The 72,089-nt window shown below is 39.6% G+C and overlaps 1 protein-coding gene across 1 annotated transcript; it reads left to right on the top strand.

The window, feature by feature from the left end:
• Positions 1-22,626: 22,626 nt before the first annotated feature.
• GALNT5 (polypeptide N-acetylgalactosaminyltransferase 5) lies at positions 22,627-63,974 on the top strand. The gene is made up of 10 exons (XM_047082835.1): positions 22,627-24,077; positions 37,418-37,584; positions 39,096-39,215; positions 47,443-47,578; positions 48,164-48,283; positions 50,711-50,828; positions 51,828-52,151; positions 57,286-57,366; positions 60,461-60,622; positions 63,834-63,974. The coding sequence occupies exons 1-10, from the start codon at positions 22,627-22,629 to the stop codon at positions 63,972-63,974; spliced, it is 2,820 nt and encodes a 939-aa protein (XP_046938791.1).
• Positions 63,975-72,089: the final 8,115 nt, after the last annotated feature.

Here is a 72,089-nt window from a genome sequence, read left to right as displayed (position 1 = left end):
TCCAAATACATAAGGATTTTGTAGTTATCTTCCTGACTGATTTCTATCTAGCCCAACTGCATTGTAGTTCAATAACGTACTCTGTTTTCATTCCTTTGAAATATTTGAGGGTTGATTTGCAGTCTAATATAATGTGCCTCTTGAAATATCATATTGTTGAAACGTTTGTCATCTGAAAATATTTTTAATGAAAACATTAATCCCTTTACATTAAACACAGCTACTGATACTCATGGTTTAAATATATTATTTTGCCTTTTTGTTTTCTATTTTTTTACCTGTTCTTTCTTTTTTCTTTCACACTTTATCTTCATTTCTCACACTTTACCTTCATTTAGATTGATTTTAAATTCTTCCACTTTCCCCCCTATATTAGTTTGCAAGTTTTACTTATTTCTACCATTCTTTGTGCACTTAGCCTAGAAATTACAGTGTGCATTCTTAACATATCAAAGTCTAACATGGTACTTTTACCACTTTCTGAACAATATAAGCACCTTGGATTATTTTAAGTCACTACCCCCATATTATATGCCATTGTTTTATATTTTAATTCTCTGTGTATTTTAAATTTTATATCATTATTATTACTATTGGGTTATACAGTCAGTTCCACTTAGATTTATATATATTTTATAATTTTGTTATTCTCATTACTCCTTGTTCTTTTCTGAATCTCCAAGAATTTCTCTGAATTCTATGTAGAATTATTTTTTTTTCCCTTTCCTCTGAAAAATATCGCTTAGTATGTCCTTTAGTATGTGAGTCTGCTGGTCATAAATCTCTTGGGTTGTTTCTTTGGTTTTTTTCCTAAAGATTTTTATCAGCTATGGATAAATCATCTGTCAGCAATTATTTTGCTAATAATAATTTAAAGAAATTATTGTATTGGTTTTGGTTTCTTTTTTTTTTTCTTGGTTTTGGTTGTATTTATCTGTTTTGGTTTGTTTACTTTTTGAGAAATCACTTATCAGCTAATTGTTACTCCTTTGAAGGTAACCAGTGTCTTTTCTTTAGTGACATTTAAGTTTTTCTTCTCAGCTTTAGCTTTCTGATTTTTAACCATGATTTTCTTAGGTTTCCTGTTCATCATAGCTTGGGGTTTTTAGTATCTTAAATATTTGGCTTAATGTCTTTTAGCAGTTTTGGATAATTATCATCAATTATCTCTGCAATTATTGCTTCTGCCTCATACTTTCTTCTTTCCTATTAGACTTTGGTTAAACATATGTTAACTCTTCTCACTGTATCCCCCCCGTCTCTTACCCTCTCTTCTATATATTCCATTCTTTCCTCTCTCTGAGCATCACTATCTAAAGTGGCGCTCAGCCTCTAATCTTCTCTGTGTCCTCCCTCTGCAATTACCTAATCCCCCCCCCCCCCCGCCCCGGGGAAAATCATCCCTAAACCCTGTCTCTCTGCCCTCCCCACCTCCAGCCCCACTTTTATTTGTCTCTCATACTGTCCATATTTCTCTCTATTTTGTTAAAGTTCTAAAGAGTTCAAGTGAATGTTTAATTTTTATATTTTGTTTAAATTTTCTAGTTTTTCTCAGCAGGAGGATAGGTCTCATATACCTCATCCACCGACACCTCTGCCTAAATATATATGTATATATTTTAAAAAACTGATGCACTTACATTCCCATTGGCTGAATCATCCTCAAAATTTGAGAAGACATCCATATTATGGAACTAGAAAGGTATCTAAACAGTATTTTGGGGGGTTGATACCCTTGGTTTCTTGGGTTATATCTGATACCTACAATGTGAAGAAGCAGAGACAAAGATATCCATATTTCCATAACACTGAAATAAGTGAAATTTGTCTTTAGTGAGTGTCTTTTTGGATTCTCTTTCCCAAGGCCCGTAACTTTTCTCAGTGATGTCAGAATAGGGTGGAAAGTATGTCTTGGGGCCTCAAATCAATCATCTTTCTCTGTGCATATAAGGATGTTAATGGTTTAGAATACGAAATGTGGAAAAAGCTTTAGAGTTCAAAAGTACTCGGAGCACAGTTAACAGAGCTTGAAGATATTACAGACTTGTGGGATAATATTTTGACACATTTTTTTAAATTGTCCCTCAAATTAAAACACACAAGTAACCCCCTAAGTCCATCCCTGAGCAGAAGGGTTGTCCATCAGCCGCAGGAGCAGGTTTGTGACAATGCTAATCAGGAAATTACAGCAGCCCTCACTTACTGAACACTTACTATAGAAGTAGGAATGTGCTGTATTCTCTACCTACATTATCTTACTTTTTCTTCACTAACACCCAATGACAACTTGCCCAAAGCTATTCAATTGCAAAGTGTCACAGCCAGGATTCAAACCAAAACCACATCATCTCACCTCAGGGTTCATGCTCTACGAATGGGAATGGGACGTAAAGAGTGAAAATGACTATTTCTCCAACATAAATTTTTTTTCTAGAACTTTGACTCTTCATTAGTATTCTTTATTTTTGTTTATAATTTAACTCATAAATTCAGTAGGCTCAATATTTGTTTAATTGGGTCTTGGTTAAGCAAATAATAACTAGGCCACTACATTCCATGGGCTAATGACTGGCTAATCTTTGGGCAATAAATGATAAGAATGATGTATTGGAAATCAGGATTTATAATGCTAAGGCAGAACTCTTGGGAAAAGAGTACAGATAAGTCTGTGGAGAATTCACAATCAAAGACAATAAAAAAACCCTTGGTCAAAGAGTAAGCAGGAAAGTAAAGTCAAATATTCACAGTCCACGTCTCCTTTCTCAGTGGTTCCACTGACCCATTGGTGCCCCATTTCCTTGGTATTTATTTAGGTATTTTTTGATGTCTGCATCCCCCCATTATTAGGGAACTTCTGGGTAGCTAGAATAAAAATGTATCCCACATTCCTTCTTCACACCACACCAGGCACATGGATACAGTGAATAAATGAGGAAAGAAAATAAGGAAGGTTCTCCAGATACTTGAGGATCATGAAATGGTTCCTATAATAAAATTCTTCTCCTCTTGAGTGGGAGGGGGACTAGAGGTTTAAAGCTGGGTTCAATACAGTACCTGGTGGAATACCCTGACATTAAATAAGGTAGCTATTTCTATATTAAAATTAAATAAGAAGCTGTCTTTAATAAGAAAGGAAAGAATACAATGCACATTTCTGCCAATTATAAAGTTCTCTAAATTAAATTTCCAGTAGCAATTTGTTACTCTACCACTGTATTTTCATTTAAAAAATTATTGTGTTCGAAAAGATGGAGGAAGTTTCTGGAGAAAATGAAGTCTATTATTTGACACAGCTCAGATGGATAGCTGATCATCCACCAAAGTATAGATAACCTTCTATACTTTTTAAAACTTATTTTTATTTTTTAGAGACAGGGGAGAAGAGGGGCAGAGGGAGAGAGAGAGAGAGAGAGAGAGAGAATCTTAAGCAGTCTCCATGTTCAGCACAAAGTCTGACTCAGGGCTCCATTCCTCTGGGATGGACCCTGGGATCATGACCTGAGCCAAAATCAAGAGTTGGATGCTCAACTGATTGAGCCACCCAGGTGCCCCAACCCTCTATACTTTTCAACTTTGTGCTCTTGACCTGAACTCTGAAAAATATTTCTATTAGCCTGGCCAAACATTCCCACTGCAAGTATTATAGACAGAGTTTCTCCACAAATACAACACATATTCCTGTCTATTTGAACAGCACTTCCTCCCTTGAGAAAACAGTCATCTTTGTATGGATAAATTGATTAGTTAAGCCCATACTGGTCCAATTTTAAAATAGCATGAAGAGCTATGTTTCAACACTCAAAGATGAGGAGTTTCTTACTTAAGTAATGAGATACTCTTCAAAGTAGTGACAATAGCAGAACAAGATAAATATTCTGTGTGAAGTAGAAAGCTACTTCAGCTAATGATTAAAAGGAAATAAAAATGAGGACCCAATATTATATAAGGTAAAGGAAACAACAAAAAGGGAAACCAAGTGTCTGGATTTGAGGGGTTTATGATCTTTGGTGGTTATGCTGATAAATTATCCATATAAATGTCTATATATAAACTCTGTGACTGCAAGGTAGGCCACTGTGTTCAAAATATTTAAAAGGTATTGTGGGTAATTTTTAATCTACATGTAAAATTTACATTTGAATTTAATTTCAATTTAATTTAATTTAATCTACATGTGAATTTCCATTCACGTGGAAGCATGTAATAAGGACAAAATTATCAGAGAACAAATAATCATGGCACTTTCCACCCACTCCATCGGACCCCCTAGGACTCAGTGCTGAGACTAGTCGTAAGTCAAGAACAAGAAGATCCCATTTTATTTTAATTAATATGGGCAATGTTATTGTAGTTTGTCAGATAGAACACTGTGCTGAATCAGGTGTATGAAAAGATAGTGAAAAGCACAAGTTAAGGAAGAATGGACTAACAGTCAAGCCGAAAGCAGATAAATATTGTGTAATTACAGACCACGCAAAGCTACAGTATCGCACAACTCCAAGGGCACGACTTTCGAAGAACAAAGTGGTGGTGCTTGCCAGAATCATGCAATGGCATTTCCTCTAAGAACTTGCCTGGTGAGGATATATGATATGATCAAGGCTGTAAGTGTTGCATCTGATAGGAGAAAGGATTTGATTAGTGAAAAAGTCAAGAGTTTAATAATTATACGTTCTGTTCAAGACAGACCGGAATATTGTCAGACTGCAATAGCGATTGCTGGTTTGTCCAGTGCAATTGTGGGTCTTGTAATTCTTTTAAGTAGACCACTAAAATTTGTAGCAAACTCTGAAATCGAAAAGAATGAGAACCACTGAATTTAGCAAGGAAATTCCTCAGTGCAGCAAAATCAGTGACCTCTTTGGGTTGAGTGACTTAAGGAAAAGCCAAAGACCCCTCTTCTCAGAATGTCCCCCAGGTCAGTCTACTATGATGCCAGTCCACTCATGGAGGCCTATTTTCAGTTTCAACATTAAAGGATTTGGGGGTAGTACAGGTATTTCTTTCTCTCCATTCTTTATTTATCTCAGTGGTCTTTTTTCAAAAAGAAAGAAAGAAAGAAAGAAAGAAAGAAAGAAAGAAAGAAAGAAAGAAGTTTGAGAATGACTTACATTTACACAAGAACCTGCACATAGATGTTTACAGCAGCTTTATTCATAATTGCCCAAACTTGGAAACAGCCAAGATGTCGTTCAGTAGGCGAGTAGATAATAAACTGTGACAGATCCAGACAGTGGAATATTATTCAGCACTAAAAACATGAGCTATCAAACCATAAGGCGACATGAAAGAGGTTTAACTGGCATTACTAAGTGAAAGAAGCCAATCTGAAAGGGCTACATGCTCTGTTATCCAAACCATTTGACATTCTGGAAAAGGCAAAACTGTGGAGACCGTAAAAAGATCAGTGATTGCCGGGAGGTAGATAGGAGGAAGGATGAATAGGTAGAGCACAGACGACTTTTAGGACAGTGAAAATATGGTACTGTGATACCGTAAGTCTATATTCTATAACGATGGATACATGTCATTATCCATCTGTCCAAATCCTCAGAATAAATAACCCCAAGAATGAACTGTAATGTGAACTATGGACTTGGAGTGATGACAATGTGTCGATGTAGGTTCATTATATACACATTTCAGGCACATAGGGTAGTATTTACATGCCTTGTCCCTAAGGTCTGTGGCCAATGTGGTCTGGGAACTGTGGGCTTCTGCTTTCTTACGATATAGCGAGTTCTTGGGTTTAGTTTCCAACATTTTGTTGTTGTTATTACTGCTGCAAGCACTACTCTATAGTGTCATAACTGAAAAAAAAATTACAATATTTAACAAAACCATTTATCAAACAAATGTACATGCAGAGAATCATGGCAACTGCCATTAATTGCCACCTTAGCATTTGATAAGCATCTACCACGTGCATCTACCAAAACCAGACACAGAGCTAGGTGTTTTGCAGTTCTCACAAATATGCATCAAAATATGCATCAAATATGCATCAAAATCCACAGCTTGTACCTGAGGACACCGGGGTACCTAAGCCCCAACACACACAAAAAGAAAAAAACAGCACAGCTAAGATATAACTTTGAGACTCAGTGACCTCAAACTCTGTCAGCTCTTCACTATACCCGGCTGTCTCCCTAAGAGAATTTTGTACATGTGGTTCTCTACTCAATGTTTTGGTTTTTTACAAAAAATAAATTATGGGTAAATACTCATTTGTCAATGCAACTAGACTTTAATGCACAAAAACACCAACAAACAGAACAGTAAAGGCAAAAGAAAACAATGCAAATTATAGCCAGCTCATAGCCATGTACACTAATGAACCCAGAGCACTTTAGACAGACCAGCTGTACCCTGAGCTGGCCAACCATACATCTATGAAGACCGGTGTTGTGTGCTTTCCTTCCTAGGCCAGGCTTCCTCACTGGCAGACAAACAGAAATCAGTAAATAAAAATTCCTTATAGAGTCAAATTCTGGTGACACCCCCAAGGGAGTTACCAGTGAAGGTATACATGACAGAAAAGAAATAAGTTAAATAAAGTATTGGTTTTCTAAACCCTCAACTATTCATTATTATTATTTTACAATCTGAATCTTAGTCCTGGTAGTATGTTTGAGCATTTAGTAGACTTTTTTAAGTAAACTCTATGCCAAATCAACATGGCATGTTGGACTCACGACCCCAAGATCAACAGTTGCATGCTCTATGGACTGAGCCAGCCAGGTGCCCCAATAGACTTTATTTTTTAGAGCAGTTTTATTTTCCAGCAAAATTGAGCAGAAAGTACATAGAGTTCCCATACTCTTCCTGTCCGCCAACATTCATAGCCACCCCCACTATCAAGATCATGGACCAGAGTGGTACATAGAGTACTCATATTTTAATAAGTTATACAGTATTTCCATCCTTTCCATAGAATTTGTTGAGTGCTGGTTCATCATGTTCCAACTCCCTGAAAACCAGTTAAGGCTTACAGAAATTCTCATATAATCAACATGTAAGATGAATCCAAATAGCTCATCTCCAGCCATTTCAGAAATATCAGAATTGTAGCTGACAGTTGCTCAATGTTTCATTTGTCTGTGCTTTTCTAGCCCTTGAGTTCTAAGAAGTCATTTAATTCTCCTAAAAAATAGTGAAAAGTGGGTGAGTATACATATTTTAATCAACTATAAATGTCTCCATTCTCTCCATGGAATTTGTGGCATCCACATATGCAAGCTACATGTGCCAGAGGTAGATCAGCTAATGCATCCAGGAAAGGCAGGAAATCAATCTAGACTTATAGAAAAATACAATAGTCATATGTTGGGGGAATAATACGGTTCATACCACATATTGTCATGTGTACTTGTGTTTCCCTCCAAATGGCCACATAAAATGGAAAGAGAAATTATTTAAATAAATAGGACAAAATCCATTGGAGATATTGTTCATCGTACTAAAATGTACATTATTATGAAGAATCTTGACTCTGCATAAAATAGATTAAAAATGAAAAGTAAACAAGCTAATGCCAGGGATTGTATTTTCCTAAAAGGAATTTCTATGTCAGTACAATATTTGAACAGATTTTCTTAATGAACTGTGTCTTCCAGAGCTGGCTTATGACAGAATTATCATTAAAGTCCATGAGTATGACCTTGGGATATGGCAAATCTTGAAATACCTTCCGAGTCATTCTTTAGAAAGAAAATAATCTGCAACGCCTGGCGGTTAAGTATCCAGCTCTTGATTTGGGCTTAGTCATGATTTCAAGATTCGTGAGTTTGAGCCCTGAGTCAGGCTCCATGCTAAGTGTGGAGCCTGCTTGGGATTCTCTGTCTCTCCCTCTCTCTCTGCCCTTCCCCGACTCATGCTATCTCTCAAATAAATAAATAAATTTAAAAACAAAAAAAAAAAGAATCTTCATTATCGGGGTATGGTTAAAAATGGTCTGTGGTATGAATTGTAACCTAAGCATAAGGAATTAAAGAAAAATCTTTTTCAAAATTCTGTAGTCCCTACATGTTGTTTTTGTATCCACTTATTGAGCAAATGTATAGTGACAAAACTCTTAGGACTTTTAGTGCATTCACATTTTATTAATTACAGCCGCGTGTGTGTGTGTGTGTGTGTGTGTGTGTGCGCGCGCGTGCTAGGGAAATGGTTAGGGATGTTTTGCATATGTGAGAGAAGAAAAAGAAAGACTCATTCTATCTTGCCAATGCTCACTGCACAGAAGTGTCCGTGGTGGTATCATAGCCGCTTCACAACTTGAAGTGGTCCGTGAGGCACACCTCTGCAAATACTGGTCCATCCTACTGCCCTAAAAACTGGTTAAATCATGTAAAAACTCACATAAACTCAATTTTACAATGAATCCAAGTAGCCTATTCCTGGCCATTTCAGAACCATGAAACTCAGAGCTGACACTTGTTGTGTGTGTTTTCTTTGTCTGTGCTCCTTTGATCTCTTGGCTTGTTAGTTCATTTCTCCTTCGCAACAGCCTCATGAGGTGGATGCTCTTATCACTCTCCATGTTACAGATGAGAAAAACAAAAGCCCAGGAAAGTTAAAGTACTTGGCCAGCATCACAAAGGAAAAAAAGTCAGAACCGAGATTCAAACCCAAGTTGTCTATCACCAAAGCCTTCGTTTACAGGATGAATGGGGTTCTAGTTTCATTTGTGGAGGCATAATACTTGATTAGATGAGACTGTCCCACACATTTTAGGACATTAAACATTCCTTCCCTTCTCCCATTAAATGCAACTCATAGCCCTCATACGTTATGACGGTTAAAAGTGGTTCCCAATTCCCAGTTTTTCCAAACATGCACTTGGGAGAGGAATTGTCTAGGTTAAAAACACTACAAGCCTTATTTTCCAAGCAATAGCACAGCTCTCTGAGCATTTACACATGCACACACACACACACACACACCACGTATACATATACATATTCACGTACTCATACACAGCCAGAATTTGAAGGGGAAATAAAAGTCAATTGAGTCAAACATTTTTCTTCCTCATTTTACTTTCTAAACAAACATTGCCTTTACTCCATCCGCCATGTCTAGATGGCACAGGCAGGACGAAGGAGAGGAAAGGTAAAAAAAATTTTTTAAAGAACAGAAAATATAAAAAGTAAAGGTGAAGAAAAGAAGTGGGAAGAACAGAAATCAAATAGAAGACAAAAAAATGTTATCTCTACGACCTATTGAGATAGGAACTAACTGCTCACAAGTCACTGAACAAGATAAAAGCAGTCACAAAGCCAAATCCATCAGCTGATGTGACTTGTCTCAAAATATGTTTATATATTTTCGAGAACCATTGAATTTCAGAATGGTGGATTTCAGACCCAGCAAATGACTGCGGTCCAAACGCCCACCAAATGGAAGAAGGCCCCTGACAACTTTTGCGACAGATGGCCATGCAGCCTCTGCCGCATGTCATTTCCAAGAGCAAGGCAGATCATTATCTACTTTTAGAAGGAATCCGTGTCTCTTTTGTGTGGTACTAATTGTTAGAAAGTCTTTCTCACTTAGAATAGAAAACGGCTACGCTTCAGCCCCATTTCGACTCTCTGCAACCATATGGAATAAGTTGCATCCTTCTTCCACATGCTACTGCTCCAAAATTTTGAAGCAGTTGTTATGTTACCCCGAGTCTTCTTTTACCCAAAATCAACATATGCAAAACATACGACATGTCCTCCAAAACCAGGATACCTGGTAGTAGGGGCGTGTCTTCAAAAGGCCTGTTTCATTTCTTTCTCAATAGTACTCTTTCTCTTCCAGAGCTCCAAATCAGCACATCTGGTGTGTGTTTGTTTGGGTGTGCTTTGTGCTCTCCATACATGCATATGCATGTAACGACGGATATGTGCCCACAAACATAAACGGCACATGGAGTTTGTGTGTTTGCATGTAAATATATAGACATAGATGTGTGCACACGTGTCAAATCTACATGTTGCTCATCTTTCCTTCCCTCTCAAATGTTCCTTCTTTGCGTGGGTCCAGTTCAGCCCCAATATGTGTGTGTGGGGGAGTTCCCCTAATTCCAGAGTGATTTGATCCCTCTAGAAATATCAGGGGCAGGGGGGCTTTAGAGCTGTCTTCCCCTCTCTCAAGTCAACTGTGAATGGATGTGTGCATGCTTCTGTCTCCAGTGTTTCCAGCCTTGAGTAATTAGTTAATCCTCAGCTTCCAAAGGGAAAGAAAACACTTAGACACTCCACGTCAGAAGAGCAGAGTAACTCTGAAGCTATGTGATAATGTAAACAAAATTCAGATTCTGTGATAAAATACAAGCCTGACATTAATCTAAATCTATTCTTCTTTTCTACTCTGAGCTTCATTTCCAGTTAGGTATTGCTTCCACCGTACCTCAGTTCGTATATCACTTGTCCATTTCTTAGGTTGTTTTCAGATTTTAAAAATCTACTTTGATATTGCGGGAAATGTCCAAAGGGCCCTGAATTCAAATCTCTTTTATTTCTCACACTGTTTTTGAGTTTCACAGTTCAGTACTTTAACAAGCCTCAAATGAGAGGGTTGTTTCAAGGTTATGATAACGTAATTGGATCCAAAGTCATTGTCATCATTTCAGCCCACAGACAGTTATTTTGATCTTTCTCCTGGGGGCAGGAGTTGAGTTGGTGGGGGCGGGGGGGACAGCAACTTGCTCTATTTGAAAGGCTTTAATTTCATCCCACTTCTTCATAGCACATGAAAAGTGCCCTCAAATGCCCTCCATAGCTCTTGCTATCTGCCCCTCCCGTGACACTTCTTTTTCTACTCCTCTTTGTTAAAATGGAGGTCATAAAGAGAACAGAAAGGTACTAGGGTAAGAAGGATGAGAAGAGAAGTGTCAGGACATGTTCTGAAAGTATTATTTGTATAGGCTCCTGGAGAACCCAGAGGTGGCCCAAACTGGGCATGTGGAGCTCCCTGGGGGTCAGGACAGAGGACTGGGCACCAAGCATTCTTTTCACTTCACCTGGCAATTTTGCTCTGGCCAAACCCTAAAGAGACCTGGCCACGTCTTTGTTCTTTTAACCCAAACTCTGCATATAAGTCACTGAAACTTTTAAGGGAGTGATGTCAGAGAGCAGCTGAAGATTAATCCAGTTTCTCCCAAAAGAGACAGAGGCAGAATTTTTTCTATCATTGGTAATAGATTTTCAAAGGTAAAGCCCCTACACACCTGTGGTCATTAAGTACGCCTCCTTCCACCAAAAAAAGCAAACAGCAACAACAGCAAAAAACCCTAGTACCTACCTTCTACTCTAACCTGTGTGAGTTCTATGAATGCTTCAAGATCCAACCATTCCACTTCCTCCAAGAGGTAAGAAGTGTTTCCTGACATCCTGCTTCCCACCAAGGTGGTCAGAAATCACACTCCATATCTGTTTCCCCCTCACCCTCTGTCACTCGGCCTCATGAATGTTATGCGACTCTCCAGATCCCCACTCTGTTCTGTTGTCACTCAGTGTGTTTTCCCCTGGATTAGAGACATCGGTTTAAATGTCATTGGCTCCCAACTTGTCATGTCTGCCCTGTACTTATTTAAAACAATCTGAAGGCTTCATGCACAAATTCTCTCAACTTCCCTTGCTTCCTATCCACTCATCCTTATCTGCCCTGGAACAGGTACAATTTCAAAATGAGACTTGCCCCTAGTCCTTTGTAATGAATTAAAGAATCCACCTGGGTTTGTAAGCCTATTATCCGTCTCCTCTGGGACTTCACTTTTATCTGATAAGACCTTATCTACTCTCCATCTTTAATCTTACCATCTTCCTGCCTTAGTCTGGAAAACACCCAGCTCTTCTCTAACCTCCAATAAAAGACAGTCTCATCAAGTTACTGACTTATCCCTATTGTTCCCTTATTTGTAAGAAAATTTTAAATAAAAGCATTTATTAAAAGATCTTATTTATAAGAAAAAGCATTCGCTTACTTATAAGATTTATTTACAAGAAATTTTACCATAAATTATGCTTATGAGAGGCATTACAACGTAGTGCATACATTTTTCTCAATGAAGAGATGTTGCCTTTAAGGGGGCAATAATTGGACCTTGGGGCAAAAAATTCTAAAGTATTGCAATTGTTTCTGGCCCTCCAAAGCTCAACTCTACTCAACAAAATAGTAATTCTGAGTAATTAATTTATCTCTCTTTAGGGAGTTTTAATTTAATTTTTTCTCCCAAGGAGTGGGGTCCAATAATGAAAAGGAGGTTGAGAAATACTGGTGTGGATCCCGACTACCTGAGTTCACATCCTGGACCCACCAATACTCAACTGGTTGTGTGAGCTTTGGCAGGTTACTTAACCTCACTATGCCTCAGTTTTCTTATCTGTAAAATAGGGATATTAGCACACACAGTTGATTTTTTTCCCTTTTTTTATTTTTTAAATTTTACTTACATCCAAGTTGGTTAGTATATAGTGTAATGCTGGGTTCAGGAGTAGAATTTAGTCATTCATCATTTACGTATAACACTCAGTGCTCATCCCAACAAATGCCCTCCTTAATGCCCGTCACTCATTTAGTCCTTCCCCCCACTGACCTCTCCTCGAGCAACCCGTAGTCTGTTCTTTGTACTTAAGAGTCTCTTATGGTTTGCCTCCCTCTCTGTTTTTATCTTATTTTTCCTTCCCTTCCCTTATGTTCATCTGTTTTGCCTCTTAAATTCCACCTATACCGTTGATTTTTTAAAAAGACTACCTGAGGTAATGTACGTAATGCCAGGAATGCAAGCCCGCTCTTTTAGCCGATTCAATCATGTATACAATAAATTAGCTATGATATCTGGCCCCTGCCTACCTCCCCAAATTCATCTCCTTCCACTCCAGGTCTCACCCCTTCTTTTCCAGCTACATGTGCATTTCCACCAATCCCCCGCACTCCAGGCTTGGGCCCAATTTCTGGTCTTGGCTCCTTCTGTTTTCTCCACCTGGAATCGCTTCCCCTGGATGTTCTCATGGGTCACTCCCTCACTTGGTTCAGGTTTATGCTTAGATACTATCTCTTTAAAGAGGCATTCCTGATTTATATTCTTATTCATCCCTTTCTCTTCCCTTTTCTCTTTCTAGCATGCATCAGTACCTGACATTGTATTTTTCCTCAGGTTATTTAGTTGTGTACCCCCCACTAGAGTGGAACTATAGAAGCATGGACCCTTCTCTGGTTTAGTCATTCTTGTAGTCTCAGTGCCCAGAACGTTGTGAAAAGGTTGCATATTGCATGATTCCATTTACATGAAATATCCAGAATAGGGAAATCCATAGGCACAGAAAGCAGATCAGACTGCCAGGGACTGGGGGAGGGGAAGTGTGGGGAGTGAAGGCTTAATGAGTCGGGGTGTCCTTTTGAGGTAATGAACATTGTTTGTTGCCTGTACAACATTGTGAATGTATTGGATGGCACTGAATTATTCACTTTAAAATAATTTTATGTTATATGAATTTCACCTCAGTAAAAACAGATTCACTTGAAAATGACCAAAGACCTCTTAACTGGCAAATCTAAAGGATTATTTTTAGACTACATTTGGCTTAATTTCTTAGAAGCCTCTGACCCTGTTGACTGTCTTCTGTTCCCTCCTCCCTGGGATTTCTTGACTACTTTTTTCCAGACTTCCTGTTCTCTATTCTTTCTCATTCTCTTTTTTACTATACACTTCTTCTACCTTCCTTGTATGATTTTCCCAGCTATTTCAGATCTTGTTCTCTCTGCCATGTTAGAGTAATCTTATAGTAATCTTATGCATACAATACTAAATATATGCTTATGACTCTACAAAGGCCTTGAGCCTTGGCTTCTTTACAAAAATCCAAACCATTTTTTTTTTTTTTTACAAAGCATCTCTAATCAAATATCCATTGGCATATGAAACTCAGCATGACCAATCAAAATTATCATCATCCTCCACAGACTTCTTTCTCCTCTACACTCCTCATTCTTAGCAATTAGCCTCATTAGGGAATTTGTTTTAAATTACTAGTAAGTTCCGGGATTCATTGCAGACTCACTCAATCAGAAACTTTGGCTTTAAGGCCACTAGAGCCCTGGGTGATTCTGGTTCAGGCTAAAGTTTGGAAACCACTGGATAAAAATATAATAGCTACCCAGTCACCCAAGTAAAAATCTTGAGTTTCTTCTATACTCCCTGGGGTTATTCCATATTTCTTGTCTCACTCAAATTATAATTATAATTGATTACTAAACCCTCCTAACCATTGAGTTCTGTTCTCCCACCTCTTGCAATCCCACCCACTTTCACCCTCTTTCTATACTTCTAAAGCCCTCACCATCACTCTTGGAAAGGGGCCCTGGCACAATTTCCATCTTCGGTCTGGGTCCAGAATCCCTCCCTATCCATAAGGTGAATTCATACACAATCATCACCAGCAGAAGCCTTCTCAGCCACCCCCCAATAAATCAGTGGCTTGTTTCACTTTCTTTAGTTTTAATATTAATATATTTGCTGCCTCTATTGAACCATGGAGCCTCAAAGTATGGTTCTTGGTTCACCTGTATCAGAATCATCCAATAATCTAATTAAAAATCTAGATTCCTAGATTCTGACCTCAAAATCTCTGAGGGTAAAACATGGCAATCTATAATTTAACAATCCCTCCCCATGAGCTTTTTGATATACAATAAAATTGGGAACAACTACACTAAACTATGAGCGTGAGGTTTTTTTTGTTTTCCCAAAGCCTAGTACATGATTGGTACTCAATAAATATTTGGTAACAATAATGTGATACACACACGCGCACACACACACACACACACACACACTTATATAATCAGCATATATATTTTGCATTTTCAATTCAAGTATAATTAACATATAATGTTATATTGGTTTCATGTGTACAATGTAGAATATAATCATTAACAATTCTATACATTTCTCAGTACTCATAAAGATAAGTGTGCTCTTAATCCCTTTATCTTTCACCCATCCCCCACCCTCTCTGTTTTGGCAACCATCAGTTTGTTCTCTGTTTTTAAAAGTCTTTTTTGTTTCTCTTTTTTTTTTCCTTTGTTCATTTTGTTTCTTGAATTCCACATATGAAGGAAATGATATAGTATTTGTCTTCCTCTGACAGACCTATTTCATTTAGCATTATACTTCCTAGGTCCATCAATGTTTTGCAAATGGCAAGATTTCATTTTTTTATGGATGAGTAATAGTCGTGTGTGTGTGTGTGTGTGTATCACATTATTGTTACCCATTCATCTACCAATGGACAGTTGGGCTGCTTCTATATTTCGGCTATTATAAATAATGCTGCTATAAACATAGGAGTGCATATATTGTAGAATTATTGGATCATAAGGTAATTCCATTGTTGATTTTTTGAGGGATTCACATACTGTTTTCCACAGTGGATGCAACAGTTTGAATGCTCACCAATAGTCCACAAAGGTTCTTTTTTCTTTATATCCTAGCCAACACCTATTATTTCTTGCGTGTTTTTATTTTAGCCATTCTCACAGGTATAAAGTGATGTCTCATTGTGGTTTTAATTTGCATTTCCCTGTTGATTAGTGATGTTGAGCATTTTTTTCATGTCTGTTAGCCATCTGTCTTCTTTAGAAAAATGTCTATTCAAGTCCTTTGCCCATTTTTTAACTTATTTGATTTCTTTTTGGTGTTAATCTCCATATATATTTCAAACCCAACATGCTTAAGTCTAAACTTCTCTTTTCTCTCAAACTATCCTTGTTCTCCCTGCCTAACCTGTCTGAGTTAGTGAAGCCCTTGTAAGAGTCACCCTGTAGTATTTTCTTTTTTTATCCCCAAATTCATAATTAACAATACCAACGGCTCTATTAGCTTCATATTTGAGTTACAAGTCTTGGGCTCATTGACGACTTGACTTTTAGGGCATTTTCATTTTCTTTTTTCTGATTATTAGTGCAATTTTTTATCCACAGGAGATACTCCATTAATGTCTTCCATTTAAATTTATTAAATTTTTCCTAATCAAAATAAAATAATCCAGAATTAAAATTGGCCACGGGCCTATAATAGAAACACAAATGTTGACTTGGTTCTACTCTTCAATGATCAGTGAAAACTGAGGTCCAAGCACGGTATAATCTCTTTTGAGGAAGGTCTTGCTTTCTTTAAACACAGGCTTAACTGGTTGTGATTCACCACCATTAACATAGGAAACGCTTTTCTTTTTTTTTTTATTATTATTTTTTTACATTTATTTATTTTTGAGAAACAGAGTAAGACAAAGCGTGAGCGGGGGAGGGGCAGAGAGAAAAGGAGACACAGAATCCGAAGCAGGCTCCAGGCTCTGAGCAAGCGGTCAGCACAGAGCCTGCTGTGAGGCTCGAACCCATCAACTGTGAGATCATGACCTGAGCCAAAGTCGGACGCTCAACCGATTGTGCCACCCAGGCGCCCCAGACCCTTTTCAAGAACAAATGTCTAATGGAATATTACAACAGCTCTCCTTCTCTGGGCCTTAGACACTGAGGCCATTTCTTAACCAGCTTTCAAACATTCTAAAGAAGGAGACATATACCAATGCTTAAATGGCTACCAGAATTTATAGTCAATTGTCTTCTTTGGAGGAACTGGTCCAAATGGAATGAGATTCTGATTTGTATTTTCAGTCTACCCATGGATTTTGCAATAACTCCAGCCTTAAATTATAATTCAATCTTCTCTCTTTTTTGTGTGTGGATTTTGTTCACAGGATGGTGATATCCTGTTAAACACAATTTCTCTTTATCTCCAAAAAAAAAAAAAAAGAATTTTGAAGGAAAAAACATAACCATATTAAAACAAGAAAGCAAAATGATATGTGACATATACTTGGCATTCTTACTTGAATTTCCCAAATGAATAATAATTTCATCCCATATTGTCTTTAAGTAGAATCCATAAATTTATATCTAACTTCAAATTCAGTGATGCATCCATAGATTATCATTATTCTCTGTAAAATATATGTCTAAACATATTTTTTAAAGCCGTTGTAATTAGAGGTAAACAGTTGAGTAAAAATCATAAAAGAAAGTAGATGTTAAGTAATTGGAATTTACTTATATAGTCAAGAGCTATTCAAATACCCTGAGAAAGTAATTTCACTGCGAAGCCAGAGAACTAGAACTCGTGCTTCTCAGATTCTATATTTCCACTGGAGAAGTTTAAGGACAGAAATAAAAACATGTTTATTAATCTCTACCGATTAACAATGAAGATGATTCAAAGATATTTGCCATGGAAGTAGAATAAAGGTTCAGGTCCCACACTATACACAGCGCTGTCCTGCTGAACAGTCCATGAACTCGTCTGGGAGAACCTAGTGGCAGGAACTCAGTAAATTTTCAAATTTGGTTGCTGTTAATATAATTATTTTGACAGCAACCAAGTAAAGGACAACCCTCTTCCTATCGATATACCCATTTCACAGAAGAAAAAAATTATTATTTTTTTTTACTACACAGGCAGAGTCAGAATGAAAATTAGAACAGTGCCTCCAAAAGCCTCCCAAGGACTACTTGATAACTCAAGGTTTATAGACCGATATCCACTCCAACAAAGTGTGTGCAGATTCTTGAGAAATTTGATCAGTTAAAGCTACCATTTGGGATGACAGCTAGAACTATCTTACATAGCCAACCCACCCATATATCTTTTCTGCTGGTAATATGGACATTAATACAGCTAAAACAAGAAACAAAAACAAACAAACAAAAAAACACCACCTTTTACCTATTTGAAAGGTCATCTGTTGGATAGTGTGTGTATTCACTTCTATTAAGTGTAGAATTTCTTAATTTTTTTTATTTTCTATTTCTTTGTCTTTACACTTTTGTCATTCATATGAACATCACGTGTCCACACAAGAGAGGAAAAAGAGGAGAGATGTATAGCTGTCGGGGGTCACAGAAATTATTGCTAGGTTCCTGAAGATCCATAGTGTTGGGTTTGTAATGTAGTTTAAAACCAACTTCTGTCATCCTAACAGATTCTTATAGACTCACTGGTGGGGGGGGGGGGGAGGATGGGGAAGAGGCTGAAAGAGGCCTGTAGAGGAGCTTTTTCATGTGTGACGTACCCATAATCATGTCTATTAATAATCAAGTCAGTACTTTAGACCAAGTCTATCAATCCACTCCTTCTATTACAGGGGACTAGGTCAATGCTTCCTTCCTTTCTTATGTACTCTTCACATCTTATTCTGCATTTTATATCAGCTGGAACTCAAGACTAAGGCAGAGTTAATACAGAACTTTACCTTAAGTAGATAAGCCAACACTCTCCTTTAATTTTCTTAACAATTTTCTCTCCTGTTGCAAGTGCTTTATGTTTTGATTTGTATGGACAAACCAGAGACAGAGAGACAGAGGGAGAAAGAAATCATTGTTCTTTGATCAAATGAATATCGAAGACTCGGGATATTTTTCGAGCAGTGTTTTACAACTGTCAAGATGAAGTAAGGATGTAATAAGTGTTGACTTTTCTAACATGAGTTTGATTAATTCCAGATGCCGTTTGAGGTGGAGATGTTGTTGGACAAGACTTACATCTTGGATAGTAAAATATTTCAAAGAATCCTATTTTCATATTTAAAGCAATATTGTAACATAAACCACATATCCACGATATGAGAAATAACTTCTCACTTTATTTTGGAACTTGGATCCCAATTAGTTGCACTACGTTTTATGTTGAAGGTATTCTATTTCAGTGGAGTTTTAAAGCCATTAGGGGCAGAAACAATGTTACCAACTTCAAAGTTTTGGGTCTGTAGTGAGTTCTCGGTGACCAATGGTTCACTGAACCCAAAATAAAGGAAATAAGAATAGCAAGGAAAAATAAAATACTCAACTATACTTCTTGTCCTATTGCCAAAATCATGTTAGTCATCAGGCTTCTTATCTGATTTTCAAGGAGAGGGCACGTTCCGTCTCCCACAAGCACCCCCCACTGCTATCACACAAAAGATAAGCAACCAGATTAGAGACAGTGACTGTCATTCAATAGAAAAAGAATTTTAACTTGTTTTCTCTAATCTTTACATTCACCTGCAAGGCAAAACTTGTTTTCTTCTTCTTCTTTTTTTTTAATGGAAGAGTAAACACACAAAATTAATTTACAAGATTATACAGGGAGAGAAGCAGTGCTCTGTGGCATTTAGCCACGTGGACTGTCGTGCCACACAGTCATTTATTAGAGATCCCAATCCTCCTTTTCCACTTCAAGTTCTTTGACCTCTCTAAGCTGTGTTTCTGTGATAAAAAAAAAAAAAAAGTGATAGTTCTTTCTTTATTAATGTTTTTTTTTTAATTTTTTTTTCAATGTTTATTTATTTTTGGGACAGAGAGAGACAGAGCACGAATGGGGGAGGGGCAGAGAGAGGGAGACACAGAATCGGAAACAGGCTCCAGGCTCCGAGCCATCAGCCCAGAGCCCGACGCGGGGCTCGAACTCACGGACCGCGAGATCGTGACCTGGCTGAAGTCGGATGCTTAACCAACTACGCCACCCAGGCGCCCCTCTTTATTAATGTTTTTAATGTTTATTTATTTTTGAAAGAGGAGAGACAGAGTGCAGTCAGGGGAGGAGCAGAGAGAGGGAGGCACAGAAACCAAAGCAGGCTCCAAGCTCTGAGCTATCAGCACAGAGCCCAATGCAAAGCTCGGACTCACAAACCATGAGATCATGACCTGAGCCTAAGCCGGATGCTTACCCAACTGAGCTACCCAGGCGCCCCAACAAAGTGATAGTTCTAACTGTGTCTTCCCTACTGGGTTGTTTGGAAATTAAGTGAGATGCTCAATGGAAAGAGACTAGTAAAGTGTTTGGAACATATTGGGTACACACGCATGCACTCATGCACGCTCAAGCCAAAGCCTATGTTTCCAATCATGCTTGTTCTCAGAAATTTATTTCCCATCAGGTATTATACGTCTCTTCACTTCTGTGATTCTGTTAATTTTTTTAACGTTTTTTAATTATTATTTATTTTTGAGACAAAGAGAGACAAAGCATGAACGGGGGAGGGTCAGAGAGAGGGAGACACAGAATCCGAAACAGGCTCCAGGCTCTGAGCTGTCAGCACGGAGCCCGACGTGGGGCTCGAACCCACAGACCGCGAGATCATGACCTGAGCCGAAGTCGGCCGCTCAACCGACTGAGCCACCCAGGCGCCCCTGTGATTCTGTTAATTTATCTGCCTTTCACCATCCAACTAATATTTCTTTTCTCAGACCACATTATGAGCAGAGATAACTATATTGTCATTCATCTCTCAACGTTAAGGAAAATTTCTTCAAAAATTATCATGCAGCCCCAAACTAAGCAAGGTCCCCATAGAATCCAGTAGATTATTCTCTCATATTATTTATTATGTACTATAGATGTGCCTACCTGTCCATGTCCACCAATAGAGTGTGAGATCCCAGACAAGCACTATGCCCTTTACTTAATATCCCTCAACACCCAACACAGGCCCTGAGTCATAAAACATAATAAATATTAGAAAGGTGGATGAATCACAGCAGGGAGGAAATGGCTGAGGTACCAAGGCTGTCATCCATGTGGACATCCCAAATCTGAGTGAGCAGCTGCTGAATAAAAAGGAGAATTGGGGATTCAAGAAACATGTTACTATAGCTGCACTTATCTAGTTCTCTGCCTTGGGGCAAGGTGCTAATTTAAAGACCAAATGCTACAGCAATGCGTAAGTATGGAGAATTCAGAATTTGTCCTTCTTGGAGTGCCTGGATGACTCAGTGGGTTAAGTGTCCAACTCGATTTCAGATCAGGTCATGATTTCACAGTTCATGAGATTGAGCCCTGTGTCAGGCTCTGTGTTGACAGCACAGAGTCTGCTTGGGATTCTCTCTCCCTCTCTTTCTGCCCCTCCCTCCCAGTCTCTCTCCCTCCCTCTCTCTCTCTCTGTCTCAATAGTTAAATTTTTAAAACCTTAAAAAATAATAATTTGTCCTTCTTCCCTTTCCAAGTCTCTGGGAGCCTAAATTTATCTCAAAGCAAAGACTCTATACCCCTCCTGACACTAGAGTAGTAAGTGGTAACACCAGCCACCGATCACTCAAAACTCGTGGGAGAACAGTGCTCCTGGGAAGTGTCTCTCAAACTTTATGGACAATATTTATAGCAGGTGATGTTAAAATGCAGTTTTACTCTGTTTGGGAGGGAATTTCCCAAAAACTATGAGCAGCGTTCCAGAACCACAAAAATAAGCTTTGGCTGTACATTATAAAGACCTGGGAAGCTCCTTAAAAACACAAGACCAGACCAGCTGCCATTGTTGTCGCCACCCCCATCAGTCCATCGAAATCTGGGGGGACATCTTTCGAATGATTCTTTAAAAAAATTTTTTTTAACGTTTATTCATTTTTGAGAGAGAGAGAGAGAGACAGAGCATGAGCGGGGAAGGGGCGGAGAGACAGGGAGACACAGAATCCGAAGCAGGTTCCAGGCTCTGAGATGTCAGCACAGAGGCCAATGTGGGGCTCAAACCCACCAACCGTGAGATCACGACCTGAGCCGAAGTCGGGCGCTCAACCGAATGAGCCACCCGAGCGTCCCTTTAGAATGATTCTTATGCAAAACCCGGGTGGGGTCCACCAGGGCTATTCCAACTCCGATCCCACTGCTAGTCCGATCTGCAAAGTGCTCGATCCTGATCTGTGACAAGATGAGTACTGAAACCTAGAGTAAGTATGCGTTTAGCAGCTTCTACAGCAATGTGACAAGTCACCTTTATGTCTGGTGAACTTAATAACAAAAATCAATGGAGCCAATTTAAAGATCCGTTGACTTATAAAGAAACATTCTGAGACCCACTTGAGAAAAACTTCTGAATAATTAAACATCCACCTCTGCACACAGAGATTATGGCACCTTCTTTAAACTGTTAACGTCTCAGAGCCGAACCACTAAGGTCAGTGATTATTTGCTGGGGCAAATCATTCAGAGACCTGGGGACAACAGGGTTAATGAGCAGGCATGGGGTAGGTGGGGTTACAAACCAGGAACACATGCCCTCCAAGTTTTCTTTCCCTTTAATTGCCCTGAAAACACACACACACACACGCGCACACACACACACACTCACCGAACACGGAAGGTGCGAGCTGAATGAAGTTTTCTGGGTAACGGCTTGAAATGTTTTCCTTATGAGAAGTGGTGTTGAGTTACAGCGTGCAGACGGGCGAGCTGGGAGGAGAGGAGTGGCCGTCCCAGCCCGGCCCCCACCTTTCCTCGGGCTTATAGGAAGGTGGATGTGGGCTCAGGGAGACAAGTGATATGTTGAATTGTCTGGTGGCTGCAGTCAACTGTTCCCAGGGTGACCTGAGGGCAGTGTTTAGCACAGTGTAGCCAGGGGCCAGCCAAGCAGGCAGCGATGCTCTGCTGTGAAATGCCACGCAGGCAGAGACTGACAAGCACTAGGAGCTGAGCTTTCCCCCTTGGACTGCTGTTTCCTGCTGTTTTCAGGGGAGGGGGCGCTTTCTGGCCACGCTGCTGCTACTTGAGCTCTCTCTCCACTCAAGGTAAGCAGGCTCAAAGGGAGGGAAGGCTGCAAGCGGAGCCTTTGCACCATGAACAAGATTCGAAAGTTTTTCCGAGGAAGTGGGCGAGTCCTGGCATTTATATTTGTCGCTTCTGTCATCTGGCTGCTCTTTGACATGGCAGCTCTCCGCCTGTCATTCAGCGAGATCAACACTCGGGTCCTCAAGGAAGACATCGTCAGGCGGGAGAGGATGGGATTCAGAGTTCAGCCAGACCAGATGAAGATCCTTTACAGTAGCATGAAAGAAATGAAGCCCCCACTGAGGGGACATGGGAAGGGCGTGTGGGGCAAAGAGAACTTTAGAAAAACTGAGAAGAGTATGGTCAAGGTTGAGGATGACTTGGACCAAACCCAGAGGGAAAGAAAAACGCCGAACGCCCTGGGAAGGGGCAAGGTTGCCCCTTTGTGGCATCCTGCGTATTTCCAGAGCCTTCCAGTGACTTTCACCAAGCAGAAGACAGAGAAGCAGGACCTCGAGCCTGAAGCCTACTCTCGCCACATGGCAAAGCAAGGGGGTACTCGGGGGGCTCAGAAAACCCCATTCACAGCAGCAAGAGAAACTCAATTGGCAGAAACATCCGTCCAGGCAAGACCTGTCAGTATAAACCAGGAGACCCTGAAGAGTCATAGTCTCAGCAGTGACACATCAAAACAAGCAGCCGAGAGAAACCCAAATGTGACCATCGGGCCTAATACTGACAGATCAAAGCGGCAATCACAGGCGGTAGCAAATGAGAGGGCACACCCTGCCGGCCCACTCGTGCCAAAACCCAGGGAAGCCGTAGCCTTAAATAAAACTGAGACTCAGAGCAAAGAACTAGACTCAAATAAACACAAAGCCAACAAGAACCTTCCCTTTTCCAAGTTGGTTGCCAATTCAAATCGCTCAAAGAAGCAATATATTAATGAAACACAGTTGGGGGGCTTGCCAAAGGACGATCGAGCCAAAGTGGCTGGTGGGAAGAAATTCAATTTCTCTGAAAGCCACGTTGTGATTATAACCAAAGAGGAGGAGCTAAAGACAGACTCCAAAGAGGCCCCCAATCCTAAAAACAAAACTGCACTCCCTCTTGTATTGGGTGAAAGCCAAGGGAAACACATTTCCAGGAATAGAAGTGAGGCATCTCTCTCTCCACTTGCTCTACAGAGAGCGACAGTATCTCAAACCCATCAAGCCTTAGCTGAGGGGCCAGAGCGAGCAAGAATCAACTTGACTGCCAAGGCCCAACCTGCAGAAGTCAACCAAAACCATATAAAAGCTTTTTTACCTGAAGAACATGGAATGCACCATGTGTTAAGAATTGACCTGACACTTTCTCCAAGGGACCCGAAAGCTCCAGGCCAATTTGGACGTCCTGTAGTTGTCCCCCGGGGCAAAGAGAAGGAGGCGGAAAGAAGATGGAAGGAAGGAAACTTCAATGTCTACCTCAGTGATTTGATTCCAGTGGACAGAGCCATTGAAGACACAAGACCTGCTGGGTAAGATCCGTTTCTCTTCTCTTTCCTCGACCCAAAGTATTTCGGCTCTTTATGTAGAGAATATATATTTCTAGACAATTTTGCATGAGTCTTGGTCACCTAGAGAATTAAAGCAACATGAATCATTAGACACAGTCCAAATAGTCTACCATCCACAGAGAGAATAATTCTGATATACCACACCCACGGTGTCCTCTCTCTACACTTAACTTCTCTGAGACTTTGGCTCCCACCTCTATTAGCTCATGTTCCATTCCTTCCTGCTACTGAAAACCTATTAAACGTATTAGATGAACTTAATTCCTAATAAGGTATATATGAATGATAGAGCTTAAAATGCAATTCCATTAAAATAGTGACAACGAAGTGAATTCCCAATTTCAGAACTTATACATGATTAGCGGGTTTGTCAGGAATGTATTTGGGAAATGAGCATAGAGAAGGTGCCTTCCAGGCCTCCCTGGAATTATATCTTAACCAGGAGAATTCTGCCTAACCGTGACTAATGATCACCAGAATAGCAAGTGAAGAAATGACTTTACTCCCTAAAACTTAATATCCTTTATAGGTGGGATGATAGACATTTTGGGAGTTCATTTCTACAGGAAAAATAATGTCGAAAAAGTCAATCGGTCAATAACTTACAACACCTGAAGGGTGTACGAGTGCCTATTCCCAACCACTTAAATGTTTAGAATTTCACCATTTACAAAGAGCCTGCATACCCATCACGTGAACTTCATAAGAGACCTAGAAAGGAGCCGGCAGTTGTTATGGGTTCAAGGTAATAGAGGACACTCAGAAATCATATCACTTCCCCAGGATAGCACAACTCTGAAGCTTCCCGATGAGGCTTCGCCAACCAATTCTTCAATGAACTAAATTCCTCTAACTACATCAATGGGAGGTGGATCAAATCACAAAATATCTCCTCCTGATTCAAACGCATTTTGGTTCCTGGTCCCTTTTGGCCCATTCATAAATGAAAGTACGTTGTAGGCGTATGTTCGCTCTCCATCAATACAGTTAATACAGTTAACTGATAATACAGATCCATGAATGCCTGGATATGCAATCCCTGAGCCACACAATGTTTGCCTAAAGGTCGGAATTAGGGAACGTCAAGACTCAGACTTAGCACCAGTGGTATGTAAACAGTGGCCTTGTTTATCCTCGGTGGAAAACTCTTGTTTATGACCGAGATAGTCAGCGTTCCTAGGAGGAAGGCAGACAGAGATGTGCCTGTCACGTTAGTAAGAGGAGCCTCTTCAGCTAAGGGAAGCCCTTGTCAGCTCTCTGAGCAACTGGCAAGTAGCTTTCAGCCAAGCACCAACGTCTGCTGAGACCAAGCACTGTGCCCCCCACGTCCCTCACCCTGGGGGGCTCACAACCTGGAGGAGAACACAAACATGCCCAAACTAAACATGGTAAAAGTGAAGCCCTGGGAAGTTATATTGTCCGTGGGCAGAGAGCAGTAAATTTAAAGAAGTTATTAAAATCTGTTCCCGAAATTATGCTGTGCTCTTTATCGCTTATCTCTTGCCGATTACCGCCCCCCACTCCCCCCCCCCCCCCCCCCGCCCAAAAGGATCCTAAAAATCATGTTGGACCAGCTCGGATCTGAAATCCTGGATATCACATATCACACATTTATTTTATGTATGCACACATAAATTTGCCAGCTTTGAACACGAAATGCCAGAGAGCGAAGCAGTAGGCAAAGCGGCTTCAGTTTTACCTCCCTACCGTGGTCTGGCAGACTGCTATGGAGCGTGGGGAAGAGTCAGGCAGCGCCCAGGAGCACGGACCCCAGTTCCCAACCAGAGAAAGGGCAATCGTGTGAGGGCCAACAGCAAGTAATAATGATGTTATCAGCCATGCGATTTATTGAGGGCTCAGTGGTGCCCAGCACCTCGTAGCTTCTGCAAATTGGTCTGTGGAAGATGAAGTTCGTGGAAACGTCACAGTCAGGCTCTGTCTTCTGAAGGAGGCTGTCCCAGCTGAGGAGGAACTGACACGTAGGCTTGACAGGATGAGTCAGGCAGCATGTGGCCAGGCCCCCTCCCTCTTGTCACACAACCCACCTTGGCTAAACATAGGCGCTCTCGGCCAGCTGCCTCCCTCGTGCTCTACACCAGCAGGGTGGAGGGGACGGTGTAGCCACAGGGGATCCTAGGTATAGGGCCCACCGGACTATTTACAGCCCTGTGTGCCACTCTTCCTTGAAAGAGGATACGTTATTTTGCTTTTCTTTTACCCAAACACCCTGCCTACAAATATGTGCAAATTATGTATTCATATTGATAAAATTGGAAGAAAATACAAATGAAAATCATTTGACTCGTCAGGTTGCCGTGATCTGTGGCCTTCTGACTTCGAATTTATTTATTTTCAGCCTTGCTCAAAAAGTTTGTGAAATGGTTTACAAGAATGCACACAAGAAGAGTTTTGGAGCTAATGCATTTTAAAGTCAGTGTGAGGGGGAAATTGTTATAGAATATAGCAAGAAAATATGTGTGTGTGTATGAGAGAGACAGAGACAGACACAGAGAGAGATCTGTTAAGAACACAGGTGGACAGGAGGGCTTGCCTTAAAAGTAGCTACAGTAGCCCCCCACTGAAACCCTTCAATGTTAAGAATTCTGGGGGATATCTCCCCCACTGTTCTTGATATTTCCAAAAATCCACTGCTATGGAATGATTAACACAATAACTGGCATATCATATCTGTCTACTGAATGCACACTGAACCAAGAGAAAAGGGTAAAGACCATAGATTTGCTAGTATGTTCATTTGGAATCAGTTCCCCTGAGTAAAGATATTAACCAGTTACCAGCTAATAACTTCTTCAGGATGATTTAACTGATATGCTAGGAGGGATGACGTTGGCCCTGACAAAGACAGGAGACAGGCAGGATGCCCAGGACGCTTTCACCTGCTCCAGTTCCAAAATCAAACTCTCTTCTCCAAAACTGCCCTGCCCTCCTTTTCTTCTGAGTCCCAGAGAACCATTTCTAAGCTGTTGAGATGCAGTCGTGGCCTTTTCCAAAAGCACAAGGGCTCCTGTCTGTCATCAGCATTATTCTCACTCTCCTTTTCAGTGCCACCCAAGTCTCTGTCCCTTGCAGTGTGGCTATAGCTTTCTGCATGTGACATTCTCTCTTCTGTGGGCCCTTAGCATTAAGAAAGTATCTCATTACCCTTGCCTGCCTATGATGCTCGTACCATCTACTGATGTTCCTTTTCACTGGCGCCTTCTCCCAGACCCCCACCATCCCTACCTTGAGGACCTTAGTCTGACATCACTTTTCTCCTGCACACCTTAGTCTGACATCACTCAAAATCCAACTGCAGTGTATCGACTCCGACCTCTAAATTCCAATGACCTTTAATGTGCTCACATTTACCGAACCACTCCTTGTTGTGTGCTCTTTCTTCACTGGAGCCTTGAGAATCCGTTTTTTCTTCTCACTGAAAGTGTAAGCTTCTGAAGGAAACTCTGTCTCTTCCTTCATCTTCTACCCCCTTAGCATCGAGCAACATGGTTTTAAAAGGTATGTTTCTCAGAAACGATTTTTGAAAATTCGTCCTATCTTAAAACCGTACATGAGAGGTAGCTATTCAACTACAGCATGCAAGACGTCTTTTTATAAATTAACAATGACGACCTAATTTTTCATTTTGAATATATAGACTATGTTAGTATCTGGTTTAAGGTAAATACATCCTGTTCTAACACTATGATCTATTCGTTGATCTATTTTATCTATTCATTATTCTTTAGTTCATAGTTTCGTTGTTTGGTTTCTCATTTCAGTGTTTTGACTTTCAAGGGAGGAAAAAAAATCTCCTTATTTTATTGACAATGATGCTTTATGTCAGTAAGTAAAGTACAATTTCATTTTTTGCCTAGAAGTTTTGCCTGTAAAATACTCTTCAAATAAAAAATTGTTGGGGCGCCTGGGTGGCGCAGTCGGTTAAGCGTCCGACTTCAGCCAGGTCACGATCTCGCGGTCCGTGAGTTCGAGCCCCGCGTCGGGCTCTGGGCTGATGGCTCAGAGCCTGGAGCCTGTTTCCGATTCTGTGTCTCCCTCTCTCTCTGCCCCTCGCCCGTTCATGCTCTGTCTCTCTCTGTCCCAAAAATAAATAAACGTTGAAAAAAAAATTTAAAAATTGTTGATAGTCATTTTAAAGTTCCACATGCAATTTTCTTTTCTTTATAAAAAGCTAATCCTTACGGTTCTTGCTCTTAGTTACTGAAGTTTGTTTCAGTCAGCAACAATCAATACTCACAGATTTTGCTAAAACGTGGCTCTGTCCATGGAAAGTGTAGGGCCATGCTACAGAGAGAAGTCTGTCTTCTGGCCTGCAGCTATATAGTTAGGATCAAAGTCCAAAAATGAACTTATTTTCAGAGTGCACTTCCGGAATCTGTTTTAGAGGAAAATGACTCAAGAAGGTTTTTGCTGCCAGCATTTGGTTTTTAAAGTACAATAAGAATTACAGCATGCTGTTCTACGACTGCTGCGCCGTCATGAGGTTACTCGATTGCTTAATTTAATGCTTTGCTTTTCCTACAGAACTCTGGCAAGCCCCTCTATAAAGCAATTAAAACCAGTCTTTACTCTCTTAGCCCAGTCCTGGGATTGTCAACCAATAATTTGATTCCTTCCTACACAGCTACAGAGAGTTTTCTTTTGGTTCATACGAAAAGCAGACGATAGCACCAGGCATTTGCCACAAACCAGTCTAAATTACTGAGGGGAAAGAAAAACCTTTCTAGAACCCTAATTTCCACCCCTTCCTCCCCTCTCAATCCTACTGAGGTCAAAAACCATAACTAATAAATTACTGGAGGACGAGGAAACGATCGGGAGGGAAAAAAAATAAAAACTGACCACACATCTTTCCAAGGATTGGGCTCCTACAAGTTCATCAGGCTGGGAAAAAAAGAGAAACTTTAAAGTTAAATAAAGTTCAAATGCTTTATTTTTTCATGGGATAGATATTTTAATTGATGAAATGAGACCACTCTTGTGACTAACAGTGATCAGGGAATATTATCTAGAATTGACTGGTGATGCTGTAGGATCTCCCTGGAAAATGAAACAGGAGTAGGAAAGAAAAATCTGACAAGGTGATTTAAAAGGGTTATTTCTGGTTCTTTGGAGTGTGTGTGTGTGTGTGTGTGTATGCTCATTTGTGTGCATTTGCGTGTTTGTATGTGCTATTTCAGGCGGAGAGCAGGAAATAAAAAGCAAAAATTGCTTAAAATGTACAGACTAGACCATAGCATGACAAAGGTTAAATGGGGCCAAAAGATGACACAGAACATTTCCATACTCACCTTTATCACACCCTCCCCATCACGCAAGAGTAATAAGGAGAAAGATGATCAGAGGACCTAAAACACATTTCTGCTATTAGCTCAGAGAGAAGGAAACAGCTAAACCATGCCTCATTAATGTTAAACTGAGAAAACTGTTGCAGCAGATCGGGGACTTTTTCTCCCAAACACTGCCAGGGACTTAGAAATATTTCTGGGAGAGAATAATTAGTAAATGCAGGAATCCGAAACTATTTACACGTCTCTTTTACACATCTAATCCGTGTGCCTAATATAACCTAATTTTATCAAACTCTTGCCGCTCTTGTCTCAGAAAATAAGTGCCTGTTGGGCTGTTCTGGGAGATCCATTCAGAGCAGAGCCTCTCAAGAATGAAACGTTGTTCACTCGAGGGTCAGGAAGTTGGGGGAAAATAACAGTGTTTAGAAGCTCTATTTTGTTGTTTGCTCTCAAAGTGAAAGAGGCTTTGCAGAGTCCCCTCTATGTTTAAAAAAAATCTCTGTTATTCCAAATGAAAGTATCTTCCAAATGGCCTCCACTTCTAAAATGTTATGTGTGGACACGTGTGAGAAGGAGCAGTATTTACGAGGGCCTTTCTGACTTGCCTCCTCTTATCTGGTCCTTAAGACCATTCTCCAAGGCAGGTGCTATCATCGTCCCAGCTCTACCGATGGAGAAACAGGACCTAGAAGAGGCACCTGAGATCTGAGATGGCAGCAGATAATTCCCGGGGGCAGTCCCTTTCCTTTATGTTCTGGGCAGTGATGTGCGTGAGTGCGTGCGTGCGTGCGTGTGTAGATTTTCTAAATGTGTGTGTGTGCATGCTTTTATTCTAACCAATCCTCACAGCAGTGCTATGAAAGATATCCTCTCTCTCGTATGATTTACAGATGAGAAAAATGAGGCTGAGGCTCTAAAGGAACAAATGATATATCTCCTGTCCCTGCAAGCCTACAGCCGAGCTGAGATTCAAAAGAAAATTTCCTGACAGCTAATTCTAGTGGTCTTTCCATAAAGATACAGCTCCTCCTTCTTTTGCTTCCTTATAATCCTATAACTTTGACAGAAATAAAGACATCTCTATTTCTCTTCTTTACACGTGGGTCAGAGGTGTAGGAAGGGAGTTAGTTTTGCATGTCAGGTACCTCTTCAGAGAAAAAACTTGTAGGAAATTATTTTCTGCACAGCACTAAGCAAAGGTGAGTCCAACACTGCCAACAACCTCAGCAGTGAACATCCCTAGGCTCCCGCTATGTGATCTGACATCTGAACATGGCCCCTGCCTCCAAGGTGCATACAGCAAAACGTTATGTGGGAGCACTGGGTACTCCTGGAGTAAGGAAGAGAGAGGCCAAACCCGGCCTGAGAGAGGACAGAGGTGTTTGAAATGCGACCTGAAGGGGTAGGAAGTTGGAGAAGTGGGGGAAAGATATTTTTTAAAAATGATCCATTAAGAAACTGAGGGAAATCTGACATGGGGTGGGAGAGGGCCGTGGAAATGAGACCACAGAAGATCAGCCAAATCCAGATCACTCAGGATCTTGTTAAGGTTCTTCTAAGGGCCAGCAAGAAAAGGTGGGAGGGGTTAAAGCCATAGTAATAGGAATTTAATTTCCCTTTTCTCAAGGGTCTCATGACCCAGAAGGAATCACTTATGGGTGAATGAGGCTAACGCCGTATAGAGAATCACAGAACGTGAGTACTGGATGAAGCTTCGAAGTCCATCTAATCCAGTCCCTTATGTGACAGAGAAGTCTGAGAAGGGAAGTGACTTGCTCAAGGTCACACACCGTAGGAGAGACAGAGCGACCTACCCCCAAGGTGCCCTGACCTCCACCCAGAACTATTTCTGCCACATTACCCCACCCCCGCTCTTCCCCCTTTCATCCCAGTCTCACTCTGACAGCTGCCTGCTCAAAATAGACTATTGTTGAAGTGGTGCATGTGGATCCTGAGTCCAGTGGCTTTGATGGATATACGGTTACTTCAGGAGCCACAGCCTCAGCTGGCGAAAGCCTTTGGAGTAGAGGTGGTGAGCGTGACTGAAATCTTATAAATTAGTTGGGCAATTCTGACCGAATGCCAAGGTAGTCTACCCTAGAAAGAACAAAACATATAAAAGTAAACTTTTTATGTAACTATGCCCTGTGGTCAGGGAGAGGAAAAGAAGCCCCAATACAGCTAAGTTCCCATAGAAAAGAATAGAATACTGGACAGAGCTCCTCAGCTAAATGCCCGATTCTTCTTCTGATCCTCCCGAAGATAGCAGAGCTTGGGGAGTGAAGGCCCCTGAAGGCTCACCTCCAGGCACTAGTTGAATTGCAAATCAAAGTTGAGAAACATTCTCCTCGACCTTCTGTTCAAACCTGAGAAGACTGAGACTTGACCCACATAGTGCATTTTGATGGTTTTGGAATAAAATGAAAAATTCATAAAAATGAGAGAATGTTATCGTTCCCCCAATCTTATGATTTGAAACCTTCTTTATTGGAGAGACGACATTCAAATCAGGTGAGTGGCTGAGCATTCAGCCTCACAAGCCAAGAAGGCAAAACGCATCACTGTTCTGAGTCTCTTGATAAAGGATGAGCCCTTGATAGAGCTGAATTAAAGGTTGGCCTGAGAAAAGGTCAATATACCCAGTCAAAATGGGTGTGTTTGCATTGTAGGTAATCACAGGTCCTCATGCGGGTTTTGACTATGGAACTTACACGGTATTTTTATATCCATTATCACATCAAATCTTCTCAGACATTCTGTGATGCAGGTACTGTGATCTTCACCCTAAAAGTGAAGAAACTGAGGGTCCGTACAGTTACGCGACTTACTGATGGTCACGCAGTCAATAAGTGTCAGAAAGGAATCAAAACTCGGTCCCTCGTCATCTTTCCCAAGTCTAGACAAAGTCCAGAAAGCTGTCCCACGACGGTACTCCCCATTTGTACTAAGTACTTAGATTGGCTGCCATAATGTGAGTCTAGGCTTCCCCCAAACAATACAGATTGGGTTCATTTTTAGGTGCAGCATGAAATCTGTGGACTCTAAACACCTAATTTGTGTAACGGATGAGCATACGGAAGAAAGATGTGACTCCCTAACCTCAAAAAACATTACCAACCCAGAAATATCTTGCATTTAAATAAGACTTGACTTGGGCTTCAGCCCCTCCCTTCAATACAGCAGAAAGGTTTCCAACAGGCACATTGGAAGAAAGGAAATTTGTTTTAGTTGGGTCAGTTTTGAAACAGTTTTTACAGACTGCAGAAACTAGATGACTGTACATAAGAAAGGGAGCGAGAGTTAACATGGAAAGTCTTACTGGCCTGCTGGTTTTTCTGGACACCTGGAAACACGTTTAACCTGCTGAGTTGTGCAGGAAACCAGGTACCTATAAATGCTAGAGTGCCTTGATATCCCAGCCACCTGAAGCAAGGCACGCTCTGCAACTTTGTACTTCAAACCTCTTTCACCTCCTTCTGTGCCCCTTTTCCCCATCCTTTCATGCTCCCCCTTTTTCCGGGCACCAGTATGGCCTGTGCAATATTACCTTCTTTGAATGGATTCCGTCCATGCATCTGGAATATGTATCTGTCAATAATTGGCACAGGTCCTACTTATTTCTTAGGAAACTGGCATCTAGGAGAATCCTTCAGGACCCACCCATGTGCATGCCTAATGGTGAAACTAAGGAACCATGATAGGATAGGGTAAATGGAAGCTCAGATATTTGGCCAGGGGAGGCGCTTTCCCCGAATCTCCCAAATCTCTGAGAGCTGTTTCTACCTCCAGTTTCAAACTGTCTAGCATTATGACACGTCTTAGAACTTCCTTCTAAAAGAGACATAAAAAAACCTACTGATTTATTATCCAAGAAGATTCATCTGTTAGCCCGCTTGTTTACCTCCCCAAAGTATTCTCATTTGTAGCTAGATTTTCTAATTTTAACAATGAAAAAACTCTCAGGACTTCCCAGTGGAGGCTTATTGGTTCAGATGGCTCAGGCAGAACTTGGGCAGCTGACCCTTCCTTTTTAGAATTTTTTTTTTTTCTCAGCACCAAATGTTATAAGGAACGTTTAAGTGTGAAATGCATTTTACATCCACTTGCGTTATAAAATTAGAAATGAAGAAGTCACAGGAAGTCACCGACGTCTTCCGTAGGCTTCCTTTCGCTCAGACTATTACACTCCTCTTAGCTTTACTTCCTCTCTCCCAGCCTAGAGCCCACAATGGCACATTTATCTATTTTATACCAGTATCCTCAAAATCCGCTGCCACTTTTCTACCTCATTTTCTCTGATGACCTCTGGATTTGGATTAGTTCAGCAATTTGCTTTTATCTTCTCCTACCCCGGGGGCTGACCGACCCTGGTGGAGCAAATGGCACCGGGTATTTTCACTAGAGGTTTGAAATCTCCCAATTCAGGAGGGTACTCAACGCTCCTCAAAAATCCTTTTAGGTGTAGTTAGTCAGTACTCCTTCCCTTTATTCATAGTGTCTCAATATTCTCTCTTCTTCTCAACACCCTACCCTATTACATTAACAAATAACCCTTTCTCCAACATGAGCTACAAATTCTTTCAACTTCTCATCCCATGTGCATAAACTCATCTATATACATTACCACGTTTTTTCTTCCGATCTCAGAGAAAAATACCTCTTCTTCCACCATTAATCTTTTGATTTAAGCTCCATGCCATCTCCGTTTTTTTCCATCCATCCATTTAATGTATATTTATCAAATATTAATTACGTGCAACTATGCTACAAGCTTGTGGCATTGTAGTAAGCAGGAAATTCTAGATGCAGAACACATGAAATAAAATCAATAAATTAATGCTGTGGCCTCCAAACCTGTGAAACCACATGTTTCTGTTGTTTTAAGCCAGAAGGTTCATCGTGGGCAGTCACAGGAAACTAAGATAGAGTTCAGAATCAAAACATGGGTTGCTGCTATAATAAATACCTAAAACTGTGAAAATGTCATCCATTTACCTTGAAGAAAATTGCTGGCAGAAACACAGACGTTAGCGATGCTGCAGGTGAGGGCTTAGAAGGAAGTGAGGAGCACAGAAAAGAAAGTTTCTGTCCTCTTTAAGAATACATACATTTGGGGTGCCTGGGTGGCTCAGTTGGTTGCGAGTCCAACTTCTGCTCAGGTCATGATCTCGCGGTTCATGGGTTCGAGCCCCACGTCAGGCTCGGTGCTGACAGCTCAGAGCCTGGAGCCTGCTTTGAATTCTGTGTCTCCCTCTCTCTCTGCTCCTCCCCTGTTCACACTCTGTCTCTCTGTCTCTCTCAAAAATAAATAAACATTTAAAAAATGCTTTAAGAATACATATATTGTCTTGAACAGAATGTTGGTAAAAAGATGACCTTTCTAAGTGCCTTTTGTGAGGGTTCAGAAGGAAATGCAGAACACATTAGTGTGAAATGGAGGGAAGATGATCTTTGCAAGATAGTGGCAGAAACCTTGGCTAAATTGTGTCCTACAGCTGTGTGGAAAGAAGAATGTGTAAGTCATGAACTTGGATATTTAGCTGAGGAATATTCCAAGCCAAGCGTTGAAGGTGTGGCCTGGTGTTTCTGTTCATAGTAAAATGTGAGAAGAAAGATAAATTGAGGAAGAAACTGAGAAGCAGATTTTTTTTTCTTGTAATTTGTTACAGCAGCCACAGGAAACTAATATAGCCCTTAGTGAAGTCAAGAATATCTCATATTATTCAGAAATGCCAATCTGTGGATCTTTAGTGTAGGATAAGATTAGTTTAGGCTGCCTGTTAGTTAATGTTAACATTAAATACCTGATCACTAGATCGCGATACCTGATCAAAACGTGTTTGTTTGTTTTATTTTATGTCACTTGAACATTCAGGTCATGCTCCTATCAGCACTCAGTTGATTTTTTTTAAAGATTATCCACCAAAAATAAGTAAAATAAATCCAATTTCTCTTAGAACTCAAGTTCCCAAACTGGCCTATTAACAACTCGTGAGTTGTCCTTTTGTTTGTAGATTTTTATTTATACTGATAGTTTTTTAAGACATATATTCTAAGGGCCTACTGCTGAATTGATTTTGGGGATATGGAGATTGGATATTTATGTTTTCATGAGGCTCTTGTAGGTCACTATAATAACCATCCACTTTAGGGAACCATTGGAATTACAGAACAAAGCTGGATTTGCCTACCTTTTCTTAAGTATCCGCCGCGTGTCAGATATATACTAGGTGAGTTTTATATAATATTTGCATTGAATCCTACAATAAGTGGATTCTTAATCTCTGCGGAGGTTCTTAATCTCTGGCAAACTGAGGTTTGAAGAAGTTGTACAATTTATCTAAGCCAGTAATTAGGGGGACTGATATTTGACCACTTATCTATCTGCTGCCAAAACCCATGCTCTTAGTACAGAAAAATCAGCATAACGCAGTGAAATGAAGACCATTCGTTCGCATTTCCTTATATATCTTTTCCAGGTGAATCATGCTGAGTAAGTAATCTAACTTCTCAAGCGTCAGTTTGCTGTATTTAGAGAAGAGGTTAATAATATGGATCACAACCAGTTGTTACAATTATCTGCATAATAGTACTTTATTAAGTATGATGGGTAAATGGTGGATGCATGCAAATATGGTTTTACTATGGTTTTTACTCTTATCTATTTCTTCTTTACAGACTAAGCAAAGTGTAGTTATATTATCTGGCAGAAGTGTCTACTCCCACAAAATGATACATAGACTGCCAGCTTCTTTTATTCTCGAGAACTGAAGGCTTCCTGAATGGCTATTTCTAGAGCCAGACTGCAGCAGAGTTTGAGTCCCAACTGTGTCATTCACTAACAGTCCAATCATGAACTAGCCTCGCCATGATTTCAATTATTCACCCGTAAAAGGGGGAAGAGATCCTGTTGGTTTAAAATGAAATGATACAGCGTGCCCATAATATTTATTTAGGATCATCATAATTTAATTATGACATTACTAACAGTAGCCGTGTTAGAAGGATGGTGAATATTCTTTGTGAGGTTCTGCTGGGCACCCTCCTGAGAAGTGTAGCACAGGCAGGGGATGGAAGAAACCAGCAGTGAGGCAGTGGGCACTGCAGGACAAGGTAAAAAACCAAGACTAATTACAACCTACCTGAATACCAACTCCCACTGGAGCCTTATCCTCCTCTCTATGCCAGCAAAATTATTTCAACTGTGGTTACTCTGTAGCACAGAGAGTCTCAGCAAGTAACCCCTAAGTAGATAGGGAAGATGAAGAGTTTAATTATATATCTCCATATATCTCCATACATGCATTCACGTGCAGAGTGAGAAAAAGAATATTTCCTTTGGCACTTGGCAGGAGGCCAGTTGGCAGGGCAATCATAAGCTACTTGGTAACATTAATTATGTCGGAGTGTTCTCTTGTGGTATATGGTCTAATTAGCATAGCGGTGGCTACCATTTGGTGAATTCCTGTGCCAGGAACTGTGCTAGACAATTTATGTGCATTCTTTCTAGACCGTAAAACTCTACTGAATAAGAACTTTCACCTAATTTTAAAGATGAAGGAACTGACATATAGAGATATTAAGTACGGTATCAAAAGATAAAGATCTGAGAAATATTGGTGTTGAGATTCAAAATAGTGTCTAACCAATAAAGCCTATGTCCTGTCCACTACAACGAGATGCCTCCACAGGAACTTCTCATGGCTTGCATTGCTTTTATAGCAACTACTGTTACTGGTTATTCTTCCTCTGCGGTTTATTTTATTTATACCCTTCCTCAAGAAAGATACATGATAAAATTATCACTGATATATGTAGTAGATGACGAATTGATGGATGAACAGATAGATAGAAAAACAGATAGACATACCCACAGATAAACAGAGCGTGTGAGTCTATATGTATATACATACAATTGTACTCTGTGACTTTTAAAACCATCTCATGGCTCTTGTTAGCACATCACTGTGCCCTGCTTGTGTCCTGGCCCAGGTGTGCAGAGCAGCTAGTTCACAACAACCTCCCGACCACCAGTGTCATCATGTGCTTTGTGGATGAAGTGTGGTCCACTCTGCTGAGGTCTGTTCATAGTGTACTTAATCGCTCTCCTCCGCACCTCATCAAGGAGATTCTTCTGGTGGATGACTTCAGCACCAAAGGTAAGAAAAACACTCCTGAAAATTAAACTTTGGTATATATGTAACAAGTCAGAGTTAGACTCCGTGGAAAACAAAGATATGGACGGTCTGTGGTTTCTTCCTCAAGAGCAAAGCACATTACATGTTAAGTGTTGAGAAGACAAATTGTCTATAGGACCAAACAGATGAAGCTTCAACAGAGTGCAAAGGCAGAATCCACCATGGTGCAGAAGAAGTGAAGAATCTCTCTATTGGGGTTATCACATAATTTGTGTACGTAAGTAGACCTTTTCCACCTGAAGTCCCCTTCCCACCACACCACAAATTTCCAAAATGCGACCCACTTCAGAAAACTTTAGCGAATAGCAAAGAGAGGACAACCCTAATAGAACAACGTAGCTTTGATCATGACCACAATGACATGGGCCAGTTTCATCAGCCTCAGAGTGCCTACCAGAATCACACTGAGGTCCGGGAGCAGGGAAAATCCATGAGAAAAACTGGTTGAAAACTTTGAGAAGGGGCCTTGAGAACATACAAAGAAATAGTATCTAGTCACCAAGCAAATGATAGTCTTCTGTATGAATGGCAGGTCCAGATTTGGAGGGACCTAAAGCTTAGATGGTTTCAGGGTCCTCTTTAAGAAAAAAATCCCACAGGGGTGACTGGATGGCTCAGTCAGTTAAGCATCCGGCTCAGGTCATCATCTCATGGTTCATGAATTCGAGCCCTGCGTAAGCTCTGTGCTAACAGCTTAGAGCCTGGAGCCTGCTCCGGATTCTGTGTCTCCCTCTCTCTCTGCCCCTCCCCTGCTTGCTCTCTCCCTCTCTCACATAAATAAACATTAAAAAAAGAAAGAAAGAAAAAGTCCCACAAAATTAGTAGGACAGTGAGCAGCAGAAGTACTTTTGGAAGCCATTCTTACCTAGGATATCTGTCAATAGCTTAATTACACATAGAAGTGATTGCACGTCATATAAATACACCCCATAGAACCCCAACAACATTCTTTTAGATGGATTCCTCTTTGGCCACCCAACAAGACAAAAGAGGTATGATGGAGAGGGCATCATAGTAGGGAAGTGACAGTGGACTTAACCAGTTGCAGTTGCAATATCTTTCTTTCACAAATTTTTCAATTTGCATACAATGTTTATTTAGCCTTCTGCCTGGGTCTTGGCTTGGCTTGGTTTGTAAGCTGGGAAGTTTGTACAGAAACCTGAGCTTATTTTATTTCAAGGCAAATTTGCCCTGTCCTGACAAATACTCAGAAAAGGTGAGCCCTCCTCTGTAACTTGGCAACCCTGAAAAGGATTTGAGATTTAAGAAACAGATAGCTTAGAGAATTGAATACAGACAAAAACCTATCCAAGAAAATGACATCAGAAAATAAAATCATGTCCCAAGGAGTAAAATTTATCAACGATAGTAAATATCAGAGTTTCTAGAATTTGATGTTAAGGAGGCACTGCTAGTATTATCCATATCTAGTTACTCAAAGTGTTTCCTTATCTATTCTTGCTGTGATATAGACTACCTGAAAGATAATCTGGATAAATACATGTCTCAGTTTCCAAAAGTTCGAATTCTTCGCCTCAAAGAGAGACACGGCTTAATAAGAGCCAGGCTGGCAGGAGCACAGAATGCAACAGGTAAGAAGCTGTTAATTTTGTATTTTGGCTATATTTTTGTTTTAGTTTTTTTTTTTTTTCAAATATACAGCAAATTTGAAATAATACTGCAGGGGGGCGCCTGGGTGGCGCAGTCGGTTAAGCGTCCGACTTCAGCCAGGTCACGATCTCGCGGTCTGTGAGTTCGAGCCCCACGTCAGGCTCTGGGCTGATGGCTCAGAGCCTGGAGCCTGTTTCCCATTCTGTGTCTCCCTCTCTCTCTGGCCCTCCCCCATTCATGCTCTGTCTCTCTCTCTGTCCCAAAAATAAATAAAACGTTGAAAAAAAAAATTTAAAAAAAAAATAATACTGCAGGGAACAACCATAATGCCATCATCATTCCACCAATATTTAGCTTTTTGCAATATGTGCTTTCTCTCTCTCTCTCTCTCTCTCTCTCTCACACACACACACACACACACACATTTGTTTACACACACTTTTTTTTTCTCAACTTCTGAATTTACAGACATCATGACCCTACAACTCTGTGTATCTTAATAGGCATCTCTGAAAAAATATTAGATAAGCACACTTTCATATCTGAATATCGTCTGGTTTATGCTCTTTTCAGACTCCCTTATTGCTCCTGAAATGTTTTTAATAGTTGCTTTTGTCTTTCAAAATTTGAGATCTAATTAAGTTTCATGCACTGCATTTGGTTATTTACTCTTCTTGGTTTCTCAATCTAGAGTAGAAAACACCCTACTTATCACTGACTTGTGTTTTTTTCAGTGTCCAGGCCATTTGTTCTGAACATCTGACCACATTCCGAAATTTCCTCACTGTTTCCTCATGTTACACTCAGGCTAAACATTTCTGGCGTGCATACTGGATAGAATTCTACTCTGTAGGTGGTAGGACTTGAGTACTGCTTATGGCTTCAAATCAAGAGACACATGATGTCAAGTTGTCCAACTGTTGGTGATGGTAAATTTGAGCACTTAGTTAAAATGTTGACAGTCAGATTTTTCTTTGGGGAGTAAGAAGCAATTTGTGGGGTAATACTTTGATCCACATGAATACTCTGTTTTCCCTACATTTTACCCAGTGGTTTTGCACCCATTGATGATCATTGCTTGGATCATTTATTGCACTGAGGGCTGTTCATCTCTTCTGCCTTCCTTCCCTCTTCTTTCTCTCCCACCCTTCCCCTCTCTCCCTCCCTCCTCTTTCCCTCTTATAGGGAAATCCCCACTATTAATTTATGCTTTCAAAAATTCAATTTGTATGTTATCAGCTTCCTTCCTTCCTTCCTTCCTTCCTTCCTTCCTTCTTTCTTTCCTTCCTTCTTTCCTTTATTTATTTGTGGTACTCAAATTGTCCCAAATTTGATCACTAGGAGCCCCCTCAAGCCTAAGCTGTCTTGGCCTGATCCTATCTGTATTTGAGGACTTAGAATTGTTTACTTCTCTCTTCCCTGACCTGTGTCTGCTCTTCTGATAGCAATTTCTACCTTCCCAAGAGCAATATGCTCTTTTCTTCACCTCTTTTTAGTGTGTGGGTGTTGGGGAGTGAAAGGGAGGAAGCAAATCTTTTCTCTCATGAGGACTCTAACATTAATGCCAAACATATAGGTTCATTTTCACATCCTGCTGTGGAAAGACCTGTACGCCATGATGATAGCTGAACTTACATACCAGGTTCCATTCTAAACACTTTCTGGACTAATTGATTTGATCTTCACAATAACTCTAGGAGGCAGGTACAAGCACTTTCCTCATTTTACAGATGAAGATATAAAGGTACAGTGAGGTTATGACTTGCCCAAGTTCTCCCAGCTAGTAAGTGATACAGCAGGATTGGAACCCAGAAAACTCTGAATCCTCAGTCTTACCTACTACATTTTGCTGCCTCTAGACATTTAGATATCACTCTCCTCTGTAAGCCATGGCATTGCAGATTTCCACCAGCTTGTATTTAAGCATGTTCTAATGGTAAATTATCTACTCCCCTGAGTTACACCACCTTGTAATGAGACCACAAATCTGGAACTTTTCATATCCCACTGGTTTGCTAACAAATGTCTTTGGCCTGTAATGGAAATTTTAAATAACTACAAACACATCACACTAAAATTAACATTGCAGGGACAGATAAGATTCTTAATGATAGACTACATTTGAAAAATTAAGTAAAAATCCATGTTTGACTTCTTTTGGGAAGTAATTACCCACAAATGATACAAAACTAGGAAGTGAGGAAATAGTCCAAACTGACTAGTTTGGGGCTAAGATCTGGATAAGGAACATCCCCAGGCAAGTGGGACAAGAAGTACAATGTCCTGATGTAGAAATATGTTCTGTCTATTCAAGCTAAAGAAGGAAGTTTATTATGGTTGATGGGTGCTGACCATAAAGAGAGTGGTATGAGATTCATTTGGGGGGCAAGGCAAAGGCAGGCTTTTGCAAAGTTTTATGAGTCATCTGAGGAGTGTAGGCATTATTCTTGGTATAATATGAAGCCAATGAAGTTACATTAAACAGGTGAATAAAATTGTCTGACTTAATTTAAAGCTCACTTTGGCTGCCTTGTAGAGAACGGGTATTAGGGAAATGTGAGAAGAAGTAGGGAGACCATTTAGGAGGCTATTACAGTTGTCCAGGCACCAGGGAGGTACTAGGACAGAAGAAGGGAGTGGTCAGAGTAAGAATATATTGTGGATATGGAGCCCACAGGACTTGTCATCAAGTAAGATATTAAGAGAGTAATAATGAAACGAGTCAAAAAATAAAACAAAACTAAAACAAAAAACCCCTAGGACTGGAATCAGAGCAACTTGGTGGATGTTCCTCATAACCAGAGGAACAGATTTGGGATTGCAGTTGAGTTCCAATTTTATTCATGTAAATTTGAGATGAAAATGAGATATCCATGTAGAGAAAGCTGATAAGTGCAGAACCAGAAATGCAATGCTTATAAAAACTTCTCTCTGCCTTGCATGGAGCACGACGCATGCTGGAGATGATCTCCGCAATAGTCCATACTGTTAAGACAACACAGGAGGCCTCTTCAGATGGGGTGCAATGAACTTGGTCAAAGCAATTGCCTACTTGGCCTGTTCAAGTACTTACGGTTACAGCCATCAAATCGTTCTTTGAATTTAGTAAATCCAAATGTAATAATGTAAATTTGGCTCTTTGTCCCTAATACTCTCGAGCACATTAGCTCAATTTTAGTCTGGTAACTCTTAAAACTATTTTGACCATAACCCATGTTAAGAAATAAATTTTGCATCAGAACCTGCTGCATACCTATGTTACACATATAACTACAATAGACATTTCATGAAATAACATGTGCAACAAATTCTAGTATCTTCTCTTTTTGTTTTATTTGTTTTTTAGATTCTGGCCAATCCCACTATGTTGTGGTAGTGACTTGCTAAGGGGTCCCAAATTTAGTTTGGAAAGTCCAGCTAGGTGCATCTTAATTGCTTGTCACTGTCTAATGAAGAGTTGCTTCTAAACTATCGTAGAAGAAGAAGTAGAAAGGTATGTTTCAATGGGATTAGTAATGGCTTTGTCCAAGGATATATCCAAGGGCCCTGAAGTGTACTTGAGTCCTGTGAAAAATTCAAGGGGATTCAGAATCCTGTACTAGCTTTAGGTGAGGAAATAATTCAAGGACTATTCAGGGTCTGGACTGAGCAAGGCTGGTCAACCTGGTGAGTTCTCCCAGACTCCCCTCTGAGAATTCCCCAGCCATCACAAATAGAGCATTAGTAGGAGACGCCCTGGACCTGAACAGTCTCTGTAATCAGAGATCAGCAAAGGTATCAGGGCAGAAAATGTCTCTAGACTGCCTCAGCCAAACAAAGAGATGAAGGACCAGAATCTGAATCCAAAATCTGACAGACCTTAATAGCTATGATTTCCTAAAGATTTACCCTTTAGGATTCAGAGAAAAGGAAGGGGAAACCACAGACAAGGAAGGATGAGATCAAAGATCCAAGGACCTGCAAAAATTGGTCAAGTGGCCCTGTTTTGGTCCCAGGGTATTATTAGACTCTCTGAAAGTACATAGTACAAAATATTAAGGGAAAAACAGTAACTCTCTGACAACTGGCAATGTTCACTACATATTCAGTTTTCAGGGCACGATACGTCCTTCATCTGGATCTGATTCAGGCAAAAAGATCAGGTCCAGGTCCCATCAGTTATTTCCTGAGAATGAGGAGTTAGACTGGCCAAACAGGATTTAAAAACTTGAAGGGTATGCCACGGTCAATGGATCTCTAGGGAAAATGTTCTATATGAAGCCACAGAAGTAAAAAGAGACACAGTGATTGAGGTGCAAGTGTATAAGCCAACCTCCAGGATCTCATGCTAGTATTGAACGAAAGAGCAAGTTACTGCCCTGCCAAGAAGAGTCTGCAGTCAGGAAGGTTCAGTAGTACACTCCAGAGAGTCAGAGTAGAGATCAGATTCTCATTTCCTTTGTAACAATGGCATTTAGGAAATATTTGACATTGCTATGAGCATTCCAAAGAATCAGTTGGCTAACCTTAAGTATGTGGACTAAAGTGGCATCTAATTCCTGGACAACCCTGAGGTCTCCTGAAAAGCAACAGTCCTTCCGTAAATTTCTACAATTTGTTTTTTGCTGCAGGTAAAACAGATGGTTTCCTTAGCATCATTTATAAATTATTATGAAAATTTAAACAGCCAGACAGGTTCACATTCCTCAAGGAACCCTACACACAGCAAACCAACACTAAACTGGTGCTGGCACCAATATCCCAAGCTGGTTAGCTAAACATATATGGGAGCCCATACTCAACAAGAAGCCAAAGCTTTAGGCACATTAAGCATCTCTGGGCTGGTCAAAAAGTAAATAAATAAGTAAGTTACAATCAAATCCATCTGCAAACAATCCAGCATTGCTGGGACCTACTCTTAGGAAACAGAAAAACCTGCCAGTTGGCCATCAAGATAAGATTATTTTGAGCTCTTGCTTAAATACTCATTGACAAACAGTAACAATACTAGCCGTTTATAAGGAATTTAGGTATTAAGTAGATCTTAGAAGTAGCTCTATTAGGTAAATCTCAGAAAGGTTAAGTGACTTATCCAGTGTGGCTAAGGAAAGCAGAGCTGCATGACCTCAGTCCTACGTCTATTTCACCGTGACTCTTCAGGATAGGAATAGTGTGTGAAATGTCCCCAGACCATATCCACCACAAGTGGAAATCCTAACCAGAGTCAGCAACATAGACAGATCCCTGGTCTAGTTCCCGAGATCTTATTTTAAGTTAAAAAGTGTCTGAAAATGGAGCAATGACATTCACGCATAGGAGGATTCTCTTCTTGCCCAAAATAAAACAGTATAAAATCCCAGTCTATGTTTTGGGCAGAGGCTGCTTCCTTTGGGTCCTGGCAACAAGTGAATGAAAATCTGTATGGGGATCTGGGCCAGGTGGGAAGTGAATGTAGGGTTGGGGACCCATCTAGCTACCACCAAAGACTGAGAAAGTCAATCCAGACTCTTTGACCCTATAAGCGTATCCTGAGGATAGGAACAGGGAGTCTAGTAGAGACTGCTCTTTGGTTTAAATGGACCAGCAGTAGCAGTGATAAGAGGTAAAAACAGAGAAGGAGGCAAACCATAAGAGACTCTTAAATACAGAGAACAAAGGGTTTGCTGGAGGAGAGATGGGTGGGGGGGATGGGCTAAATGGGTGATGGGCATTAAGGAGGGCAGCTGTTGGGATACGCACTGGGGTGTTATATGTAAGTAATGAACCACTGGGTTCTATTCCCGAAACCAATACTGCATTGTTTGTTAACTACCTTGACTTTAAATTAAAAAAAATAATAAGTAGTAAGAGAAAGGGACTATCTTCTGCACCTGTTATATATACCAACCAAGTAGGACCTTAGCAGACCATGCTTGCATACCTTACACACTAGATGGCCCCTGTGAACCTTCACACACAGGGAGCGGGCTGTGCAAGGGGAGACCCTTAGGAGACAATGATCTTTCATTATCAAACGAGCCATAATCTCTGAAAATAAGACTCCCCCAGCATGATCAGGAGTTATAACTGTTGTGTCCCAACAATTGAAGATGAGCGGGGACGGAAACTTTGGTCTAGCACAACCCACTTCGGCCTAAAGAGACTTCTCAAGAACATTCCTCACCAACATTTTGGCTAAGTTTGGTTTCTTCACCCTCTTTCAAAAATTCCATTGTTGATCAGTTAATTGATAAAATATTGAACCATTAATTAAGAGGTTGGTTGCAGTTTTTAGTGGATCATGATCTATCATCCAGGTATCTAATTTCACCTTGTTCTTTGCCTGCTATTATCTTCTGCCTTTACTTCAAGCCTTCACGGTCTAATAGCTTTTCCTCTCTCTGGCCATTTTTTCTTTCTTTTTTTAGGCACACAGGCAATGGAATAAACTCTTTTCTAATATCAGGCTGCCACTTGGCTGTGCAAACTTGGAAAAGTTTAAGTTCTTTGTTTCTCTTCAAAAGGAATAAAACTTAGACCTCCATCTCATTTCCGAAGTGGGAGGGAATAAACATTAGACTTATACCTCAGGGTTGTTGCATGAATTAAACAAGACAGCCATGTAGAATGCTTAGAACCATTGTCTGGCATAGAAAAAAACACTTAATTGAAAATAACTGATGTTATTACTGGTTAGTCAAGAGCTAAGGGGGGGTGGGCAGCCAGGTATTAGAGTGGTCAGTTCAAACAAGACAAAATCAAAGTAACGCTCAAGTCTTTAATCATTTCCTCCAATAATGTAAGTAAGAAGTGTAAGTAAGAATTGAAACAGAAGAAAAGTGCTGACTCCCTCAATGTTCCATTCTTCCCTGTAGAGAAATGGACTGATGGATTGAGCAGATGTGAGGATCGTCTTACTGCCTAAAGGAGCCCAGAACAAAAGACTCCTCCTGTTTTATAGCCCTGGGGGCTAGGGTGAGAGAAAAGAGAGGGGTAGGAGTGGGAAAGTACCAAATGCTGAATCAGAGTGGAGGCAAATGTGCTGGAGATCTACCCATCTCCCACATGGTGAAGCCGGGTTCCTGGCCTGAAGCAGTCCTCGGAGTGGAGGAAAATGGAAGAATGTGGACTGGAAACACAGCTTTGCTGAGGGCATGTCCACTGAGTGGGAGGGAGGGCCTGAGCTCTTGACTGCAATTAATTCCCTTCAGAGGCTGGGGCGGGCTGGCTGCAGACCGTGTCTGGTGTGAGAGGGCGGCCTCCCGCCACGAGGCCTGCCAGAGAAGCTTCTGTGATTGCCTCTGGTCAGGCCTGAAAGGATACATAGGATTTCGGTCATAGTTCAGATTCCTCAGGTTATTATTAATCTTAGACGCACACACACATACACACACACATAATCCACTTGCATAAATCATTTGGAACAATGTAGATGCTACTTAGAATTTTATTGAGATGAAAGTACTGCTGCACACAACGAAGAGGAGAACAAGGATTTTTAATGAGTATTTTTTAGCCTCCAAGTTTCTCTTTCTTTTCTCTTTCTCCTGCCACGCTCGTATTTTTTATTGTGGTAAAATACAGGTGACATATAATTTACCGTCTCAGTTGTATTTCTTCAGTGCACAGTCCAGTGCTCTGAAGTATATTCACACAGTTGTACAACCCATCTCTAGAATGCTTTTCAGCTTATAAAACTAAAACTCTCTACCCATTAACCTATTCCCTACTCTTCCTCCCACCCCTGTAGCCCTTCCACACTGCCTTCTAGCCTTGCTGATTCCTCCCCTTTTGCCTGTTTGTACCCCTATTATGCAAAATGGTATTTCCCCTTTCTGATGCCAACCTTGGATTATCAAACTCTGCCTGGTCTTCTGAAAAACAAAGCTCAGTTTTCCACAGACCCCCCACCCCTACCCCAGGGTAATGGGACCCACCCTCCTTAGAAGAGACAAAGCAGCCACCCTTTTAATACTAAGGATTCCCTTCAAAGTCTTGGCTACCCATTCAAAGTGGCTTATCAATTTTTTTTTTTTTGCAAACAAAAATGATGCTTCCAGAAACAAAATTTCTTTTATTTCATGATAGAATGAAAATATAGGGACCAGGAATTCGGTGATAGTTCCGGCCTTTACAATGTACTGCCTTTGCAATCACCTTTCTGGAGCAATCTCCAAGACCTTTGAACACAACAAACACACACTCAGTATATCGCTTTTTTCAAATGAACTTTTTTTTCTGGCTCTCTAGGTGATGTGTTGACATTCTTAGATTCTCACGTGGAATGTAACGTTGGTTGGTTGGAACCTCTTCTGGAAAGAGTTTATTTAAGTAGAAAGAAGGTAGCCTGTCCAGTAATCGAAGTCATCAATGATAAAGATATGAGGTAATATTGTCATATTCCACAGGATACTTTTAAGTGACTCATTAACTAACAGCAGCAGAAAGTACTGGCCATATTCCTCGGCTGCACACTTTTACAAATCTGAGAAATACACAGTTAATCCATTTACATAAATGGAAACACATAATAGATATATCAAGATCAGAGAACGTCAATCCAATTGTTTACTTGATCATCAAAATGCTTAACCCTTAATACCAAGAATTCCTAATACTCATTGTCCAGTTCTTTCCTCTTTCTATTCAGCTGTGCCCCAAAATATTTATCTCCCTTAAGATTCATTCATCTTTTTTGTGGGAAATATACATATGCTCTTAATTTTTTCCCTCAACAATATCCAGAACATTATTAAAAGAAAAGTGGAAGTTAAAAACAAGCAATCTAGCCAATTAGTCACTAATGCAAGTTATACTCATAAATTCTCTTGAAATGTTATAAAAAGTTTGTGATAATCTCGAGTCATTTGTGTAAGCACTTGCTTCATTCATTTTAACAAGACATGGTGTCAGGTTGATCAAGTATATGTGTATGATCTCAAGCAGCATTTGTGTTCTTTTCCTGGATTAGTTACATGACAGTGGACAACTTTCAAAGAGGCATCTTCGTGTGGCCCATGAACTTTGGTTGGAGAACAATTCCTCCAGATGTTGTTGCAAAAAACAGAATTAAAGAAACTGATATAATACGGTAAGCGTGTGAGATTTAAGATTAGGAGGCAATCGTGTATCTTTTTGCAAAGGCATGGGAAGCAATCCCACGAAACAAGTATTTCCCGTCATTCTATAGACCATCAAGAATTATGGTTTTAGGGGCGCCTGGGTGGCGCAGTCGGTTAAGCGTCCGACTTCAGCCAGGTCACGATCTCGCGGTCCGTGAGTTTGAGCCCCGCGTCAGACTCTGGGCTGATGGCTCAGAGCCTGGAGCCTGTTTCCAATTCTGTGTCTCCCTCTCTCTCTGCCCCTCCCCCGTTCATGCTCTGTCTCTCTCTGTCCCAAAAAATAAATAAACGTTGAAAAAAAAAAGAATTATGGTTTTAGCCAATAGATCAAAAGCAAGCAAAGTTTCCCTAAGAAATTAGTTTCCCACTACCAAAACTCATTTTTTCAAATGGTCAATTATACCCTATTCAGCCCTGAATCCAGAGAAATTTGCTAATACTATTCCTTCTCCCTGGGATTTACAACCTAAGAAATATAAACTAGTTGAATATGCTGCATAAATGCTATATAAGCACACCTAACATTAAAGGCAACATGAGTAAAAATTAGAAGAGTAAATAATAGTAATAAAAGTATTATTGTAATAATAACTATTGTTAGGATTTTCTTTTGGTGTCTAACCCTACCCCTTCCATGGGAGGGGTGCCATATTCTGTAAGTGAATTGAGAAATATACACAGAAGCAGATATGAACTGAAAGTGGGGTTTTATTGCTAGAGAAGCTGGATTGAAGAACACAGCTTAGACCTGAAGTCAAAGTGAAGACTTCTGAACACTTCCCCAGGAGTCTAGACCTGCATGAAGCCAGCCTCAGGCAGAGTGGCAGGAGTCCCAAAGACTCCCCAGTTGGAGAGAGAACTTGAACTGACAAATGTAAAGAGAAAGCCCAGCCCAGACTGTGCATTGTGGCATTATCTCTCAGAACTTACCCCCTATCCTTTGCTAGGTGCCATGCATTCAGAATTGATATTCCTAGCAAGTCAAGTAGGCTTATTATCATTTATTAAGCAGTCTGCATTTAGCCCTCTCTATAACCCTAGAAAAGGTGGTAGGTAGGATTGCCATTACAGAGATGAGGACACTGAGCCTTAAAATAAATAATTTTCCCAGGGATATATAGCTTGTAAAAGAACAAATTGGGATTCAAATCCATATCTGCCTGAATGTAACACTCTTGCTCTGATCCCACACCTAAAGAACATTTTTGCCTTTTTCAGACTCCCATTTGGAGGGTCAATGTACTGATCGAGCTCAGATTATATCCAACATAACATTGGGAAGAGAATGCATTCTGGATAGATGGCAAAGGACATTTGTCATTCAGACAGAATATGTGCCTAAGGGGAAGGGAAGTAGGTGTGGGGTAGGAATTATTTTACCCTTGAGATTGCTGTATACCCTAAACACAAGGCAAGCTCTCCACACAAACCCCTTTCAGCTGGCTCAATCTTAACACCATGGGAAGTGATTACTGCTGATTCAAGTGTAGTTTCTATCCCCCATGATCTATAACAGTAATGAAGACTCTGGAGTCAGACTCTGGATTCAAATCTCAACTGTACTATTGACTGATGGCGTGAGCTTTAAAAGGTTACTTAACCTCTTTGAATCTCTGTTTCCTCAGTTCTGCGTTAAGACTAATGGAAGTAGCTACCTCCATTATCTGAGAATTAAATCTGATTATATAACATGCTTTAAAAAGTGTTTGCCACATAACAAGCTGTCAGTTAAGTCTGTCTACAGTTGAGGCAGTGTGGTGGAGTGAGAGATCATAACATCAAACCAGACCACCTAAATTGAACCCCAGATGTACATCATACTAATCTGTGGCCTTGGGAACATTTCTAACCTTTTCTGTGTTGTCCTTTCTTAATGGTATATAGTTCCAGGGTTTTTGTAAAGTCTGAGGTTATATATATATATATATATACACACACACACATACATACATATATATATATATATACACACATACATACACATATATATACACATATATATATGCATACACATATATATACATACATATATACGCATACATACATACGTATATGTATGTGTGTATATATATAATACTTAGAGCAGTGCCTGGTACTCCCTTAGCACTAAATAAGCATTTTTAAAAATAACATATTCGGAGAGTTTGGGTCAGAGAGTAAAGACAATAAGAATCATACTTCCAAACCCCATCTTTGTTGACCCCAATCAATCTCTGCCACCATGAACCACGGAACTGATCACTTCAGTGCTATTTGTGACTCCTTTCCAAGACCTCCCCACACTCGATAGCTATTTTGAAATGTCTCTTAACTCCACAACTGCACAGGGGACCCACTCTAAAAAGTTGAATTCGCATGACATGCAAGTTTAAAAAAACAAACATTTCTTTTTGTAGGTGTCCCGTCATGGCGGGTGGACTATTTTCCATTGATAAAAATTACTTTTTCGAACTTGGAACATACGACCCTGGGCTTGATGTCTGGGGTGGAGAAAATATGGAGCTCTCATTCAAGGTATTACCAAGTGGTCCTCAAATTCTTTCTACAATTAAGAGTTTATCGTTTGGTTTCACTTTACTAACATAATCAGCTATGGGACTGTCTCTGGGAAGAAATTTCACAGAAACTTTAGGGTCTCTAGATGAATGTTTTTCTATCCCAGATTGAATTTGGAAGAATCAATAGCTCCCATGAAATTTATCAGAGTTCCCTAGTATTTTATAACACTGTTTCTACATCTGAATATAGGGGGAATATTGTCTGCCATTTGACCTAAATGATGTGAGATTCATACTTCATACAAAATATCTCCAGGAACATTTTTCTGATATATCAGAAGTAATGAAAGCATTCAGTAATGGGTCATCTTAGTGCAAGTGACAGAGGTACAAAAAGTGCCTTCAGAGCAGGCCATCAACAGGCGATATTGCAGCAACTTTGGACATCTCAGACAGCTCTGGGTATTTATGATCATTGATCAACACCTAAGAAATCCTTGGCAGTAGCCAGAGTGAAGAGAATCCAAAAGGCAACTGTTTTCTTAGGGAGTGGGTTGGTATATAGTAAAAGGGGTATTACTTTGAGCTCATTTTCAAGTTGTGTTCCATTAAGTTATATGGATCACCCCAAGATGTAAGGAGGGAAAATTGAAAGAAAAAAAAAGGAAATATATACTCCTTACCCTGATCCAACCAAAGCAGGACTTCATACGATATATTTTATACATTGGGATTCTGTGAGAATTTCTTTATTAAAAAAAGATGTACACTGCAGCGTAGGGAAGAAAACAATATATATTTTACGAATCCTAAAATGCTCCACAGCAATGTGAAAAGCTAAATAAACCTGTTGAGCTTAATTTGAAACCATTGAAAAAGATTTTAGACGTTGACAGTAGTACTTCAAGCTGGGGGGGGGGAGGGGGTGGTCACCAGGTGGTTCCTGTCATTGTTAATTGCCCATGAATTGTGGGCAGTCATGTGATAATTGATGCTTCCTATCAAACTGTTACAGGTATGGATGTGTGGTGGTGAAATTGAGATCATTCCCTGTTCCCGAGTAGGCCACATATTCAGAAATGACAATCCATATACCTTCCCCAAGGACCGGATGAAGACAGTCGAGCGGAACTTGGTGCGGGTTGCTGAGGTCTGGCTTGATGAGTACAAGGAGCTATTCTATGGCCACGGGGACCACCTCATAGACCAAGGGTTAGATGTTGGAAACCTCACCGAACAACGGAAACTTCGAAAGAAACTAAAATGCAAAAGTTTCAAATGGTATTTGGAGAATGTTTTTCCTGATTTGAAGGCTCCCATTGTGAGGGCTAATGGTGTGGTAAGTTCAAGGAGCAAGTTAAATTGTGAGTCCATAAATATTAAATTTAAAAACTCCTGAAAAAGTGTGGAAAAGAATGAAGGATTACACTATAAATAAATATCCAATATGAGGGCAGATGAGACAGAGCATGGTTAAGGATTAAATATAGGTGAACTTGAGGGAGGCTTTTAGGCAGCTACATTCATTGATTAATTCAGCAAGTACCTACTGGATATCAATAAACCACACAGTATTTCAGAACTGGATTATAGGGTAAATATGTATAAAGTAGACTTGATGCCTATTTGTGGAGCTTAAAGATGAGTAAGGGAAACCATGTACAAATATGTAATGCTTAAATGAAAAGTAAAATGGCTCTAATTTAGGGAACTGGTCCTTAGTGACCAGTCCTTCTAAGCTAGAATATTCAACTCTGAGGAGATATTGAATGCTAGCCCTCAAAGACAAGGGTCAGCCAAACTTCAAAAAAGAGAGCCCTAGGCAGAGGATGCCCCTTGTACAAAAACTCTAAGTTAGATGACCGTCTAGGCACTCAAGAACTGGAAAGAAGATGAATGTTGTCAGGGTGTGAAGGAGAAAAGAATGGCAACAGATGAAGAGGGAGAGGAAGGAAGAGTGGTCCCATGGGTCCTTACAGGCAGACTAAGGATTCTCCTTTCCCTTTCCCTTTCTTTTTCTTGTTTCTTACTTCCTTTCTTTTTCCTCCCTCCCTCCCTCCCTCTCTCTTCCCTGCTCTTTCTTCCCCTTCCTTTCCTTCCTTCCTTCCTTCCTTCCTTCCTTCCTTCCTTCCTTCCTCTCTCCTTCCCACCCTCCCTCCCGTCTATCTTTTCTTTCTTTTCCTTTTCTCTCTCTCTCTCTCTCTCTCTCTCTCTCTCTTTCTTCTCTCTCCTGAATGTAATAGGGAGCTATTGAGTAGGGTTAAGATTGGGATGACATGATTTAATTAGATATTCACAGATTTCAAACAGGAACTGAAAATAAAAGACAATGACAGAGAAAATTCCAGGGCACAACATAATGTACCAAAAAGGAAGAAACTGAGCTAGACAGGTTGGACACAGTACAAAATCTATGAACTAAAGCAAGAAAGTAGAGAAACTGGATGAAAGCCATTCCAAGCCCATTCTAGGAGTGGGGCTTAATTCGAAGAGGATGGCAAGACGTGAGGATACTTATCATAAAATGGGTTTAGAGGTGATTAGTCAAGACTTGACCTAGAGCTTTTCCCAGTCATGCATATTTTTAATCCGTGTTACTGCTTTCTCATTTAATTTTTATTTATAAATATTCCCAGCATTATTTTATTTTCTTTCAGAGTTTTCTTTTTCTTCATGCAAGAGGTTCTCAGACTTGACCATCAGTAAGCCTGCTATTTTAGGCCATGTTTTTTTTCAATTCTCCCTAGAAAGTGAATTACACAAACCAATCACTCTCTGTCTAGGAAAATTCCTGATGGCAAGGACGTAGTAGAGCCATTCTCCCAGTGTAGGGAAGATCCTTGAAGAGTATAAAAAAGAGGAAACTTGAAAATTGAATTGACAAATAGTAAAAGTGATCTGTTTGTAACATACTGTAGTATAAAATGATCATTTTTATAGGTCAAAATAGAAGAACAGCTATTTCAGGTGGTTTATCCTGATTTTTTTTTCTAGGTAACTCATTAGGGAGAACACCGTGGATTTATACACTATTCAAATTATTTGTCTGTAAAATAAACTGACACTTTTTTTTTTAATTCCAACTCCTGAGTAAGGAAAAAAGAAATTGTCACCATATTCTGTCCTAACACAGAATCTCAGCAAGAGCATTACTGAACTTTAACCACCAGAGGGAACTAAAAAACTACCTTTTGCCTCTTCTGTGAGGCTAATGTGTCTAAGTTCCCATGAAATTTTTGAAGAGCTCTTCTATAAACAGCCGGCTGATGCCTGAGCTATAATATATTAAAATGCACAAAGTATTTTTAAATTATTTTTTTGAATTCTATTTGTTGCCTTCCTCAGACAAATTACAATCAAGATGCCACTGGCTTCTCTTTGAAGCAACTAGTAGGGAGCATTATTACCACTTAAAAAAAAAAAAAAGAAGATCTTTCACTAGACATTTCAAACTTAAGATTAACTGAACCATTATTTTAGGTGGAGAGTCTTGAAAAATCGCAAGAAAATATTTTACAATTTAAATCCAGTGAAAAGGTTTTTGTTTGTTTTCTTTTCTTTTTTATAAGAACCGATCGTTTATTGTTGAACCAAAAATGTTTGATGAATAAAAGAACCTCACTAACAATGTGTCTTTATACACATTGGATTAAATGGTTAGTAAGCAGCCTATAGCCTAATGTTTAGCAAATGCCGTGATAAACTGTGGGGAACTCCACCTCCTAAATTGGAAAACGAAAGAATTCAAAATGGATAGATTTTGAAAAACAATTGAAAAATTTACATACTGCCTGGCGGAAAAAAAAGATTGAAATGGTTTACATTAAAAACACAAATATAAGGGGCGCCTGGGTGGCGCAGTCGGTTAAGCGTCCGACTTCAGCCAGGTCACGATCTCGCGGTCCGTGAGTTCGAGCCCCGCGTCAGGCTCGGGGCTGATGGCTTGGAACCTGTTTCCGATTCTGTGTCTCCCTCTCTCTCTGCCCCTCCCCCGTTCATGCTCTGTCTCTCTCTGTCCCAAAAATAAATAAACGTTGAAAAAAAAAATTTTTTTTTAAAATAAAAAAAAAACACAAATATAATTTTTTAAGTTTATTTATTTATTTTGAGAGAGACAAAGAGAGAGCATGAGCAGGAGAGAGACACAAGGGGAGAGAGTGAGAATCTCAAGCAGGGATCCATGCTCAGCATGGAGCCTGAGGCAGAGCTCAATCCCAGGACCCTGGGATCATGCCCCGAGCCAAAATCAAGAGTCAGATGCTCAACCTACTGAGCCACCCAGGCGCCCCTGAATACAAGTCAATGCTTAAAACCATTCGCAAGTCAATAAAGAATAACAACCCCTTAGCACTTCATAAATCGTTTATACATGAAGAAAAGCAGTTTCTCCAGAAATCTCTGATCAGGAGGAAGGGAAACAAATCTTCAGAGAACCGGGGGGGGGGGGGGGGGGGGGGGGGGGGGGGGGGGGGGGGGGAGTGGTAAGTAAGGGAAAGAAAAATCTTCTCCTTCCATCCAATGCCTTTCCATGTTTGGCAGAAGGGACTGTACAAAATAAATACAAAGTAATCAGTTAAACCAGGGGTTCCCATACACTGCTCTGGGCAAGGTTAGTTGTGCTGCCAGAAATAGGATCCCAGGGCCAAATATATTTGGCAAACACACTGCACTCCCTCGTGTAGCAGACAACTAAACATTACCGTCCTAGGGGTTCTGCCAGGTTCTGGAGCAGTCCAACCTGTTCAGCTGTAGTGAAGCCAGAGTTTTCCAAACACGTGGGAAGGTATTTTCTGAGTAATCCACAAATACAGAAGTTTATATTTATCTCAGTGAAAATCCAGACAACAACTGGATCGCATTTCCCTTCTTTAATCTCTAGGATTATCCTCCTTCAGTGCATTCTTATTAAATCTCTTCTCTGAAGTTGATTCCTTCTGTGTGTCCTGACTGCTCCATTAACTAGTGGTGGATTGTCTCTTCCCATATTTGTCACGTTAAATTGTGAATGGAGCTTTCTTTGGAGATTTCTGATGGAAATTCTGTCCTTCTAGAGTTCTTTTCCATGCCAGCCACCCTAGAAGTAACCACCCTGGCACTATTTTTACGTCTGTCGAAGTTCCTATCCAATGCAAGCAGTTCAACTTGCATCTCAAACCCAAATGAAGGTCAATGCAAGGTTCAGATTCCCAAGGGAGAATCTAGCTCCCCTGTTGTCTCCCTGTGCCACTGGGTAAATTGTTTTCCCCGGGACACCATTCTAGTGAGGGTCTACAGTTGTCCATCTTTATGTGAAAGACTGCAATCCCAACTCTCTGGCTTGTCCATGCCCAAGTTCTTTCTCCTGTCCTTACAATATCAGTCCGTTGCTTACCGGTATTTGCCATTTTCCCACTTGCTAAAAGGTTTTGTTTTGTTTTGTTTTGTTTTGTTTTGTTTTCTGCATTTGGTGGTCCCTGAATATTTGCCTTACTTTCTTGCAACCTAAGCTATGCATGTAAAAGTGAGGACCAACCAGTGAGCATGCTGTTATGAAGGCTCACAACTCTGTGAGCTGGACAGTTGCATCATAAAGCACCCTGGATTTAGAGCTCTGTGTTAGGCACGATAGAACAAGAAAGGGCACAAATAGTGTCCCTGCCAACAAAGACTTTTCCCCCACTCCCAGCTCAGAAGGCTTTCCTGAGTGTAGATTTGACTCTACACAGCTCTTCTAGAAATCTAAGAAGTCTAAATTGCCCTATTAACTCACCATCTCATTAGCCTTCCCCAAGATGTCAAAGAGGGCAAGGGAATCAACATTTTTCTGCATTAAATGGTGACTTATAGAAAGCTGCCTCCATATTTGACCCTGTAAATCCACGAAAAACCTGGGGGGCCTGCCAGATAGTGTCTTTAAGCTTGGCTCTGTACTAGCTTTCATGACTTTCCTATAATGAATTGTAGCTTGCCTGAGTCATTAGGAAGATTCTGACAGGGAATCAGCTGGACTCTGCTGTTCTTTGAAGGACTCCATTTATCTATGATTCAGTGCCTAAGCAGTGAAATAGCTTGGAGGGGTCAGCCAGGGAACAGAGCCCATAACTGTTGGTTTGATTAAATTGCAAGTATGTGCGTTGACTTTTAATGTACGCATCAGAAAAACTTGAGACAAGAAAATAACTACTTCTCATGCTACCTTTTGCTCATTCCCTATTCAGCATTCCAGGCAAGGGTTAATTAAAAGCTTCTGTTTGTTGGCTCTGTGGCTGAATCATAGGCCTAAATTGACAGATTGAAGCTGTACTTTAGCAAGATTACATTATGTCTCTGTTAGAGATAGCAACCAATAAAATCGTATAGTGCTAAGTAATGCTAAGCTATCAACTTAACTATCTTTTAACCTTATTATAGTTTTATGGCCTGTGTTTTCTGAATGTCTTGTTCTACTTCAAAATATTTTTTTCTTAATGCATATTTTATATTTTGCTTCCTAGCTTATTAATGTGGCCTTGGGCAAATGCATTTCCATTGAAAACACCACAGCCACTTTGGAAGACTGTGACGGAAGCAGCAAGGTACCTGGCCTGGGTTTTCTCTCTCATAGGTGCAGTGGATAGATGGCCCAGGTGTAGGTGATAAGTGCAGGGTATGGCACATTTACTGCTCGCTTGAGAAATTTATTTTCGCGTTTACAAACAATAATTAACTTATACATTTCTACATAATCATACGGTTGGTGATAAGAGAGCCCACAACTAAACGTACAGACAGCGAGCAAGGGAGTAAAAGTGTGGGTACTGAAGTCAACCCACCAGGGACCCAATGCTGGCTCCACTGCTTTCGAAAGTGTGTTAACTTTGCAAACCCTTTAACCTTTAGGTAAATAGTCGTGATAACAGTCCCTACCCCTAAAACAGGTTTGACGATCAAATTATGTGATACCGATGAAACATGTAGAACGATATTTAACACTTAGTGCTCCACAAATGTTCACTGTTATAGTGATAAAGACACAAAATGTGAAAAATTTTAAAAAGTTACATATAAAGATAAAATAATAAAGGAAATGAAGGAAGAACATATTTTTAAATAATCTAAGGGAGGAATTTTGTTTTGATTCAGTCCCCTCCTCCCCATTCTCATACATATAAAGGAGCATGTGTAATTTGCATATGTAATGCAAATTACATAATCCATGATCCATGATGGAAAACCCTTCAACAAATCTCTGACAAACTCAGAACACAATGGATAGGGGAGGAAGGAGGGCCCAGGAGCACAGGGCAAGGACTCTGCAGTGCTGGAGGTGAGCTCTGAGTGCCGGGACCTCCCTCTTCAACGTGCGTTCCCTACCCATTCTCATTCTGTGGGGATATTATTGGTTTGGGTGCCAAATAAAACTCATAGGAACATCAGTACATGAGTACAATGAAGCTTCCTAAAATTGTAGATCACACTTTCGTGGAGAAATTATTTTGTGATGACAATCTAGGCTTGCCCAGACTTACTTGTTTGCTTTGACTTAGAGACATTGCCTATATATATATATATATAGGCATATATATATATTAATGTTTTTTTAGTTTTGACAGAGAGAGAGACAGAATATGAGCGGGGGAGAGGCAGAGAGAGAGGGAGACACAGCATCCAAAGCAGGCTCCAGGCTCTGAGCTGTCAGCACAGAGCCCGATGCAGGGCTCGAACTCACAGACTGCAAGATCATGACCTGAGCCGAAGTCAGACGCTCAACCGACTGAGCCACCCAGGCACCCCAAGACATTGCTTATATTTTTGAGCACATTTCCTCTCCACTCTTAATTCAAAGCTGCTACTAGAAGAAAGGCATCTTTGTCATCTGTGTTGCTATAATTCAGCTAAGGATTATAAACTTGAAGCTAAGGGAACTCTCTTTTAATTAGGAAAGAAGGGAGGTAGAGGGAAGAGAAATGTGTCAAAAATTGTTTGAAATACACAACTTGCATATTAACCATTCCGAGAGGAAATAAAGTCATAAATTATAAAACCACAAGTAGTCCGCATCATATGAAAGCAAAATATTATTTAACTCAGTCCTTCAAGACTCATCATTTTAGTGATTTTCCATGCCTGATTAAACCAGTATTTCATCTGAAGACCCAAATTGTAGTCTGGATAACCACTGAGCCTCTCAAGGAGATACTAGGAGGTGAAAATATGAATATGCAGCCCCCTGCTTTCAAAAAAAAAAACACCCATCTCCCTTTTTGTCTTGTTACTCATTTTTAGCTTCTGCTTCTTATAGTTTGTTTGAGTAATAAGAAGTAAGGGAAAGTTGGAGGAAGTTAACTTATCTGGGGCCGAATTAACTAAACTTTATACCAGTTAATAACATTCATCCAAAAAAAGCACAAAAGGAATAAATTTCTAGGATTAACCACCAAGCTCTATCCTTCACCCTACCTAAAAAGTCCCCATTAGCTTTTCAGTAACTATTAACTTTTCAACCAGTTGAGATGTCCCTTCTAAAGGTAATATCTAGCTTCTCTTTGTAGCCACCTCGCTTCCTTGTACTATGGCATAAGACCATGCATCTCAAATTTTAATGTGCACACAAATCACCTGGAAAGTTTGTTACAATACAGATTCCGATTCAATAGTTCATGATGGGGCTGAGAGTCAGGCGTTTCAACTACCTCCCCGGTGATACTGATATTGGTCCAGGGAGTACCCTTTGAGTGGTGAGGTCTAACCCAATGACAAGTGTGATAATCTAACTTACATCTCAGTTACATTACAAATGATTCACTAGATAAAAACATTTAGATAGATTTTACCAGAAGTCTATTTTTTATGTTTATATTGGTGCAAAACAACAGACGTCCCCCAGACCAAGAGCCATAAAGTAATTGACCAGACAGTACTAGGTTGTAAATAACTGGAGAAAGTACTTATAAAAATCTAAAACCTGGTTTCAATACCTGAATCAGTATTTACTTTAGACTTCAGCAACTCTCCCAAACTGGACTTCTCCAAGAGTAATTCTTGGGAACTAGGGGATGCTAACAGAGCAGAGCCCGATGAGTCTTTCTGCTATCAGCAAAGAAAGATTTTTGACATTGCTTACATTAGAAACATTTTTTACCCTTAAGAAAGATTGTGGGCCTTTCCTACAAAGCCTCTAGGAGTCCAGTAATCTGGATACTCTTAAAGAAGCATAATCATTTCCACCAAAGTAATTTCGGGCTGTGACTTAGACCTCCTTGTAGCCCTAATGGCTGCAGGTGGTTTGAATGCTTCACTGCTTCAGAACACCAGGCTTATCTGGGGTTCCGAGTTACCTGAAATGACCTCCGTTTGCGCCTATGTACTAACTGCACTAAATAATTTTTATTATTGCAACTCACATTTATTGAGGGCTTACTGTGTGTTAAATAAACACCTAGCAGTCATTATCTCAACTCTCTGAGATACACGCTGTTGCTATCCAACTTAAAAATGACAAGAATGAAATGCGATATGGTAATAGCACGCCCATACTGTCCGAACTGAAAGTGGCAATACCAGGATTTGGGTACAAAACATTTGATCAGAGTGCCCATCTCCTTAACCATTGCTAACAAAACTGTGAAGCAAAGACCCTACCTGTGTTTGCTGCTGAAAGTGACCTTTTCTTTATTCATTTCCCGACAGCTTCAGCAATTTAATTATACCTGGCTAAGACTTATTAAACATGGAGAGTGGTGCTTAGCTCCAGTCCCTGATACCGGGGCCGTGAGGCTGCACCCTTGTGATAACAGAAACAAAGGGCTAAAATGGCTGCATAAATCAACATCAGTCTTTCATCCGGAACTGGTAAGCAAAATATTTGTACCTCTTCTTTATCACAAATCCAACTTCCAATTAAAGGGGACATAAAACTCTCACTGTTGGCTTCCTCACTCAGAACCTTTAAATGTGCTTGTGACGATCGAGGCAAAATAAAAGTTCATACAGAGAGAGAAACAGATTTTTTTTTTTTTATAAATTGGCAAGTCCTTCTTTTTCTTTTACAAAATTTATTTCAGGTAGGTTGTTTTAAATATAAGTCACTGGGTTCCTTGGTTACATTAGTATCAGCATCTTTGTTTCTGTAAGTCATTTGCTTCAGTCAACTAACAACGGCAAAAATAATGCTTATGGGCTAGAACTGGTTCTCAATGGTCACCAGAAAAGCCTATAAGGAGAGTATATGGGGAAAACAAGAACCAGTGTGCTTTCTACAAGGCCTGCACTTTAGGATGAATCCATTTTTTTTTGGCATTCTGCCTCCTTTCCACAAGGGATGACTTTTCCTCATTCCCCACCCTGGTAACCAGAGACCTGGCTCTCAACAGGTGTTGGAACCAGCTCCCACCAGCTTGTAGGAGCTAATTGTGCGCTAACTTCACATTCAATGACATCACATTGGTAGCTTGAAACAAGCCAGGATGGGAGTATTACATAAACCCATGCTACAGATCTGGGGGTGTTTGTCCAGAGGTCCAGCTGTTAATATTTCCTAGACCACCCCTGCTATATCTTCTTCATTCTCAAAGTCCTGACAGTTTCCCTCAATGGTATTTTTTAAAGTTTATTTATTTCTTTTGAGAGAGGGAGAGTGTGTGTGTGTGTGTGTGTGTGTGTGTGTGTGTGAGTGATGGAGGGACAGAGAGAGAGGAAGAGAGAGAACCCCAGGCAGCCTCCCTGCTGTCCGCACAGAGCCTGACACGGTGCTCGATCTCACGAACTGTGAGATGATGACCTGAGCCGAAACCAAGAGTCAGATGCCTAACTGCCTGAGCCACCCAGGCACCCTTTCCGCAATTCTATTTTAACAAGATATCAAATCGTAAGCTTTGGTGTAAGATCTTGGGGTGGCAAGAATAGTTTCAGGAGGGCCTTCCTAAAGTTTCTACTATCTCACTAGCAAGTAGCCATCAAATCCACAAAATGTACTGGGTGCATGAAGACCATCATTTTGCTCAGGCCTGTCCCCAAAGTCAGCACGCTTCTTTTTCTCCTTAGAGTGCCTCCATTCCTTTTGATGTCACAGCCAGTGACCACTCCTTTCATGACAGTTTTCTTCCCGCTGGGGATCAAAACCAGGGTCTGAGCAACACACTTCCCAACCTTCCTCCCTTTTAATTTTCTCTGTTATATTTCAGTTCCTTCTGGACATTTTTTTTTCCTTGTTAGTGATAATGGCTCTTGTTGACTTATTCAGAAAAATGAAGTATTGCTAGTGTACAAGTTACTAATTTTATATTTCATGGTGTTGGGAAAATGCATAAACATCTATTGAATATTCTCTTTGGCTTCCTTAACCTTATGCCAAAAAAGCAGGAGGTGGTGGGGGGATGGGGGAGGTGTTGGGGGAGGCGGTGGGTGCAGGGGAGAGAAAGGATGAGAATGAGAACACATTTTTCATCTCCAGAAGTGAATCTGTTACCAGGAAAAAAATTCAGGCTGGTGAGAAAATATTTAGGAGTAAGCAGCCCTTAAATCACATAGGTCTTATTTACAAACTGGCTTGACCCCACTGAGAACTTAAGCCTTCATTAGCTGATTTTTATACAGGTTTATTTTGGTCCCTCTAAATGGTAAACCAGTTTGTAAAGAGAGTAATTTAATTAAGATAGCAAAAATTGGATAGCTGTTTCCCGACATTGGTTGTGCCTGTGACTTTGTATCATGCCACATAGCTGCCTTCTGCCTTCGGTTCCCCATTTCCATGCTGCTAGATGTTATGGAGATGAATATCTTAATAATAGCCTTCCTTATTTTTTCAGTATTTTGGTACTTTTTATACTAAACCTCCTGAATCCTCCAAAGCATGTTAAGAGAAATGGAGAATAAGACTATGAGTAACAAGAACATATCTTTTCTTTTAGCATTAGGAGTTGAAAGCTTCATGGAAGGAAGTAGGGTAATAGTGAGTTTGACCCTGAATACCAATGCATTGTTAAAATGATACATTTCCAACCTGCATTTCAAAGATGTTCTCTAAGCCCACCCACCCAAATGCTCTGGACTATGGACACCTAAAAGGAAATCATTTCATAGGTAGCTTCTAAATACTGGGTCATGGAATGACCCTCCACTACTGGTTCCCTCATCAAATGTCTTTAGGTTGGGGACAAGTTGTTCAGTTACCACTTTATAATCCACTGGCAGAACATTGTAAATAATCCAGGATGATTTTGCTCAAGGCCAACTCCTTTACAAAACCTTGAGCATACTCAAACATCGTCTTACCAGAGTCCTACAGATGACAATGTTTTTGTAGGAACATCTTTAAAACAAACTATTATGAAGTCACCCCTGTTTGATATATTCTTTTGAATAATTCAAAACAATGTACGTATGATTAAGATTACCTTTGTCATAGTCATGGAAAATTGAGAGAATTAAAAGGTGAAAAAATATATAAAGCCATAAGCATGTTCTAAATTGGTTATCCATTATTTCTAGGATATTCAGCAAATATTAACCAATAATAGAACTTCTCTGAAATACCTTTGACTTTTTTCTAAGTACCTCTGGATTTTCTGAACATCAGGTATTATGTACTATCAGAGATTATGGTGGAAAGATTATAAATATATACATCATTTCTAGCACTTTGTATTCCAAGTTTGCATTCTAAGGTATGAACTCAATTAAGACATTAACTAACTCACTTTTTGCAATGGGTATTTTTTCATGATCACCATCAATTAGAGAACCATCATCCATCAAATATAGTAAATGCTGTATGGAATTATTTTCTTTAAATAATAGAGTAATCAAACCTATTGTCAGAAAATAAATCTTTTGCCTCCTCCCTGAGGAAGTCGTAAACGTCTTAACAGCCTTGTAGCTTGGCGAAGTGAGATAGAGACAAATTTAATACAGTCTAAAGACTGTGTGCATGTTGTTAATTTAGGCAAGAAGAATTCCTGAGGAACCAAAAATATAATTATGTTTTTTTTATTAGTTTGTATTTCTTTATATGGCAGTTGTCAAATTCATTCTGTGGCTCATTCCAGATTCTCTTTCTTTCTAGGTGAATCACATTGTTTTCGGAAACTATCATCAGTTGTTATGCTTAGAAGGAAATGTTTCTCAGAAGACCCTGAAAGTTGCTGCTTGTGACCCAGTGAAGCAGTATCAGAAGTGGAAATTTGAAAAATATTATGAAGACTAAAGAGCAACTAATATTTTTTATCCAGTAAACCCATTAGACACTGTGAAAATTACAGTGGAGGTGGGGACTGTGTATCTCCGTGGTAGTTTACATTCTCAAAATTAATAGCCTTTGAATAGGAGATTAAAAAACCCACAATAGTTAAGAAACCAAGAGTGAGCTCAGGGAAACAGTCTAACATTGGATTGGAGTCCTTCTTCAACTCTAGGTGGCCTTTTGAATTGCCTGTTTCCTGTCCTGTGCTGGACCTCAGCCTGCAAGCTTCCCTATGTGATCAAACAGGTAACTGGAAATGAAGCCAAAAGGACTGGAGGAAGCACAGTGATATTCATGATGACTGAGTCTGATAACAACCAGCTCCTTGGGCCTCACAAGTTGGTATCATCGATGAGAACCTAGACCTTTATTTACTATTTTTAATAAAAGCAATGACTTGAGTTCCTATGGTGAAAAGACCTTAGAAACACACGCAGCTGCCATCTTGATGAAGTCCCTTCCAACTGCACTCATGTTCGCCTACCGGTGTGAAGAGTATCAATATCATACTCCCCAATGGTAGAGCTTTAATCTAGAGGACTACATAATGTTGTTTTGTTTTGTTTTTTCCCCATATGAGTCAATGGAAAAAAATTTTCAGTGAGGAAGTCAAATGCTGATTCAATTCTAGACATAGACATTGTTTTAATTCATTTTGTGCTTTTAAAGCTACACTTAAAAAAAAAAAACAGTCTAAGTAGCAACCTCCTAGACCTATGTGGACGTTAAAAAAGAAAGAAAAAAGGCAAAGAAAAAGACTGGGTGGGTCACAATACACAGTAGTCACGAAAAATACACTTAATCGTTGAACATGCTCTAATGCAAGATCAGATAAGAGGAGCTGAAATAAATAAAGCAGAAATAGAGCAATGAGGGGCACCTGGGTGGCTCCGTCAGTTAAGCCTCTGACTCTTGATTTAGGCTCAGGTCATGATCCCATGATGGAATAGAGCCCTGCATCCTGCTTGGGATTCTCTCTCCCTCTCTCTCTGCATTTCCCCTGCTTGTGCTGGCTGTCTCTCTCTCTCTCAAAATAAATAAATAAATAAACAAACATATTTTTTTTTAAAAAAAGAAATAAAGCACTGAAAAATATTAAAGATTTATATAAAATAGTATTTTAGATTTAACAGCATTCACAGGGTTGAAATATGTTTAAAAAGCTCTAAAAGATTCCAAAGTAGAAATAAAATGAAGTAAACATAATGAAAGGGGAAGAGAATAAGAATATACAACCCTCAGGAAGAGAGTTAAGAAAAAAAATTGATCTAGACTTGGCCAAAAAAGAAAGGGAATATAGCACCTCTATGGGGTGGGGTGGGAGTGGGGAATAAGGCCATAGATGTGGACCTAGTGATAACACCGATAAATTGGGGACAAAGTGCAATTTTTCTTTGGTCCAAACTGAGCTCCTAATCTTAGGGATGCCAATACTTAGGCATACTAGAAAAGGTTTTAGAAATCCTAGTATCTTTTATACTGGTTTTTTAGTAAGAAAATTGATACCCAAAAGATGAATTATGTGTCTAAAAATCCCACACCAGTTAGTGAGAGATGATACTTAGAATTTGGATCTCTAAGGAGAGGGCTCATTCCACAGCCCCAAGCCACTGGCCCAAACAAATCTGATCTAGAGCATTCTTAAGATAGAGATACATCAAGCTTTTTGCTGGAGTTGGGTCTCTGGAGGATAACCATGCTATACGCTTGTTAATATAAAAACAAATGAAACTTTGTTCAGTCGAGCTGATGGTAAAACTGGGCATCTTAATTCTGACTTCCTATTTAAAATTTAATTTTATCTCCCAATTAATTACACAAAAGCCGAACTATAACTATGACTCAGAAGGGAAAATAGGTTTGCCTATTTGCATCGTATTTAAGATGTTTTGTTCTGATAATTGACATTGCAGATGAGATAAGAGAATGACTAGAAAATGAGATAATTATTTTCAAAACGGATAAAACACAAGCCAGTTGCCAAAGGACTAACTGAATTGCTGACCCAAACTGAATCTGCTGAGTGCCTCATGCAATTATTTGTGTGACTGCAAAAATGTTGAAAGGTTTTATTTTATTTTTTTCCCCCAGTGTAAAAACTCTCTTTTTATTCAAAAAACGTTTCCATGAAAAACATCAACTCTGTTCAGAAAAAGACGAATTATGGTTTGGATTCACTTATCTTTGGGCATACCAATGAAAGAAATTGGAATGTTTTTCACAAAAAAACCAAAACAAAACAAAACTTCTATCGTCTGTTTAGTGCACACTCTCCCTGACTTTACCATGACATGCTCATAATATGAAGCTATATTTGAATCCATACTGTCAATATCGCAGAGGATTATTTTCATATGTGACATGTTTATTCTTAGAAAGAATTTTAAAAACAGCTTTTACCATGTATTTTTCTATTACTCTGAGATTCAAGCAATGAATCACTCGTTAGAAATCTTATAGACCTAAATTTAAGAGTATTGACTAATTGTGAAATCTCCTACCAACATTTTTTAAGCATTAGCCTCTAAATTCTATTTTTAGAAGACTATAGTAAAGGAGTAAATGCTACTAGGTCTCTAGTACTTCTAGTGAGAAACCTTGAATGGGACACATTAGGGTCCTCTTCAGCCCTAAATCCATCAGTAGGAGGCAGTGTTACAGGGACTTCAGAGTTTTCCCTGAATTGGTTTGAGTCATTGCCTTTTCTTAGAAAAGCGTCTATACATTTTGTTACTTTAAACACAAGCATAGTTTTGGTAATATTTCACAGGACTTGTTTGATCAAAAGCTAACTTACCAGACCATCGAAGTACTTCTGAACCTTTCAGTTTGCCCAGTTTCTTTCTCTTTTTCAACAGTTACCCAGAACTTCTCCCTAAAAGATGACAGAGCTGTTGTTGGTACAGCCATGTTTCATCACTAGCATCAAATTTGCTCATTTCTGTCTGCTGACGTTCAATCAGCTGTCATTCACAGGGCCCCAAAACCACCATATGCCATAATCACAATGTATTGTTAGCTTCTCCACAACTAATCTGGAAATATTCTCGATATGAAAAACCCTTACTTATAGTATCGCCTTAGGGATTGTAGAGGAGTAAAAGGATACCAGCTACTGTACATAGGAATTCAATCTCTCCAGTCCACCTTGATTTTATGAATGACTTAGAATGGTTTTCAAGGGGCTCTCATGTAAGATAGTAGGGTTGAGGCCAGCCAGCCAGTACCATTTTATTTGTTTTAACAACTTTAACTTCCCATTCAAACACAGAAAAGAAATATGCCGCAGGTGAGGGTCCCAATATCTTCCATAAAAAACAAGGAATTTACAGGGAATAAAGGGAAAAGAGATGAGAACTAATTATCTTTGAATATCTTTGATGTGCTAGGCACTGTTTATGCCCCATCTCACTGTTGTGCACAACTCCATGAGTTAGGTCTTTTTCTCCCCAATATGCAGACAAGGAGGATGGCTGAGAGGGATTGTCTAAGATCATCCCACAAGTAAGAGATTAAAATTTAGTTTCCATTCTGTCTGAAGAAGAAGAAGAAGAAGAAGAAGAAGAAGAGGAAGAAGAAGGAAAAGGAGAAGGAGAAGGAGAAGAAGATGGAAGAAAAAGAAGATAGAAGAAGAAGGAGGAGGAGGAGGAGGAGGGGAAGGAGGAGGAGGAGGAGAAGGAGAAGCAAAGAATCTCTTTGACTACAGCATGCTGCTATTTGTTTTTTAAGTAGAGAGGTCAACTCAGGTGGACTCAGTTAAAATCCCTTCATTGTGATGTCAAGCTTCTTAGGTCTTTCTTGGCTGTTGTATAGATAGGATAAAAGGCTACATCCTTTCTGTTAATCAACCGAAATGTAGGCTTAAGATTAGCTACCCCCATATGCTTTGCAATAGTCCATCTCTTTGACTTCGTGGAGGACATACTCTTTTCCATTTCCTACAACATATATGAGAAGGAGAAGCGGACATAGAGAAATTGCTTCTCTGTAAATAATACTGCCGACCCTTTCTTCTACCAACCATTAATCAAAGCTGAAAGATTGTCCAGTTTGAACAGAGGTGGGAAGTAAAAAATTGAAGGGTCCTTTAATTTAAAATACAAACCAAGTCTTGTAACTTTTACTACATTGTGCAGATTGTCACCATAGTGCTTCTACAACTTTTGTGTAGGTTATTCAAACATTGCTACAAGCTGCATGCCTTGAAATGAGAAAAGGAACAGTAACCAAAGCTGATGTACACAAAATATTTATTTCTGGCAAACAGCCATTCCATGGACAGGTTTGAGTAAGCCAATGTAAAGCATTATCTACTCCTGCTGAGGTTTAATGGATATTTCAGGTGTTGGTGGTCCTAAAAGAAAGGACCTAAAAGAAAGGGGCGGGGGGAAACCCCTTCACAACAAGCAGATTTAATGCCTCTGTTTTCAACCTAATGGGGCAGCTAATAGTTACCATCCCAATTAGGGTCTGTTTGCAAACTTATGTGAATCATCACTTTGCAAAAACATACAGGAAAGTTCTCATTTTTCAGTAGATAGAGCAAGCTTCTAATATGTTGCATTTCTAATGATGATAGTTGCCATCAAATAAGTAACAAATAATTTTTTTGATAATAAAGGCTTTCTATTTTATTATTGGTTGGTATTTGCCAGTTCAAGGATATTAGTCATAAATATCTATATAAAATATAACCTATATATAAGATATTAACACTAATTTTTGAGAGCACAGATTACTTGACCAAAAAAATCAATCTTTGTAAATATATATGTAAATAAACGTATATTTATATAGATAAATATGTGTATATATTTATATATATGTGTGTATATATAAATATATGAGGCTCTATCTCTTATGTTTTGAAGTGAGAGAAAATAAAACCAAGAGTTTCTACTCACAAATAAAGAAAATTATGAAATGTGTTTAGATATTTTGAATTATTTTAGGTGCACAGCCTTGTCTGAATCTGGCCTTCTGGACAAAAACGTCTCCAGTAGACTTTCACTCTGGGTATTGTTTTCCATACTTGAAGGGAGTAACCAAACTTTAAATTATCAAGATGCTTATTCACTCAGGAAAATGCACATGCCTTAATTCTCTTCCTTCAGACAACTGCCTAAATGTTGCAAGTTTTATACATATTATCTAGAAGAAGTGGGCAGAGAAACAAGAGAAGGCAAAGGTAGAGTTAATGAAAACATCTGTTCGTTCTGTTAACAGAACGAGATTAAAACTATGGAGCATAAAGGAATTTAGAGTAATTTGAACATTTTGAAGTATCCGTTTTGTCCTGCCTCTGCCCAACTGAAGTCATTACAAAGAAAGAATCAAATGCGTAATATTACGTTTTGAACTAAAACCGCAAATTACTTTCCAAATTCCTGTCCAAAACTCTCCCACGCTGGCAGTTAATTACTAGATATCATCCTTTGATTTTGTAACTTGCCACGTATCTATCTGTTCGGTGACCGCTGCTGTTGATTCCTGCCCACGTCATTGTGTTTACATTGATTGTGTGGCTTAGTCACCTCGTGTTCTTCATGAGCTATATACACATTTTGGTATTCATATTTATTATGTTACTGTCTGATATTTTAATATTGTCAAATGTTTGCTGTAACTTTTGACATTACTTTTTATAACCCTCTTGTTTTTATAGAGCAATGAAAGTTAAGGCTTTAAAAGTAGTTGCCTTTCTCATGTGGTCAAACATGTTTCTTCTTTATGATACCCCAGTGCTTCATCTTTTTCCATAATTCTCTATTATTATGTATTTTAAATATTTTTTTCCTATCACTTTGAAAAACTTAAATGTCCGTTCTTCATTAGAAAATGTACCAAAAGTACTACTCCATGTGAATATGCAGAAACAATTACTATAAAAGTGTCATCATGGTTTAAATGTATTACTTTGATGACTGTAAAGATATATATATATATATATATGTTTTTCAAGTTATTGGAATTAAGATGTATCTAAAACAAGGGCTCAGTTCCTATAAAAAATAATAAAGATTTTTTTAAATGAACATTACATATGTATCCACCAGAAAATTTTTTTTTTTGCAATTTTCTACACAACCATTTTAAGACCTTTTTGAAATAAATAATGCTGTTTTGATTTTAAATAAGGTGTTCTGTTGGTTTCTAAACAGCATTTATGAATAATCTTTAGTAGCTGTTGATATGCAAGGGCTCTTTCTACGTTTTAAAAAGCAGCTAAAGAAAATAAATTCTAGACACCAAAAACAAGGACACAAACTTTTATTGAGAGCAAGTCAGACACAGCAGTTTTTTATTTAAGTTGTAGACAGATGATAGACAGATTCAGACATGTTCCATGCCTTTAAATGTAGCATTATATGAAAGGTGAATTTTATATTGACTATGAAACAGAGCTTTTTATTAATTCCTGTTCACCCAAAAACTAAGAAAAATTAAAACTCGTGTAAGAAGTATCAACATTCTCACAATAAACCAATTTCCCTCCTACCAGGTACCAGAGTCCTTCTTGCACCCTCAAAGCTTGAATCACAAAAGCAGTAAATCTTCCAGTATAATTACCAATTTGTGTTCTAATTTATCCCATAGGAGTGTCTAATATGTCAAATATCCCTCGTGCAATCTGAATCATACCCTTGCCTTTCCTAGGTTATAAAGAATCAAACAGTCATCTAACCCCATCATGTTACTTATAATCACTCAAGTCTGTGGCCTTCGTGTAAGATGGAAGCACAGGGCAGTGGGCATTAATGTCAAAGAATGGTTTCAGTGCTCTTTTGCAACTACGCTGCCTCATCCATGAGCACTAAGCATTTACTCCTTGAGCTTACCCCGAAAAAGTCTTTGTTGACAAAATATTTTGTGGTTGGTTAATTTTTGGTAAGAGCACAAAGCTAAAAAGGCCACTGTTACTAGGCGTTGGATCCCCATAAGAGCTAGTTGCTTGGCCGTGTCACACTATAGATGGTGGCCGTAGACCACCCATCTCACTCAGATTCCACAGGGATTCAACACTTCTGCTGGAACAGTTCATAATATAGGCTCTGCTGATGGTAGGTTAACAAAATGCTCCTATTCCATGATGGATAACACAATACTGTGTTTTGAAGTTAAGTGGAAAATTGTAGGGGTCATCAGTAATCCAGAAAAGAAAATAGGTTGTCCAGGTGGAATGATTTAGAGGATCTAAATAAATAGGAAATTGTCCTAGTGCACTAATCTTCTACCTAAATTTATCAAGAGAGACCCGATTTCCCTGGCTTTATTCTGAGAACTTGCATTGTCAAGAATGAAATCTTTAAGTTCCACAGATGAAGAGTGACAGAACTTTTACGTGATCAGGTTGAAAAATATCTGTTTGAAAGAATAAAAGGAGCACTTCAATCTTGAATTCAAAATTGAGTCTTGTAAACAGTAAATAATAGTACATGATACCCTGGAAATATATGACCAGGAAGAATTAAAGAAATTTCCATTAGAATGTGCAGGATTTGTTACACATAAATAAGCAATAATCTAAGAAGGGCTAACCCAGGGTTTTTCACAAAATGAAAAAGAAATAAACAAAGGGTTGAATAGTACAATGAAGACTGTATTACATTCAGACAATAAGGAATTGTCTTTTTATTTGCAGGGCCAAAAATATCTTTAACGGTGGTGACAGAAAGTTCAGAGTGATATATATGGAAGCATGAAATGAAAAATTATGAAACTATCTAAGAATATAAATATAGACTCTCCCTTTTCATAAATATTCAATACATTATTTGACACACCGGTTTGAGTGAAGCTCCATAAGTACAATTTTAAGCATCTTGATTTGGGCTGAGGTCCAGTAAATTATATATTCCCAACTATCAGAGCTTTCTCACTAAAAATACAGGCTCACGCTCTACTTTGAAAATACCCTAAGATAATTATTTCCATTTTCATAGTAACTAGTACAGTTATGACGAGACTTCTCTTGGGTTTCTAAGGAAAGAAAATTCTTCTGAGATACTGTTAATAAGAGCAAGTATAGTAATAGAGAAGGATATCCTCTTAAAATTTCACCAAAGCTGTCATTTTCAT

Source organism: Lynx rufus, unplaced genomic scaffold, assembly GCF_022079265.1.
Source record: "Lynx rufus isolate CCGP_SWC_20201006 ecotype Redwood Valley unplaced genomic scaffold, mLynRuf1.p SCAF_2, whole genome shotgun sequence".
Classification (NCBI taxonomy): domain Eukaryota; kingdom Metazoa; phylum Chordata; class Mammalia; order Carnivora; family Felidae; genus Lynx; species Lynx rufus.
Note: the sequence above shows the minus strand (reverse complement) of the source record. Positions and strands in the feature narration are given on the sequence as shown.

What these genes read in the sequence shown, in the direction of transcription:
- GALNT5 (XM_047082835.1), top strand. Translation starts at nt 22,627, where the DNA reads ATGAACAAGATTCGAAAGTTTTTCCGAGGAAGTGGGCGAGTCCTGGCA. An exon ending in ATCAATGATAAAGATATGAG is followed by an intron (nt 47,579 to 48,163) that starts GTAATATTGTCA and finishes TTCCTGGATTAG; the next exon opens with TTACATGACAGTGGACAACT. An exon ending in TTGTGAGGGCTAATGGTGTG is followed by an intron (nt 52,152 to 57,285) that starts GTAAGTTCAAGG and finishes TTTGCTTCCTAG; the next exon opens with CTTATTAATGTGGCCTTGGG.